The sequence below is a fragment of the Humulus lupulus genome, chromosome 5, assembly GCF_963169125.1.
Source record: "Humulus lupulus chromosome 5, drHumLupu1.1, whole genome shotgun sequence".
Classification (NCBI taxonomy): Eukaryota; Viridiplantae; Streptophyta; class Magnoliopsida; order Rosales; family Cannabaceae; genus Humulus; species Humulus lupulus.
In genome coordinates, this window is record NC_084797.1 from 165,859,020 (window position 1) to 165,931,108 (window position 72,089).

General features: G+C 38.2%; 3 protein-coding genes and 2 non-coding genes across 5 annotated transcripts; 2 read left to right on the plus strand and 3 right to left on the minus strand.

Moving 5' to 3' along the window:
• Positions 1-15,394: 15,394 nt before the first annotated feature.
• Positions 15,395-16,003, minus strand: LOC133779645 (uncharacterized). Its single transcript, XM_062219581.1, has one exon. The coding sequence runs from the start codon at positions 16,001-16,003 to the stop codon at positions 15,395-15,397; it is 609 nt and encodes a 202-aa protein (XP_062075565.1).
• Positions 16,004-18,390: 2,387 nt separating this feature from the next.
• On the minus strand, positions 18,391-18,498 carry LOC133780756 (small nucleolar RNA R71). Its single transcript, XR_009869574.1, has one exon. It is a non-coding gene; the product is annotated as a small nucleolar RNA R71 (small nucleolar RNA).
• Positions 18,499-27,212: 8,714 nt separating this feature from the next.
• LOC133779646 (uncharacterized mitochondrial protein AtMg00810-like) lies at positions 27,213-27,713 on the plus strand. Its single transcript, XM_062219582.1, has 2 exons — positions 27,213-27,420; positions 27,559-27,713. The coding sequence occupies exons 1-2, from the start codon at positions 27,213-27,215 to the stop codon at positions 27,711-27,713; spliced, it is 363 nt and encodes a 120-aa protein (XP_062075566.1).
• A 29,239-nt stretch (positions 27,714-56,952) lies between these two features.
• Positions 56,953-59,470, plus strand: LOC133779647 (uncharacterized). The gene is made up of 4 exons (XM_062219583.1): positions 56,953-57,813; positions 58,319-58,544; positions 58,638-58,961; positions 59,088-59,470. The coding sequence occupies exons 1-4, from the start codon at positions 56,953-56,955 to the stop codon at positions 59,468-59,470; spliced, it is 1,794 nt and encodes a 597-aa protein (XP_062075567.1).
• Positions 57,598-57,704, minus strand: LOC133780859 (small nucleolar RNA R71). The gene has a single exon (XR_009869668.1). It is a non-coding gene; the product is annotated as a small nucleolar RNA R71 (small nucleolar RNA).
• Positions 59,471-72,089: the final 12,619 nt, after the last annotated feature.

Here is a 72,089-nt window from a genome sequence, read left to right on the forward strand (position 1 = left end):
AGAAATCAAACATGAACATTGTTTTGATATGTGAAAACCACATATTTGTTCTTAATGAGGAAAGTCCCGAGGTTCCTGCTGCCAAAACTACAAGAGAAAAATATGACAATTGGATCTTATCTAACAATAAAGCCAAATGTTATATGCTTGCTAGTATGAGCGATGTGCTCAGAAAGAAGTTTGAAACTGTTGAAACAACCTATGAGATTTGGGAATCTCTACAAGGCATGTTTGGCCAACAATTTGATAAGTGTAGACATGATGCTACTAGAAGCTTCATGAATATGAAAATGAAGAATAATGTTTCTGTCAGAGAACATGTCCTAGACATGATCAACATATTGCACGATGCAGAAATCCATGGTGCAACCATTGATGAGAGAACTCAAGTAAGTGTCATACTTGAATCTCTCACACCAGCTTTTGCGGTATTCACTACCAACTATGTTATGAACAAGTTGGAGTACAATATGACCCAACTGCTGAATGAGTTGCAAACTTTTGAATCTCTAAACAAAATTTCTACTAAGGTTGAGGAGGCAAATGTTGCTGAAACCAAGCCTTCCTTTTCAAATGGTAATTCAAAGAAAAGGAAGGGTGGCCAAGGAAAAGACAAGAAAAAGGACAAACAACCAGAGAAGAAAAACAAGTCTCCCAAGAAGAATAATTCTGCAAAGAACTCCAAAAGGAAGGCACCTAAAGGAGAATTCTTTCATTGTGGAGTTGATGGTCATTGGAAAGGAATTATCCTAAGTACCTGGCTGAACTGAAAGACAAAAAGAAAGATAAATTTGATTTACTTGTTTTAGAATCTTGTTTAGTGGAAGGTGATATTTTATCTTGGATAGTAGATTCTAGCGCCACTGACCATGTTTGTTTTTCTTTGTAGATTTTTAATACTTCAAGGAAGTTGGCTCATGGAGAGGTGACCATGAGAGTTGGAAGTGGTCAGGAGATCTCGGCAGCTGAAGTTGGAAAAGCTCGCCTAGATTTTGATAATAATAAATTTATTGTGTTGGACAATGTTTATTTTAGTCCTAGATTTACCAGAAATTTAATTTCCTTATCAAAATTGCATGAAGAAGGTTATAATGTTTCTTTTAATAATAATTCGTTTGTTATTTCGAAATATGGTTTTGACATTTATTCTACAAAGTCTAAAGGTTGACTTTACAAGTTAGAGCCCACATTGAGCATGTTTATAATTCTGAATTATTTAAAACTGCAAATCCTAGATTTATTAAAAGACAAAAGACAGATTCCGATAGTGAAACATATCTATGGCATTTGAGATTGGGACACATTGGTGTAACACCTTAGATAACCAAGACCTTTACACTGTGTATTTGAAATAGTGCAAGACTTGCTAACCAAGTTGTTTGAACAAAAATGTGATCCTAAGGTCAACAATCAGGTTAGGGTTAAAAGATTTTGATCATAAACAGTTAATTTTCATTAAAACAGATCTTTAATACATAGGATCCCAAAAAAAGGGTATAAGTGGTAATTTACAACCTTCAAAAGATAATACAACCAAAAGCCACTCTAATGGAAAAATACAAGTTTTAGGGCTCTGTCCCTGCACTTTCTCTCGGTCATGGTTGTAACGTCCAAAAATTGCCTAATAAGGCTTAGGGCCTTGATTAGGGGGCCTAGATGGAAATATATGGAGTTTATATGCTTACTTAATATATTTGATTGTGATTATGTGAGTTATATGATAATATAACTAGTTGTGCATGTTTAGGGGTATTAAATATGCACGTGGGCCCGTTTCTTATTAGAAGGGCAACTTTCTAATTTGGCTCGTTATGGGCATAATTGTATATATATATATATGTGCATATATGTGATATATGTGTGAGACCACATTATTATGTGGGTTTATTTGAATTATTCGACCCCAAATTGGTCCAATGACCATTTGTTTGTAACTGAACAACTGTATATGTAGGTTATTATTGCTGGACATGCTAGATAAGAATCTGGGAATATGTATCTTTTTGTTTATGCACATGTTGAGTTTTCTTTCTGGGCCTTGGCTCACGAGTGCTTTGTGGTGCAGGTAAGGGGAAGGGAAAGCTTGACCAGCCATGAGTTGGAGAGCTTCAGTGGCGGCGTGTACATATGCGGCTGCTCGTCCACCACATCCGAGGGTATCTCAGAGAAACTAGGGTTGTAGCCCTGTTTTTGCCGCATAGGTCAGCTGAATGTAATTATTGAAATACATACACCATTTTAAGAATTCAATTGTAATATTTTGGGATCCCACAAATGTATGAAACATTTTAAATATAAGTCAATGGTTTCTTTGACAAAATTTTTTAACCCTAACCCTTGACATTAACCATAGTTACACGTTTTAAGCCAAACGACTTGATTAGCAAGTCTGACACAATTTAAAGTACACAGTGTAATGGTCCTGGATTAGGCGGATGCTACAGTGGTGGACGAGCAACTGACTATATACACTTCGCCCCCAGAGCTCTCCAACTCATGGTTGGTCCAACTTCCCCTTGCCTTTACCTGCACCACGTAGCACCCGTGAGCCAAGGCCCAGCAAGAAAACGAAAAACAACGAGCATATATAGCAACAACAGTAATCAATCAGTCTTAAATCAACCAGTTCAATCATTTAACGAAATTCAAGCATAAAACTAAATAGTGGTAAACATTTCATCTAAAATACATATCATAACCAATTATACAAATGCTCAGGGTTGGCACACTTAGACCGAGCCCTCTGTTTATCTAGTTGACCCCGTGTAACGACCCAAAATCATTAATAAGGCTTAAGGGCCTTGATTAGTGTGCCAGGAGGGCACGAATGGTTTATGTGTGAATTAAACAGTTTAATGCATGATTCTGTGTTAAGCATGCTTGCATGATTATATGAAATTCATGTGGTCCCCATTTGGTTACTGGGGGCATATTTGTAATTTTAGTCCGTTGAGGGCATAAATGTGATATTTGTATATATTGTGATTGATACCACGTGTGAGTGGTGATATGATTGTGTTACACGACCCGAGACGGTCCTAGGAAGCTGTTTAGCTAGAAGGTCACAAGGGGGTCAAATACCCGACTCGGGAGGAGCTTAGGGGTATTTTGGGAATGTTATAAAGTGTTCGGGAATTATTGAGTAGCGGTTAGTAATTGAGTAATTGTTTGGACATGCCGGGATTAAATGTAGATTTATAGGAATACTTGAGGATTTAGCGGGGTTTAGGTGAAATGACAGAATTGCCCTTGGGGTTGTATAATATTTTTTATTATGGGAAAGGGCAAAATGGTAACTTGGTCTTAGGAAAGGATAACTATGGCTGAGGAGAAGTCAAATATGTTACTTTCGCTTACTAATGAACTGAATGTCTTGCTGAAATCTAGAGGAAACCAAAGGAACTAGAAGGAAGGAGAAGAAGAGCTATCTTCTTTGGGGTCAAGTAAAGGACTCAAGGGTGAACTAAGGGAGACTTTAGGCCAGAAATTCAAGGGTGCAAAGTTAAGCTTTAACTCTCTTCCTTGTGGAAATTTTGTTGGTGAGGTTAGGTTAGTAAGCTGAAATTGTGGTGTTTGCTTGTGGGTTATTGGAGTGAAGACTCAGCTTGGAAATCAAAGGAATTTAGCTTAGAGTTGGACTTGAAAGTAGCTCAAGGTCGAATCTCTGCTTGAGATAATAATTTCAGGTGTCTCTGAGGTTTATAATCTGGTGTGGTTTAAGTTTTTGAAAGGGTGGTTTAAGTTTTATCAAGTATGGTTTACGTTTTTGTGAATTTTGAACCACTAGGTGAATCTTGGGTTTGATTGTGTGATTGGGTTTGTTGCTGTGATTTTTGGGTTGCCATACTGTTTATTTGGGGTTTTAGGTTGAGTTGGGACTTGGGTGTACCTAGGGGTTGATTTGGAAGAGTTTTGACTCGGGAAAAATGTTGGGAAAAATCCAGTTTTCTGGGTTCACGTATGAGCGTCGTGGCCCTGTTCTTTCGCGCCGCGGCACTAGGTTGAAGCAGGAGTTGGGACCATTCTGGGTGCCGCGGCCCCCATAAGGCTGTGTCGTGGCGCTAGGCTAAATTCAGGAAAGGGGGATTTGAGTTTTTAGGGTTTTCGCTCAGGGGCCTCAGGGGATGCTTTTGCTACCTTGTGTGGGAAAACGGGAGGTCCCGAGAGCACGGGATTGGTTCCAGGAGATGATTATGAATTGGTTAGTAATGAGAGTGCAATGTATGTGTGTTGTGACTAGGTTTTCAGTGAGGCTCGGGTTAGTGGACCCCGCTCGGGATTTCTGTGCTCAAGAAGCTCGGTACATAGGTAAGAAAACTGCACCCGGTTGTGAATTTATAATGGGACTAAGGGTTCCCTATTTTAAATGCTTTATGAATTCGTTATGTTGAATAGCTGAGTGTTGGTTTGTTGATTCTCTGGTTATGTCTATGGACTATGTGATTAATGTGGTATGCTAAGTATATGAACATGCTCTAAGGGTTATTCAATTGTTATCACTGTTTGTGCTATAACGTTATATTTTCTTGCTGGGCCTTGGCTCACGGGTGGTACGTGGTGCAGGTAAAGGCAAGGGCAAGCTTGATCAGCCCTAAATCAGAGAGCTCTGAGGGCAGAATGTACATGATCAGCTGCTCAGCCGCCATGATTGAGGAAGGGACATGAACGGGAGGACCATAAATGTCTGTTTTGCCCTTAGAGTGGCTAGCGGTTGTTTGTACTCTGGAAATTTTGTAAACTGACTTTCAAACACTGTTTCTTTTGAGATCCCTTGTATAAAATGTTTAATTATATGAAATGTATATTTTATGACCAAAATCTTTTAACCTTAGTTCATTAGTGATGTCAGTGACACGTTTTTAACTAAATGACTTGATTAGCAAGTCCCGCGCCTTTATAAATACATAATGTAATGGTCTTGGCTACCTAGGGCATTACACCCCAGCTCGCTTAGGCTGAGCTACGTTCAGTACGCTTATTTTTAGCTCCGGCACCCTTAGGTCGTTCATTCTCATATAACATAACAATCGTACAATTACACAATACAAATATTCATTGTTGGGAACCTCAGTCCCATTCACAACCACAAGGGTGCAGTTTTCTTACCTCGAATCCCGAGTGGAGAATTAAGAACGATTCCAAGCACGATCCTCAGTCCTGAGGCTTAGCGATAAACCTAGTCACAATGTCAATGGGTAAACATCAATTTCTAATCCAAATAATACTTAAGGAACAAATATTAGCCTCCGGGACTTCGAATTCTACTAAACCGGGTAGTAGAATTCATCCTAAGCGCCTAGGTTTGAACCCCCGAACCTAAAACCTTGTTTTCCCTTAATTCCCCATTTAAGGCCATGGCTTATCCTTGAGGGTCGTGACCCGCCCCTAAGACAGAGGCCAAGTCCTCCTTGATGGAGGACACGGGCCACGACTTGCACCCCTTCGAGTCGCAATGCGCGTGGCGAGCAGAGGCTCCCAGTCTCCAAAATTCATGCGGGCCGCGGCGCCTGAAGAACGGGGCCGCGACTTGAGCCCCTAAACCCAGAAAAACCATTTTTTCCTCAGCGTTCTCTACAAGCCTAACCTCAAATTCCCATCTCAAACTGACAGCCACACTCAAATTTAAACCCAGAATTTCCATCCTTTTATCCCAACCATCACCACTAACCTATAGCCATTTCCTTACACCATTCCATACCCTAAACCAGCTAACAAACTAACACTCATGCAAACTCAAACCTTAAACATAATTTCAACATAATTTAGTGAAACCAGCTTGACATCGTACCTCAACTTGCAACCTAAATCCTCAATAAGTTCTTGATTGTTCTAGCTTTAGTTTTCCAATCCCCTTCAGCTAAAATCCAGCTTATCCCCTTAAGCTCTTCTTCAAAATTCAAAATCCCTCCTTAGTTCTAGAGAGAAAGGAAGAAACGTGAGATGGATGGAGTGAGAGAGAATTGAGAGTTCTGAGCACTTGGGGTGGTTTCTGGCTAGGTCTAGAGTTTCCCCCACTGAGTTAATCTTTTAACTCAAAATGACCAAACTACCCCCCTTGGATTACTTAGCCGTTTAATTTGTTCTAGGGGTAAAATAGTCTTTTCCCCAGTTCCCGCTAATTCCTCAAGTGTTCCTAACATTTACCAATTAATCCTGTCGTACCTAATTAATTATCAAATACTTATTCATTCCTTAATAAATCCCAAAATATTCTCTAAATTCCCAAAATACCCAGGCTCCCCCCCCCCCCCCCCCCCCCGAGCCGGGTGTTTAAACCCTGCTGTGACCAATTTGCTAATCTTCTCACTAGGACCGTGTCGAGCCATATACTGCAAATATATCCACATTATAATGTGGTCTCAACCATTTATCACATAAACTAACATTTATGCCCTCAACGAGCCAAAATTACAAATACGCCCATATGAACAATAAAGGGCCCACATGCATATTTAATACTCATAAACATGCATATAACATACTCACATAATCATATTAATCATGGATGCCACATAGTCACGCATTTAACCAATTAAACATACATATATCCAATTATGCCCTCCTGACACGCTAATCAAGGCTCTAAGCCCTATTAGCAATTTCGGGTAGTTACAATTGGTCTAGACAGAATTAACAGACTAAAAAAGGATGGTTCTTTAAGATAACTATCTATTGGTTCTCTCTTAGTCTGTGAATCATGCCTAGAAGGTAAAATGACCAAGAGACCTTTCTCTGCTAAAGGTTTAAGAGCCACACAACCACTTCAACTTATACATACGAACGTTTGTGGTCCACTAAATGTGCAAGCTAGAGGAGGTTATGAATATTTTGTCACTTTCATTGACGATTATTGAAGATATGGTTACCTATACTTAATGCAAAGGAAATCCTAAACTTATGTAAGTTTAGAGAATTCCGAGCAGAAGCTGAAAAGCAATTAGGTAAATCACTAAAAGTACTTCGATCAGATCGAGGTGGAGAGTACTTAGATTATGAATTTGAGGACCATTTGTGTGAGCATGGAATTCAATCCCAACTCACTACACTTGGAACGTCACAACAAAATGGTGTTTCAGAAAGACAGAACAGAACCTTATTAGATATGGTTAGATCAATGATTAGTTTCTCATCATTGCCTTTTACATTCTGGGGTTATGAAATAAAATGTGCTCTATACATACTCAATGTTGTTCCATCTAAGTCTACTAAGAAAACACCATTGGAATTATGGAATGGTACTAGACCTAGTTTATGCCATTTCCATATATGGGTTTTTCCTGCACACGTGCTTAAAGGAAATAAGGGGAAGTTGGAATCACACACTGAAGTGTGCATGTTTGTAGGATATTCCGAAGAAACAAAAGCTGGTATATTTTATAGTCCTAAAGATAACAAAACATTTTTATCTACGAATGCTACTTTTCTGGAGCATGACTATATAAATAACCATAAACCTCAAAGTAAAGTCGTACTTGAGGAAATGGTCTCAAATAAGCAAGACCAATCACCAACAATGGCAAGAGAAAAATGACCAGAGAATATCACTAGTCCTAGTCAGAACAATAGAGAGCTTCGTCGTAGTGGGAGGGTTGGTAAACAACTAGTATGCTATGAACACGAAGTTCAGATGCTTTTGTCTGACACAAACAAAGATGATCTATTGACATATAAAGATGCAATGGAAGATTCTAACAAAGAAAAATGGCTAAACGCCATGGACTTTGAAATGGGATCGATGTATTCCAATTCAGTTTGGACTCTTGAAGATCCACCTGAAAATGTTAAACCTATTGGTTACAAATGGATATTCAAGAAGAAAAGAGGAGCAGATGGGAAAGTAGAGACTTTCAAAGCAAGGCTAGTAGCAAAGGGTTACACACAGAAAGAAGGAGTTGATTATGAAGAAACTTTTTCACTTGTGGCCATGCTCAAATCTATCCGCATACTCTTTTCCATAACTACATGCATGGAATATGAGATTTGGCAAATGGACATTAAAACAACTCTTTTGAATGGCTATCTTGACGAAACCATTTACATGTTTCAACCAGAAGGGTTCAAAGTTAAAGGTCAAGAGCAAAAAGTTTGGAAGCTTCTTAAGTCTATTTATGGACTTAAACAAGCTTCGAGATCTTGGAATCTTAGATTTGATGAAACAATCAAAACATTGGGTTTTGAACAAAACATTGATGAACCTTGTGTTTACAAACAAATCAAAGATAAGATTGTGGTATTCCTCATTCTTTATGTTGAAGATATTCTACTCATTGGGAATGACATAGAAACATTATCAAAAGTAAAGAAATTGTTAGCTGAGCAATTCCAAATGAAGGATTTGGGAGAAGCCAAATATGTTTTAGAAATTCAGATTTGTAGAGATCGAAAGAACAAAATTTTGGCACTATCTCAAGCAACTTATATTGATAAAGTGCTAGAATGCTTTAGCATGAAAAACTCCAAGAAGGGTACTATGCCTACCCAGTCAGGAGTTAAATTTTCTAAAGAACAATGTCCATAAACACCTCAAGAAGAGGATGACATGAGACAATATCCCTATGCCTCTGCATTAGGCAGTCTAATATATGCATTGTTATGCACTTGACCTAACATCTGTTATGCAGTAGGGATAGTCAGCCGTTATCAATCTAATCCTGGATTGAGTCATTGGACAACTATAAAGAATATTCTCAAGTATCTTAGGCATACTAGAGATTACATGCTTGTGTATTCAGGTGGAGACCTGAACCACACTAGATATACTGATTCTGATTTTCAATCAGACAAAGATAGTCGAAAGTCGACATCTAGATCAGTTTTCACACTTGGAGGAGGTGTTGTCGTTTGGAGAAGTATTAAACAATTCAGTATAGCAGACTCCAACATGGAAGTCGAATACGTAGCATCTTGTGAAGCAGCTAAATAGGCTGTATGGCTAAAAAAGTTCTATATTGTTCTAGGCATGGATCAATCACTTGTTCTGTACTGTGGTAACAATGGGGCAGTAGCTAATTCAAAGGAACCCAGAAGTCACAAGAGGGGAAAACACATCGAAAAGAAATATCACTTGAATCGAGTGATAGTCAACTGAGGAGATGTTGCTATCTTAAAGATTGCCTCCGAAGATAATCTTCCAGATCTGTTCACAAAGACTTTATCTATTAAATCTTTTCAAGGTCATGTAAGAAGCATGAGGTTAAGGGAAATGCCTCATTTGCTTTAGGAAAAGTGGGAGATTGTTGGGAATTGTGCCCTTAAAGTAATTGTAGTAGACAATGGTTTTAATGAAATAAATAAATGAATTAAATTGAATTATTGTATATATGTAGCTTATGTACTATATTATTACTAATAATATTAAGTAAATATCAGAAAATTCCCAAGTTCATCTATGTGGTCTCAATTTCATATTGGTATGAGAGGATCGAGATTGAGTTAATGAACTTAAATAGTTCGCAGTAAAATAAAGTTATGGAATCTTTAGATTAATTACTGCTAGTACGATCCACTAGTATTATGAATACATGTGACCTAGATCCGGGTTACTAGTGTAGTATGACACTTTAGTGGAGGTACTTTGCATGCTGAGGGTATGTAGAACTGGACCAAATGTGATTTAATAATACTTGTTTAAACATTGTTTCGTAGTATTATAAAACACATCAACTGATGATCATATACAAACTGATCTTTATCCTGAAGTTACTATGAACTCCTATATATGTCACTTGATCATCTGATTCATGCGTTACAGTTTGTTAGAATGATCAGGCTAAGAACTATTGTTTTGGGGACCCAATGATGTATATGGCTGGGGACATAGCTTAGCAGATATGGAATCTATATACCTTCTTATAGATTGAATGATAGTTTCCTATTGGGTTGGCTTTTGGAACTGAAAAGGTTATTAACATCAAATTCATATTCAGATTATGAATTAACCTTCACTAGTAAAGTCAATGGTACATTAGGAATCAAGATATAATTAAAAGGGTAAAACGATAATTTTATTCCCATTTAATTATGAATCATCAATAGAGGATTAATTTGTATGTAATGATTATAGCAACGAACACTTTATGATTATAATAAAGTACTCAGTAAATATATGTCTTTAATTCTCAAGAGTTCAGTCTCATAAGTGAAATAATCATGAGATTAATAAATATGATTATTGAAAAGAGTTTTTCGTTAATAATCTTTTATTTATTAGAGCTTGGAATTATTTGTCCATAGGTCCTCGGGGCGGCTCTATCAACAATAATCAAGGTAAGAGTTGATACAAGGGTTAAATTGTGAATGAGCTATTTGAGAGAATATTTATTCTTCAGGATAAATGTGCAATTATGTGATAATTGAAGTTGTACAATTTTTTTATTGCATTTGTGCAATTTCGAAATTGTGTAGAAAGAAATTGATTTTAATCAATTATTTTATTTAAGTGTAAATAAATAAATATGTATAGTCAAAATTGGTTTTGATTATTATATTTATTTTATTAATATTAAGATGATAATGGAAATTCAAATTTTGACTTTTGAATTTTTGAAATTTAAGCTTTTATCTTTTTCCTTTAAAAGATGGTGCCTTATTTGAATATCTAATTATTAATTAATTAAAATAAAAACACATGAAAAATTAAAATCCCATTTTTCAGGGATAGGCCACATGCATAGGGCTTGGACTACTCTATGCGTGTGGCACATATGATATTATCAGATATTGGTTTTTCATTTTTATTTTTAATTAATTAATTAAACATTTTAAAAAAGGATTTAAAATGGAATATTAGATTTTGATCTATTATCATTATTATTATAAAAGATGATTGATTTTTCTTTATTATTATTATTATGATAATAAGGTCTATATATTCTATTTGATAGAAAATAGAAACAACAAGTCTTGACAAGTTTTATACAGAGAAAAGAAAAAACTATCATCCTTTTCACAAAAAGACAAACTTTTTCTCTCTAGCCTATAATCAAAAGTCTCATGTGTTGAGAATACTCTTGATTCACAAAAGTTATCATTGTTCTCTATGTGCCCACAGACATCTTGAGGTGTAGAGAACGTCTTGGAAGATCTCAATGTGAGTACTCCAACAAGGATAGGAAGATCGAAACATATATGAAAAGATTCAAGGATTCTTGATAGGCTACAAGAGGTAAATCATTTTGTATTATTTTTTATATTCATATTATATATTGATTAACATATTGCATATTAAAAGATCCTCATATAAAGATTGTTTATATGAAAATTTTTGTTGTATACCATTACCAGAATTTCCACTGTGCACTAGGAACCATTGTTTGTGGTTGCAACATAGGGGGACATTGTCTTCGTAGTACCATTTATTTCTCTGGCTTCATATTAAAAAACAACAGGAAAAATTAGACATGCAATGAAGAGAAGGGAAAAAGCTTGTACCTTGGCCATGTTAATTTTTCTAATCACTATGAATATTTTAGTTTGAATTTGTCAAGGTAGGTTTTTTTGGATTCCTTATTGTTTAATTTTTGGTTTATTTCATATACAACATTGTTCAGAAGTTTATTTGGCTGTTTAGTTTGTGATTATTTTATTTTGCATTTTTATGAAGTCTATTTATAGTTAGTGCTAGAGATGATAGCAGCTAAAATAATATTGGATTGCATATTACTAATTTTTCGAGATTTGTCTGTTAGTTTTCATTAAGCATGCTGAGAAAATTCCTATATTTAAAGAACAGAGATTTTAATTGTTGGTCTTTATCTCTTTCATTGTATGCTTATTGTGATAATTTTGCAAAATAGACAAAAGGAGAATTGAGAGAGAATCAAAAGGGAAGCTAGGTTTTCATTATATCAAAAGAGATGATAATAAGAGTACAAGAGCAAAAAAATATATAGCCAAAATAATGAGAGGCTAAAAGACTAAACTACCCTTACACATTAATAAAACTTATATTATTAACATCCCCCCTCAAACTCACGATGCATTTGCGGGAAGCATCGAGAGTTTGCTAACTAAGAAACGAAAATGAGAAATAGTATGAACCTTCGTAAACAAGTCGGCAATCTGCATAGCGGAAGTGACAAATGATAAAGTGATGGTCCCATTATGATAGTGGTGACGAGTAAGATGACAATCTATCTCAATATGTTTCGTGCGCTCATGAAAAACGGAGTTGCGAGTAATCTGAATAGCACTAACATTGTCACAATGCATCGGAGTGGGATCTGAGAGAATAACACCCATATCAGCAAGTAACCAACGCAACCAAACAATTTCAGCGGTAGTGGAGGCCATGGCACGATATTCTGCTTCTGTAGACAATCGAGAGACAACAGTCTGTTTTTTACTCTTCTAAGAAATAAGAGAATCTCCAAAAAATATACAAAAACCAGTGGTAGATTTGCGATCAGTACAATCACCACCCCAATCTGCATCTGAGTAGGCACGTAACTCTAAAGTAGACGTAGATGGAAAAAGAAAACTCTGAAATTGAGTTCCCCGAAGATATCGAAGAATACGAAGCACAGCTGCCCAACGAACGGTAGTGGGAGATGCAACAAATTGACTGACAATATGAACAGCATAAGCGATGTCTGGCCTGGTGATAGTAAGGTTCACTAAGCTACCAACCAGAGTGCGATATAGAGAGGGATCTGACAAGGCAACACCATCAAATGAAGAATACCTGACATTAAGCTCAAGAGGGGTCTCAACAGTGCGAGCATCAGAGAGACGAGCCTGATCGAGAATATCAGCAATGTACTTAGATTGAGAAAGAAGATAGCCACGAGGAGAGTAAGCTACTTCTATCCCTAAAAAGTACCGTAGGGAACCCAAATCTTTCATCTCAAATTCACGAGTCAAGTGTGTTTTCAACTCCGTTATCCCATTCGCATCATCATCGGTGATAATCATATCATCAACATATAAAGAGAGTAAAGTGCATCCAGAAGAAGTACACCTAACAAAGAGAGCTGAATCATGTGCACTGGGGTGGAAGCCGAGAGAAGTAATCATGATGGAGAATTTTTCAAACCAGGCTCGGGGAGCTTGTTTAAGCCCATAAAGAGCATTCTTCAATCTGCAAACTTCTCCTGAATTATGAGGAACACCTGGTGGAGGAACCATGTAAACTTCTTCTTGAAGAGTCCCGTTCAAGAAGGCGTTTTTAACGTCCATTTGAGAAATGGACCACTGTCGAGCAGACGCAACAGCAATGAGAGTACGAATAGTGGTATGTTTGGAAACTGGAGCAAAAGTTTCCTCATAATCCATCCCATACTCCTTAGCAAAGCCTTTAGCAACCAAACGAGCTTTGTACCGCTCTACTGACCCATCAGACTTAGTCTTGATCTTGTAAACCCAATGGGAACCAATAGCACGCTTCCCCACAGGAAGAGGAACAATATCCCAAGTACCTATCTTGTACAACGCAGAGAGTTCTTCAGCCATTGCCTGCTGCCAAAGAGGGTCAAGAATAGCCTCTTTATAGGAAGAGGGCTCAGAGAGTTGGTGAATAGAAGTCAAAAAAGAAGAGAAAGAATCAGAATAAGTGGAGTAGACAAAATCAGATAACTTTGTGGACTTACGAATTCTTTGAGGGTAGTGAGGAGGAGGAGCAGGATCCACAATCTCAGAAGCATCTTGGGCAGTAGTAGGGACAGAAGGGACTTCGACAGGCTGAGAACCGACATCTGCAGAGTTAAGAGTATCAACAGTACAAGAATCAAATGGATCAATACTAGTGAGATCAGATTTGTGTAGATTGGGGGTGTCCGATGGAATAGAGTAGAAAGGTATATGCTCAAGAAACACAACATGACGAGAAACATAGAGTTTTTGACTAACAGGATCATAACATCGATATCCTTTTTGACCTTCACCATAACCAAGAAATACACAAAGAGCGGAACGAGAAGTAAGCTTACTACGTTCAACATGAGGACGGAGAACAAAACATGTGGAACCAAAGACTCTCAATGAAGAATAATCAGGAGCGTGACCATAAAGTTTTTCAAAGGGAGACAGACCTGAAGTGACAGATGACAGAATTCTATTAATTGAATGAACTGCAGTCAGAATGGCTTCCACCCAGAACTCACTAAGAACATAAGCAGACAATAAGAGAGAACGAGCAGTTTCAACAATGTGTCTGTGTTTTCTTTCAGCAACCCCATTTTGCTCTGGTGTATCGGTACAAGAGGTTTGATGTAAGGTACCATCTAAAGCAAGCAATTCAGAGAAACGATTGGAGGTATATTCACCACCCAGATCACATCGAAAACATTTGATAACAGCATTATGTTGTGTTTTAACAAAAGCACGAAACATATGATAAATCGCGAGGAAATCAGAACGATGTTTCATAAGATAGACCCAACAAAGACGAGTATAATCATCAATAAAAGAGACATAGTAACGTGATCCACCTTTTGTTAGAACGGGTGATGGCCCCCACACATCAGAGTGAATCAAATCAAAAGGTGCAAGAGAAACAGAAACACTCTTATAAAAAGGTAAAGCAGAAATTTTTGCCAATTTGCAACCACAACAATCTGAAATATCACGGGTTTGTAACTTTCCTAATGCTCCTGTGGAAGCTAAGTACTTTAAACGTGAACCAGATACATGTCCAAGACAAGAATGCCATAAATAAAAACTAGATGAAGACGAACTTAAACGAAATGAAGACAAATCGACACTAGAAGCTGCAACATCAGGAACTCTCAACTCATCTAAAATGTAAAGCCCCCTACCTATGGCCTGTCCCAATCAGCTTCTTGGAATGAGGATCCTGCACATAACAAAAAGAATTAGAGAAAATAGCTGAGAAACCAGAGTCACATAATTGACCAATAGAGACAAGATTCAAAGTAAGATTTGGAATATGATATACATCAGAGAATGACATTTTTGGAGTGCAAATCGAGCCAATCCCTGCTAATGGCATGGGAGTGCCATCAGCGGTCATGACAGATACAGAGGGTGCTGATTTAATGGACATGAAGGAATTGGAATTAGGTGACATATGATGTGAAGCTCCAGAATCAAGGACCCATATAGAGGAAGATATACCTGGTGTACTACTAGAAGGAAAACCTATGTGTGAGGAGGCTGACATGGCTTGTGGCTGTGAGGCAATGAACTTCTGAAACTGCTCTGTGAGTGTATCAATCGAGGTACTAAGAGTGCTTCCAGAATCTGCAGGTGGAACAGTAGCTACCATGTTCGAAGACATAAAATGAAGAGGTCGACGAGGTTGGTTTCCAGATTTCCAGTGAGGAGACTGATTCGGTGATTGCGCCCTGTTCAACAGTTTGGGACATTGAGCCTTCCAGTGTCCCTTTTGTTTGCAAAAACTGCATTCGTCGTAGCCAACCTTAGTTTGAGTCTTGTGTTAATTGTTGGAGGCTGGCCGATGAGGAACTGCAAAGACAAAGGGATTCAGAGAAGGAAGAATCCCCTTTTCCGCTCCCCCTTTATCAACACGAGACTTCAAGCGAATCTCTTCTACTAACAACTCATTAACCACCAAATCAACCGATGGGAGAGGATTGTGATGCAGGATTTTTCCACGAAGACCTTCAAACTCATCTCGAAGAGCCATCAAAAATTGAACTAGACATTGTGCGTCTCTCCGAGAAATGTAAGGGGCAAATGCCTGTAACTCCGCTGATTCAGTCAAAGCAAGCTGATCCCACAGATTAGACATACCAAAATAAAATTCCTGAACGTTCATGCTATTTTGTTGAAGGGCCCGAATGTCAATCTCCAACTGATACTGCTTTGCGAAATTAGACTGTGTATACAACCTTTCCAAGTGCTCCCAAACTTCCTTCGCCGTCTCATATTTCGCCAATTGGATACCGATTGATTGTTGAACCGAGTTGTTGATCCAAGTGATGATTTTCGAATTGTTGGCATCCCAAAGATCCAACTGTTCTGTAAAGCTCTCATCCTTATCGTCCTTCGGTTTCGTGGAAGTTCCAGAAACATAACCCCACATACGTTTCCCTTTCACCGAGATTGTAATCCTAGCGCAACCAAATTGAGGATACTCAAGAACATTGCTCTGATACCATGATAATTTTTCAAAATAGACCAAAGGAGAATTGAGAGAGAATCAAAAGGGAGGCTAGGTTTTCATTATATCAAAAGAGATGATAATAAGAGTACAAGAGCAACAAAATATATAGCCAAAATAATGAGAGGCTAAAAGACTAAACTACCCTTACATATTAATAAAACTTATATTATTAACATATTGAACTACTTTATTTGATATTTCATTTTTTTTTTTTTGTAATCCTTCCATTTAGGCTTTGGCTTTGATTTATTTATTTTACTGGAGAAGATGGATTTAAAATGACTAAAGTACATTTTGGATAGTATGAGACAACATCAACGTGACTACGGTAAAATGAAGAATGATATAGTTATGTTAATTAAGGAAGTTAAGCGGTCATCTATGGGTGATAGATTAGTTTTTATAGTATTTTAAATGGTTATTTTATGGAATTTTTGAGCTTATTTAGTTATGTTTGTCAAGCATGACATTTGGTTGCCTATGTTTGATAATATTTCAGAATTTATGGAAAGCAATTGATAAATGATCGTGTTTGGCTTCGAAAAGATGTGATTTGGTGAAAAAATGGCATTTGAGTCGCGACGCTGCGATTAGACAAAGAGGTCGAATCATGAGAAATTGAGGGCCGCAGCGCTATTGGTTGGAGAATTTGGGTCGCGAGGCATGTATATTAGAGCTGCGATGCTTGCTGAGTCAGAGACGAGGCAGACTTTGTTTTTTGGACATGGGCTGCGATGCTTCATTATAAGGTCATGGTGCCTGAGCGGTCAACGTGCAAATTATGGCATTTTAAGCAGGGGCAAAAATGGAATTTTACGTTCAAAGCACAAACTACTATTTAAGCATCATTATGACAATTTCTGAAGAAAAAAAACCAAAGGAGGAGACTCAAGGAACACACCGAGGAGGCAAAAGCTTGGAAATCAACTACTTATATCATTCTTTTCATCTTTTACTTTTACTTTCTCCTGTATTGATTTTTATATTTAGTTTAATAGATTTTACTATGTTTAGCATGAACTAATTTCTTATTTAGGGTGTTATTGGATTCTCTTGAAACATTATGATTATCTAATGACGTTTTTATGAATTCCCTATCAATATTGTGAATTATTTGTCTTGTGTTTAATGCTTGTGATTAATTGGCCACTAAATGCATGATTTATATGATTTTAACCTGAGATCTGAGAAGTGAAGGAGCTATAGTCAAATAATCATAGAATTATATTGGACGAGAGTACTTGTATGATTTGTGTAGTGTAGGGATTACGTGTTTAATGCCTGCAATATGTTAGTTTACCATAAAGATGTAGGCGATTGCTTATTGTAGAGAATTATAAGTCCTAGTAAGAATATAATCTACAATTGTAATCTTCTATCACAATAGAGATATGAATTCTTAAATTCACATTAGAGAAGCATAGGTGGATAATTGATGAAGTTAATAACCCTAATTCTTAATCCATTGAATTAATATTTAGTATTGAGTTCTCTATTGTTCTATTTTATTGTTTTAGTTTTATAAATTCAGAATTTATTACTTGCCAATTGATTAGAATCAAATATTAAATTTTGGTAATTAGTAACAGTCCTCATGGGAATAATACTTTACTTATTACTTGTTACGATTGCATATACTTGCGTATATAATTTACATAACAAGTCTTTGGTGCCCTTGCCAAGGACTGTATTATTAATATCAATATAGTTGATTTTTATTCTAAATTGGTTTTTATTATAGAATTCATTCAGTTTGTGACTGTATTATGTTTTCAGGAATTATTGGCATATGTGACGAAGTAGAAAAAAAGTAATTAATGCCGATAGATCTTGAAATTGAAAGAACTTGCAGAAAAAACTAAAAGATAAAGAGAATGCTGGATTGATTGAAAATCAAGGAAATGCAGCAAACCATGTTGCTAATGTTAATAATATTCCAAATATTGCAGAGGTCCCAGTGGAACGAGGACCAAGGATGCTTAGAGACTATGTACTTCCTACTATCACAGGAGTGCATTCATGCTTCAGACAACCCACTATTGCTGCAAATAATTTTGAGATCAAGCCAGCAATATTACAAATGGTGCAGTCTACTGTTCATTTTTCATAGCCAATTTCCTGGAGCTATGTGCAACGTTTAAGATGAATGGGGTGAGTGACTATGCAATTAGACTTAGATTATTCCCATTTTTTGTACAAGACCGAGCAAAGAGTTGGCTAATATTGCAGCAAGCTATTTCTATCACAACATGAGAGGAGTTGGCCCAAAAGTTCTTAGCAAAGTTTTTCTCTCTAGTAAAAGCTGCAAAGTTAAGAGGGAAAATTAATAATTTCTACCAGGCGGAAGGGGAATTGTTATATGATGCATGGGAAATATTTAAAGAATTGTTAAGGAACTGCCCACGTCATGGTATAGAGAAGTGGATGCTACTCCATTACTTTTATAATGGGTTGAATGGTACTACTCGTACCATAATAGATGTTGCAGCAAGAGGTGCGTTCATGAGAAAAAGTGCTAATGAAGCGTATGAATTGCTAGAGGAGATGGAAATTAATAACTACCAGTGGCCAACTGAAAGGGGACAACCAAAGAAGGTAGTTGGTATGATTGAATTGGATGATATTTCCATGCTTACAACACAAGTGACAGCTTTAACGAAACAATTACAACAGGCCATTCTTCCATCCCAAGCCATGCAAGTACATAATTTATGCAAGGCAGGTGGTAGCGTCATCTACTAAATTATTGCCCTGTCCTAGATATGAATAACATGCCCATGGAAGAAGTGCAAGCTATAGGAAATTACCAAAGACAAAACAATAACCCTTTTTCCATGTCATACAACCAAGGTTGGAAAAACCACCCAAAATTTTCTTGGACAAATAATCAACCCACTAAAAAATCTTATCAACAACCTCCATTGGGCTTTTATCAACCACAAAATAGACCACCACAACAACCAATACCAATGAAACAACCTGAAATACAACCTGATGCACTGAACCAATTCACGAAAGAGACAAGGGCAGAAGGAGTTTGGAGACTCAACTAGGGTAGTTGGCCACTTTGATGACGAATAGAGCTCAAGGAAAGATGCCTAAAGAACAATGTCAAGCCGTCACCTTGAAAAGTGGAACACAATACGAGGAGCCCAAGAGAAATCAGTCAGAGGAGATGAGTCAGGAGAAAAAGGAACAAGCCATAGCAGAGAATAATTCCAGTGAAGAAAAGGTTACTAAAGGCTTAAAAGAGAAAGAAGTGGTACCACCAATGAGCATTGAGCATCATATAAAGATTCCTTATCCACAAAGACTTCGTAATGAGAATTTAGATAAACAGTTTGCGAAGTTTTTAGGGGTGTTCAAGAAGCTACATATTAACATACCTTTCGCTAAAGCATTGGAACAGATGCCTAGATATGTAAAGTTTATGAAGTAGATCCTATCTAACAAGAGGAATATGGGAGTTTATGAAACTGTAGCATTGACTGAAGAGTGTCGCTATTTTGCAAAGAAAACTCCCACAAAAGTTGAGAAATCCTGGTAGTTTTACTATATCATGTACCATTAGGGAATTTAAATACAAGCATGCATTGTGTGATATGAGCGCAAGTATAAATTTGATGCCATTGTCAGTATTTCGCAGACTTGATTGGGAGAAGCGAGGCCCATGATCGTGACATTACAACTGGCAAATAGAACAATAGCACTTAAGATGTATTATAGAAGATGTGTTGGTAAAAGTGGATAAATTTATTTTTCTAGCGGATTCTATTGTTATTGATATGGAAGAGGATGAGAATGTCCCAATTATTCTGGGAGACCGTTTTTAGCAATTGGGCAAGCCTTCATGGATGTGCAAAAAAGAGAATTACAGTTGAATGATTAATGGTATACATATGTTAATTAAGGAAGTTAAGCGGTCATCTATGGGAAATTTTCAATATGAGTCAAAGATGATGGATATTTTATTGGGAAAGTTTGAGGGGAAGGAAGCTATAAATGAGTTACATGTTGGCAAAATTAATAGACTTATTAACGGTGGCAGGGTTGATCAGAACAAAAACAGTAAGACTAAAGTAGTTTTTGAGAGGGAGAGCAATTTGTTTGACAATGGGACAACTAATCTTAATAAACCATCATCAACCAATTCGCAAGAACCCGACACTGAAGATGGAGAAATGTCAGTTACATTGAGTAGTCATAAGAATGTTTGTGGGGTTAAAATCTTGGAGACAGAGAGTGTGTTTGTAAGCCTAAATTGAAAAATCCATGGTCTAGTGTCCTTTATGAGATGGGAGAGACTCTTATAGATCGTGATATTGCTACTAAGGAATGTCAGTAATTCTTGTTTGAATTTGAATTTTTGTCTTTGTTTCTAGGTTTTTGTTTAAGTAGTTACTTTTTTAAAGATTTTCCAATTTATGTCTTGATATTGGCCATATTGTTTAACACAACTAAAATTATTTTTTTGGTCAAATTTATATATATTTGCATGTCCTAGAATCAAGTACTGAGCCAATTAAGAAGTCTTGATGTCGGTCATCGTTGACACTGAATGGCCTATTGGGGAGCAATGGTTGTGGCAACAACGGTGGTGAGGTGGAGGCAAGGTAATGGTATTCATTTGATTGGTGTGGTATTCCTTACATTATTGTAATTTCATGTGAATTTTTTTTATTGGACTAGGTTACAATTGGATGTGAAAGGCAAGGCGACCATATATGTATTTTGTGCATCAAAGTCTGACATTTCTAAAGGACATAAGGTTGGGCCTTTTACTTTGTTTGAAGATATATTTAGTGCCCAAGACGACCAAGTGTTGGACTATATATACCTAAGACATCAAAACTTGGTGGAGTAAGCAGTCCCAAGGGCTACTTTAAAGTAGTCTAAATGTAATTTTTTTTTGGCTAAATTACTTAATATCCACTTCATTGACTATTCTAAATATATATATATATATATAATAGCTTAGCACTAAACCTAATAAATTCTATTCTAAATGTAGCTAAGCTTAAATTAGCTATGTAAATATTTTTTTTGTCCTTTTTTTCCCTTTTTCTCTCTCATTAGCAAATTTTTTATTATTATTTTTTCTTTTTTAATATGTTTACAGAGTAGCTGATGTATGGTGTAATGTAAAAATGTAAGGTAAAATAAAAAAAATAAGATTTTGATGATGTATTTTAATAAATAAAGTAGAGCAGTCATTGGAAGTGCTCACTACCTTATTCCAATGGTTCTATTTATATTAAATACTTACTATTTGTTTATATAAAATTTTGCATATGGATTTTTTTTATAGTCACTTTTTCTTTTCTTACTTTAGTAATTCTATAATTGACACAGAATTCAACTATCTTTAGAGCCACCATTCCTTAGGTCCTAGGAAATGCATTAATGGATATATTATTAAGTTTGAATATTAGTATACTTTGGTTACAATATATTCATTTTATAGTGAAATTGTTTGATTGCATTTGGATATTAATATAACGATGGATTGTTGATGACGAGTCAAGTTTTGAAACACTTATAAGGAATAAATGTTGTGTCTGAGGTGTTGACAACCCAATATATGAGGAACTCTTTCAGGAAAAGAGCACAATGGCACCTCACTACAAGATTTCGTGTGAGCACATATTCATTCCCTATCATTAATACCAATATCATTGTAGATTTTATTTTTCGTAATATTTTGAATGAAGTGACATTAGGTATTTATTAAAGAAAGATTGACAATGAATTTTTTCATTGATTGTAGGACAAAAGTGTCGATATCGATTGACTTTTTTCTTATCGTGAGGATGTCGATAATTTTTATTTTTATTTTGGCGACCTCAATGATTGGAAGAAGGTTTAATTGATAATTTTAATTTTTTATATTTTACATTAGTTGTTTAACTTGTTAGGTTTTCTTAATGTATTGTTTGTTGTATTTGTGTAGATATTTATCCATGTTCTGATTAAAGAAAGAAGCCATTGGGTCTAGTTCCTTGTTCGTATAATCCTAAGATTTGTAGAAATATTTGATTCAGCACTCAATGATGGACACTCGACTGATATTGAGCCGCACATTCGTCTTATGGTGAGGTTTATTTTAAACGAAAATGAACTCGCTCTATTTCATTTCAAGTTTAATATGCACAAATCTTGTGTTTTCTTTTAAATCTATATGTTGAGTAGAATTTTGATACTTGTTCTAATATATAAAATACTTTGAATGTTGGACTATGTTGGTGGCGAAATACCAAGTTGCATGATTACAGGATGGTCATTTTATTATACGTATCACAGGTACAACTCCCCACAGAGGAGCACGTTTGACTGTGGGATTTACATCATAAATTTGATGCGAAAACACAAGATTTCTAAAGATGTATGATGAATTAATAGTTTATTTGAAATTTAAATTGATATATGTTAAACCATTATTACGCTTTCTAATTCTATGGATTAGTTACAGTAGTATCTAGTCACTAGTATAGAGGACAGGTGTCCTTGCTTTCCTTTTGGTCCCCTTTTATCTCAGCTCTTATATAACCGTGTACTGTGTAATGGAATGTTTTGAGGAGAATACAATATTTACTTTTTACTTTCTGTCATGCTATCAAGAGCCATAAAGCTATAATGGCGTCCGAAATGAGCTCTGGGTCCACTGACCTGCCTCCTCCCCAAACTCCCCAACCACAGACTTCTGTTGCTCCGACGACGTTATCTCCCTTTTCTATTCCCGTCGCAGCTTCATCTTCTTCGGCACCATCCTCTGGTTTCCCGTCTGCGAGTCAAACAATAGCTGTTAAACTTGATGATAGTAATTCTCTGGTCTGGAAAATGTAGATGCAGAATATTATTATAGCAAATGGTCTTGAGGGGTACCTCGATGGTTCAGTAGTTTGCCCAGCTCAGTTCTCCGATTCAGCATCTACTCAAGTGAACCCAGATTTTCTCTCCTGGCATCGCTACAATCACCTGCTTATGAGCTGGCTTTATGCTTCTCTATCTGATGCTCTTCTTGGCCAAATTGTTGGTTTCGCCACAGCTGCTGAAATCTGGTCTTCTTTGGAGCAGATATATACCGCCGCTTTGTTTGCCAAGATTTCTGAAGTCCGCACTGCTCTTCAATCTCTCAAGAAGGAAGGTCTCTCTGCTATGGCCTATTTATAGAAACTCAAATCATTGTGCAACACTCTAGCTTCTGTTGGTGACCCGGTTTCTTTGAAGGACCATCTTATTTACCTGCTCAATGGTCTTGGCCTTGAATACAATGCATTTGTGACTTCTATTCAAGCTTGTTCAGCTCAGACCACCATTGAAGAGGTCCATTCTCTTCTCTTAAGCTTTGATGCTCGTTTAGACAGACAAACCGCCACTGCTTCCTTAAGCTCCCTTCAAGCCAATTTAGCCAATCTATCCTTTCACAAGCCTAAACCTAAATCTCTTTCCTCCTCCACCTCTGTTCCTTCCCCTCGTTTCTCTCCTCGTCCTATTTTGCCAGTGTTCGCTATTTTGCCTTGTTTATTGATGACTATACTCGTTTTACATGGTTCTATTTATTGCACACCAAAGATGAAGTGTTTCAGGCTTTTATTCAATTCAAAACCATGATTCACACTCAATTTCAGGGTGTTATTAAATGGGTCAGATCTGATTGGGGTGGGGAGTTTCGTTCCTTGTCAAACTTTTTTGCTCAACATGGCATTTCTCATGAACTCTCTTGTCCTTACACCCCTCAACAAAACAATCGTGTTGAGCGTAAAAACCGTCATATTGTGGAGCTTGGGCTTACTCTTCTTGCTCATGCAAGTATGCCTCTTTCTTATTGGCCTTACACTTTTGCAACTGCAGTTTATTTGATTAATAGATTGCCTACTCGGATTTTGGGTTTCTTAGTCCCTTTCAATGTCTCTATCAAAAACCCCTTCTTATGATCATCTTCGGATATTTGGGTGTGAGTGCTTTCCCTTTCTACGTCCGTATAATACTCACAAGCTGCAGTTTCGTTCATCTCTGTGAGAACTTTGCTTGATATCTGAAATGAACACAATACACACACAGCAAAAGGAACAAGAAAAGTAATGACAGAAAGAGAGAAAACAGAAACAAAGTTACTTGGTTTAGAGATTCCAATTAGGAACTCCTATATCCAAGGCAGGGAACTTATCTTCCCTAGTCGAATCCACTATGAAGAAGAGAGATTTACAGCACTAGAATACACCAGCTAAGATCTTTACAAGCCATTCACCAGGCCAAAACCCCAAAGCTTACAGTCACTCTCGTTTTCTTTTTCCACAAGAACAGAGTAGACAAAAACAAAGCCTCTTAGCACACTAAACTCTCTTAGCCTTTTTCTGAAATAATCTATGTCTTTTATAGGTATAAGGCTTACAAACAAAGACCTATAGATACCTTAACTAACTAACTTGATTTAACTTGACTTAACAGAATAATAACAATCACTTGGTCTGCAGCCCAAGATAACGGTTTTAACTAACAGTCAAGAAATGCAAGTCACACATTAACAAACTCCACCTTGACTGGCATTTCTATAGGACTTAGTTGGAATCGACATAGGGAACCCTGCTCCAGCTGTAGTAACTAAGTAGGACCAACATTTAACAAGTCCAAAGCTTCCTTGAACTTGTTTGTTGGTATTCCCTTGGTTAACATATCAGCTGGATTAATTAAAGTAGATATCTTTTCTACTTTTATCTCTCCTTGTGCCACTACATCTCTTATGAAGTGCAGCCTAACATCAATGTGTTTGGTCCTTTCATGGTAAGCACTATTCTTGGACAAGTGTATGGCACTCTGTGACTCACAATACACCTTAGTATCTGCTGAATTCAGTTCCAGCTCTTTGGTTATACCTTGCAGCCATATTGCTTCCTTTATTGCTTCTGTAAGAGCCACATATTTGGCTTCAGTGGTAGACAAAGCCACAATGTGTTGCAAGTTTGATTTCCAGCTGATGACATTTCCACCAAATGTAAAAACAAAACCAGTTAAAGACCTTCTTTTGTCTAGATCAGCAGCATAATCTGAGTCACAGTAGCCTATAACTTGTTTTTCTCCTTTTTTGTATTCTAATCCCAGTTCTGAACTTCCCTTCAAATATCTCAGCAGCCACTTAACAGCTTGCCAGTGAGATCGGGCAGGTTTGCTCATAAATCGGCTAATAAGGCTAACTTCATAAGCAATGTCAGGCCTTGTTCCTATCATTGCATACATAATACTTCCCACAGCACTAGAATAGGGAAGATTATCCATATATTTAGCCTCTTCATTTGATAACTCACCTTTGACAGCTTCTAATCTGACATTTGCAGCAGTAGGAGTGCAAACAGTTTTAGCATCTTTTTGACCAAAGATTTCTTTAATCCTTTTGATATAACCTGATTGAGATAGTTTTAACAGTCCCTTTCTTCTATCTCTCTTGATTTCTATGCCAAGTATTCTTCTAGCAGGCCCTAGGTCTTTCATGTCAAATTCTGCCTTGAGAACCTCTTTTAACTTTTGAATTTCCTCCTTATCTTGGCATGCTAGAAGCATGTCATCAACATACAGTAGTAAGTAAATCATCACACCTTCTCTTATTTTTCTCAAATAAACACAGTGATCATAGTGACTTCTACTATATCCCTTGGTTAGAATAAAATCATCAAACCTTTTGTACCACATTCTTGGTGACTGCTTTAATCCGTACAGAGATCTTTGGAGCAAACAGACTTTCCCTTCTGTTCCTTTCTTGACAAAACCTTCGGGCTGAGACATGTATATATTCTCTTCAAGGTTGTCATGTAAGAAAGCAGTCTTCACGTCGAGTTGCTCTAATTCTAAATTCTGCATTGCTACAGCAGCAAGCACGAGCCTTATAGATGATAGTTTCACCACTGGAGAGAAAACTTCATGATAGTCAACCCCTTCGACTTGACAGAATCCTTTTGCCACAACTCTAGCCTTAAACCTCTGATTTTCAACACCAGGAATAGCAGGCTTGATCTTATAAATCCACTTACATCCAATTATTTTCTTATTTTCTGGCCTGTCAACAAGCTTCCATGTTTGGTTTTTCCAATGGGACTTCATTTCTTCTTGCATAGCAGCTGTCCATTCCCTTCTATGTTTGTTTTTGCTTACTTCAGCAAAGGAGGTTGGCTCTCCAAGCTCTATTGAGTCCCCAATATTCAGAGCATATGCAGTGATCTCGGATTGTGCAAACTGGGCTGAATATCTATCAGGTTTCCTTATTTCTCTCCTTGTTCTATCTCTGGCCAGCAAGTAGTCTCTTAGATCTTCATTGGTATCAGCTTGCTCCACCTCAATTTCTGTTTCAGCAGGCTCTTCCCTTGGATTTTCTTCACTATGCTCCACCTTAATTGTGTCATTGTTACCTGAAAAATCAAAGTTTGTATATGTCTGATCTTGTAGACCAGCATCAGATTTATTTTCCACCTCAAACTGTGAATTTTCAGTAATATTTTGTCCCTGCAAGTTAGTTTTGTAGCAAGAATTTTCATCAAAAATAACATGCTTACTAATGACACATTTTCTTTCATTTATTAACCATAGTTTATAACCTTTAACACCACTAGGATACCCAATGAAAACAGTTTTTAGAGCTCTTGGCTCTAATTTTCCTTGATTCTTATGCACATAAGCAATACAACCAAATGTTTTTAAATGAGACAAGTTTGGACTTTTACCAGTCCATACTTCCATAGGAGTTTTAAATCCTATAGCTGAAGAAGGTGACCTATTTATTAAGTAGCAAGCAGTAGAAGTAGCTTCAGCCCAAAAACACTTAGGCAAACACGATTCGGATAGCATACATCTAACTTTATTTAGGATAGTCCTATTCAATCTCTCGGCTAATCCATTTTGTTGAGGAGTGTCAGGGCATGTTTTATGTCTTATAATTCCATTCTCAGCACAAAATTTGTTAAACTCACCACTACAAAATTCTAAACCATTATCTGTTCTTAGTTTTTTAAGTTTCTTTCCACATTGATTTTTTTCTCGGCATTTTTTTCTTTCCACATTAAGCAGGTTTCAAGTCAAAGATCTCGACTTATTACATTTTTTTCTCGGCATCCAAGTCTCTTGGAATTCTTCTGGTCTTCACATGTCTCAGTCCAAGTATATACGTGACTTGTTGCACAAAACTGGTATGCTGGAATCTAAGTCCGTCTCCTCTCCTATTGCTTTGGGTTCCCTTTCTCTCCATGATGGTCTACCTCTCCCCAATGCTACTGAATACAGGAATATCATTGGTGCATTACAATATTGCACTATAACCCGACTAGACATTGCATTCTTTGTGAACAAGCTATGTCAGTTCATGCATGCCCCCACCATGGCTCATTTTCAGGCAGCCAAGCGTGTCTTGCGTTATCTGAAAGGCACGACCCATCTTGGTGTTAATATTCAACGTGTTTCCTTATTGTAGCTTCATTGTTTCACTGATGCAGATTGGGCATCATGTCCTGATGACCGCCATAGTACCAGTGCCTATTGCATTTTTCTGGGCCTCAACCTTATTTCCTGGTCATCGTCTAAGCAACGAGTGGTCTCTCGTTCTAGCACGAAATCTGAATATCGTGCTCTTGCTAATGGTGCTTCTTAAGTGTGGTGGATTGAGTCTTTACTTGCTAAATTGGGTATTTCCCTCTCCTCTGCTCCAATGTTACATTGTGGCAACATTAGCACATTGCATCTTGCCTCAAATCCTGAATTTCATGCTCGCACAAAGCATGTGGAGATCGATTATCACTTCGTGCGAGAGCGGGTCAATGCTCAATCCTTGCTGCTTGTGTACACGCCCTCTATTGACCAGATTGCCGACTATTTAACCAAACCACTGGTCACCTCTCGGTTTTAAGCTCTGCGTACCAAACTCATCATGTTGCCTAGCCTGTTGTGTTTGCGGGGGATGTTATACCATAATTACGCTTTCTAATTGTATGGATTAGTTACAGTAGCTTCTAGTCACTAGTATAGAGGACAGGTGTCCTTGCTTTCCTTTTGGTCCCCTTTTATCTCAGCACTTGTATAACCGTGTACTGTGTAATGGAATGTTTTGAGGAGAATACAATATTTACTTTCTATCAATATATAACTTTTCCGCTCATCTTTTGTGCTTAGATTTATTTTCATGTGTCATTGTTATGCTTGAAAACATTGCAGTTCAAATATGAATATGAAAGGGCACGCGCTGTATTGTATATTTTCCTGGCATATAACAATAGAGTGAGGGAGAAAATACAACTAGTTGCAACTACTTACTATTGGCGTAAGGGTAAGTTGTAGTTCTAAAAAACATGCAATGGATGATAAAGGAGTTATGATTACGGTTTATTTATAATTTTTTGATTGGATTAATGTCCTTCATTGGATTCTCAACCGTCCTTTTCTAATTGGGAAGTTTGCTTATCTCCTTTGCTTCCATCTCTGGATTCCCAACCCCCTAAAGTTGTATTAAAACATTTGTCTGTACCTAGTAATAACTTGAATTCTTCCTATAACATGTACAAGCTGATATTAAAGTTATGGTTGTTGTTGTTAAATTTTGTTTATCTAATGTCTTTTTTTATATTTTTTTTATTTTCATGTCAGGTGTTATGTAGATTTTTCTAAATAAACACACTCCCAATTGGACTTTCATTTAGACATCATTGATTTAGGTTCCATTTTGATTTCTCTTTCTTTGAATCGGATTCCAAGAATTAGTAATGAGGCATGTCATCATTTTGTTGCTTCTGCTACGTTCTAAATACTTTTTAAGGAAGGTAGCTCCCCTTGTGGCTACTAAAATTGTTTCTGGTTTTCGAACAATGATAAATGGTTAGTTTTTTTATTTTATTTTTGTATTGAGAATTTTAGTTGTTTAGGTTTCATGGGAGTGTTTTGTAATGTCTACTCTTGTCATCCCAATTGGTGTGTTTATAATGCATATTTCTACACAAATTCTTCACCTCTGTAAATTGAAATTTCACATAATTTATCAAAATTATATTTGTTAAGTTCCAATTTGATTAAGAACAACTTTATTTGTCATTTTTTTTGGAAAATGAATTTAATTTAAACCATAGGCCCCAATTTGTGCATGATACATATGAATTGAGTGATTGAATAATATTTATAAAAAAAGTTGGTGAGACTTAATTATCTTGTGTTATAGGCAAACTAATAAAGTAGTTGGATTAATATTTACAATATGTCAAAAAGTAAAACGCATGATAAAACTTTTCAATCTAATCATAATGGATGATTTGTGGCAACTGATCTTCTAATTTGATACATGCAACCATTAATTACTTAAAAGTTCAAGGACATATCTACATTCTAAACTTAAAAAAAGTCATGCATTACCTTGGAAGTAGATAAATATGTTCACCGAATGACATACTATCAATCATAAAACAAACAAAAATAAAAACCAAAGTTTACACTCTTAAGAAAATACATGAATATGACAATTGAGAACACTACTATGACACCTTCATTTGACAGTCATTAGTCGTTTCCTTGATGATGAAATCAGGACTCTTCCATTGGAGCTTACATCAAAAGTTGGATGTATCAATCCAGGCGAATAAATTCTACTAGTGTGTCGGATGGGTTGGATTTCATTTCCCACAATTATTGTTGGGTTATTATTAAAGATGTGATCAAATGCAAACAATCCTTGTGGAGTGAGTGCGATAACTTTCACCCATTGCTCCAAACCTGAATTATTTTGTTATCAACTTCAAGATACTCTGCATACCCAGGTAACGTGTATTTAGCCATAGTAGCTCCAGCTCAGGTTTCAATATTTATGATTTGGTCTCTGAATGAGTAGTATTTAGACATGGAAATACTTCTGACACCTAAGAACACAGAGTCACCATACAATGAAATACAATATACCTTCTCCACTGAAAGAAGGAGATTTACTGCAGTACTTGATTGAGTTCTCTCATCAAAGAGTATAGATCGTGGTTTTTTTTTAAAAAACATTTCTTTTTTAAGACTCTAGATGATGAAATAATCGTACCTTGCAATATGTGTTGTACATGTGTCGTTTTCTCCATTCACATTACTAATTGTATGTATTGTGAGTCCCATGGTCGGCCATTGGTTTATTTTAAAAGCTTTATTAGCATTAATATCCCATTGTGCAAGCTCGGAGGTTGTCATCACGACTACTCTTCCTCCTTCTATTTAACCTAGAGGGGAACATAACTCATGGTTGTAGCAGTTTATTGACATCCCAAAAAAGGCAAGTATCTCTATCTCGAACATCAAACATTTCAATGTTATTTTGTCAGGCTGCTCTAGTACAAAATAAAAATGTTATATTATTTCATATAATATAATGTTAGATAAAATAATGTGACAAAATGTGATTTGTCACACAAATGTGATTTGTCACACTTTATAACATATTATTGAGAGTCACAAAATTGGACAATGTGTGTGCCCAAATGTGACATATTTTGGAGTTACAAAATCAGTTTCAAACTTGTAGCTCCCAAATATTACCCAATAATGTGTATATTGTATGTTACCCATTTGAGATTGGATTTCACAAAGACATTATGAAATATGGTTGTTGGAGACATGTTTTTAACTCCCATTAGGTGTTTGGATGTTACAAAAACATGTGGGAAAATATTTGGGATGTTTTGGAACGTTTTAGAAAAATGACAATTTTGAGTTGAAAATGGCCTGTGGCCGCGGCCATGAGCATTGGTAGCCGTGGCTTGGGGGACAGCGAGCCACGGCCACAGCTAGGCATGCTAGTGGCCACGACCAAAGATGTGTTCAGCCAATTTTCAACTATTTTTTCCGCTTTAAATAGTCCTAATACCCCAAGTAACTCCCCAAACTCCTTTTTAATTCCATAAACATCAAATTAATCATTGGTAACAGCCATGGAGGTTGGTGGAATTTGAAATTCAAAGAGTGTCTCAAAATTCTATAAATAAAAGCCTAACGCTCACTTGTAAGACAACTCTATTTCTATCCACTAGAGCACTTGGCTAGAAATACACCAAAATGTTTGATTATTCCAGAGAGTTGTTGCCAATATTGAGAGAATCCCTTAGTGCTTGAGATATGGGGAAATAAGCTTTTGAGCAAAGGTTGTAAACCTTGTTCAAGTTGGTGATCCCCAATGTTCTTCACTTTGGTTGTGTGAGTGAGAGTATTTTACTTTTTGTTCTTGTTTTTTTTTCTACTATTGGTTTTGTCTTCTCTTCTTCTATATTCTATTTACATATTTATTTGTATAATTTTTTTTAGAGTTGTAGTTCTTATAATTTTCTTATTCCTCTTATTTCTACATTTACTTATATTTTGATTATTGAGTTGTAATCTAATTTAATCAATTACATTGTCTATTGTATTTTTGCATAGAGTTGTAATAGTATTTCTTATTTTCCATTGAGGCAATACAAATATCTCTAACAGAAAGGAAAATGTGGGACATGATAATGGTAAGAGGATAAGGTAGTACTATAAAACGTACCGAAATCATTGGTTTGTATGTATGTGTGATAAAAAAAGATCCCTCGTCATAGCCCCAACTTGCAAACCCGGCTTGTTTACTGAAGCCGGTAGTGTAAATAGTTACAATTCTGTGAGGGTTCGTGTCAGAAGTCATTCCTCTGATTACTCTTCCATCGTTCTAGTTCCAGATCATTAATGGAATAATTGTGTCTAACACATATAATTGTAGTGCACGAATTTTTATTATTTGTTCATGTGTTTGGTTATTTTAATTTATTTATTTAAGTGTTAAGTGTTTGAGTTTATTTTTATTTATTTTGTTTATTTAAATAATTTTTATTGGTTGTGCATGTGTTTTTATTGTGTGTATGTGAGATCATGGTAAGTAGTGATAGACATGCATGGTTATGTCAAGTGCATGACATGCATGGTGGGCGTGCAAGAGAGTAGACTTGAACCTAGACTAAATTGTGGAAATGAAGATGTTTCCATGTTTAGGAAAATCTATAATAAAGGGAGAAGGTTCTAGAAATGCATGTGTGTTATATTGTGAAAATGAAACAAAGAGAGAAGTGGTGAGCAAAGAAAATAGTTGCCATTTTTAAATTCTCGTAACTCTGGACCCAGTCTCAGTAAAACAACTATAACTTGAGTTGTAGGAGTGAAATATTAATAAAAATGATATCGTTAAAAAGATAATCAAAATATCTACAACTTTTGTGAAATAATTTTTTTCCTAAAATGCAAAAAATAAGAGTCAAAATGGGGACCAAGCTACGGGACATGTTGGGCTGTAAAATTATTTTAGGGTTTTGATTTAGGGTGAGTATATAAGGAAAAAAATGAATATTGGGGATTCATATTTCCTTGGGGCCGCGAAAATGGAGAGAGGAAAAGAAGACAAGAAGAGGAAGGAAGAGAGAGGAAGAAGATCTAGGGTGGTAAGTTAAATTAGTTCATGACTTTTTATTCTTCTTCTATCTCTAGAAACTAATCTAGGATTTATGTTTTTGATAAGGTTGAACACATTCACAGGAAGGGTCCTTATTCCATAGCTGCTTAATTGGTTAACTAGATCAAGAGGTAAGGATTTATGTGTGGTGATTTGATTTTTCTTTTCATCTAATCTCTATCATTTACGCATGTTAGGGTTTCTTGTTATGCATGTGTTGATCTTCTTCTTTCCTCTCAAAGTTCTAGATCATGTATGATAAGTTTTGGTTTATTTAATCATTGATTGGTTTTTTGTGATATTGTGATGGTGGTTTCATGGGAAAGCATGTAACACCCTAGGTAACCAAGACCATTACACTATGTGTTTAAAATAGTGCAAGACTTGCTAATCAAGTCGTTTAAACATAAAAGTGTTTATAAAGTCAAGTGGCAGATTAGGGTTAAAAGATATTGATCGTAAAATGGTTGATTTTCATTAAAATAAGAGTTTGATACATGGGATCCCAAAAATAATGTTTGCATGGCGGATACAACCCTCAAAAGTTAATACAACAGTAGCCAGCCTAAGTGGCATAACACAAGTTTGAGCTCTAGTCCCTGTAATTCCCCCGGCCGTGGCGGTCGAGCAGATGCTGATGTACACTCCACCCCCAAGGCTCTCCAACTCATGGTTGGTCCATATTTTCCTTGCCTTTACCTGCACCACTTAGCACCCGTAAGCCAAGGCTCAGCAGGAAAACCAAATTCAACAAGCATAAATAACAACAGACTGTACATAGTGAATTTTAAATTAATCAATTCTATTAACAACAGAATACAAGTGCTAAACTAGGCAATGATAATAGTTCAATCCAAAAATATAAATCAACCTTAATACAGTTAAATAGTGGTCGGCGTCCTTAGGCCGAGCCCTCTGGTTATTTAGCTAATCCTAGCTCGCTTAGGCCGACCTGTGTTCAGTACGCTCAACATCAGCCCTGACTTCTTTAGGTCGTATTTTCACATCAAACATAACAGATATACAAGTTACATAACACATATGTTCATTTACAGGGACATTCACAACTTGGGTGTAGTTTTCTTACCTCGAATCCCGAGAGAAGGATGTAGAGCGGTCCCGAGCACCATCCTCAATTCCGAGCCTTAACGGTAACCCTAGTCACAAGCGACAATGGATAACTATCAAAATATAATCCAATTAAATGCTTTGAAAAAAAAATACTAGCCTCCGGGGCCTCGAATTCTACTAAATTGGGTTGTACAATTCGTCCCGAGCTCTTAGGTTTAAATCCTCGTGCCTCCCCGAGCCTAAACACCAACCTAGGCTATGGCTGCCTAGGCGGGCCGCGACCTGGCCCTAAGGGTCGTGGCGCGCCTCAAGTCAGAGGTGCCAGCCTCCTGCTCCAGGGGGAGGTGGGGCATGACTTTCCCTTTAGGGCCGAGACGCGCCCACAAGTCAGCAAGCCCCCCAGAGCCTTCTGGAGCACGCGAGCCACGGCACGCCCCTGTGAAGCCAGAAATCCCTAGGTTTCTCTGCATTTTTCACCAGCTCAACTCAACAAAAATCCCTTGCAACCTTCAACCAATCCCAGAACCGAGTCTAGGACTCTTAACCACATAACTTAGGCATAATAAATCACCCAAAAACCTACTGAAATTGCCACCCCAAATCAGCAATCAATCAACACTCAAAACCCAATCAAAACTCATCCTAACAATCTGAATTCCCAGAAGAATCAAGAAAGAATTCTTACCTCAGTTTATAGCCTCAATCCACAAAAATTCCTTTATTGACCCTAGCTTGATATTGTTAGGAAAATATGTATTTTGCCTCAATGGAAATAATAATAAATTACATCTCTATGCAATATATTACAAATAAATAATGATTGATTAAAAAGAGTTACAACTCTATAACTAAAAATTACAAATAAACAAAGAAGATGATGATGAAGAATAGAATAGTAAAATACAACTCTAAGAAAAAGGTTACAAATAAAGTAAAGTGTTTGAAACAAAAGAAAAGAAAGATTACAACTCTTGAACAAGAAATACAAGTAAATAGAGAAGAACAATATAAAGATGAAAAGCAATAGAATGAAAGAAAGGAACAAGAAACAAAAGATGAACAACTCTCACTCACACTACCAAAGTGAAGAGTGTTGGGGATCACCAACTTGAACAAGGTTTGAAACCTTTGTCCAAAAGTGTATTTCCCCCTAACTCAAGCACTAAGGGATCTCTCACAGATTATAGGAAATGCTTTATGGAATTATCAAGCCTCAAGGTGTTTCTAGCCAAGTGCTCAAATGGATAGAAAATGTTGTGTCTTACAAGTGAGCTACAGGCTCCTATTTATAGAGTTTAGAGACACCCTTTGAATTTCAAATTCCACCAACCCCCATGGTTGTTACCAATGTTTAATTGGATTAATATGGAATTAAAAAGGAGATTTGGGAGTTATTTGGGTTTTTTGAGCCGTTCAACAAAGATTGAAAAAACTGAAAAATTGTTCAGTTTTTGGCCTGTGGCCGCGGCCAGAGACATTAGTAGCCGCAGCCATTGGTCTCTGTCCCACAGGCCGCGCCCACTAACCAATTTCAGCACTTAAAAATGTGTTGTTTTTCCAAACGGTTCCAAACCCTCCCAAATGATTTTGTAACTCCCAAAACACATTATTGGGGTTAAAATCATATCTCTAACAGCCATTTCACATATGGCTTTATGAAATTCATCTCAATATTGTGTAACAACAAATTTACACAATAAAGGGTAATATTTGGAAGTTACAAATTTGTAACACCACATATGTTACATTATTTGGATATATCTCATATATCTAAATATTGTAACTCTCTATTATATGTTACAATATGTGACACTCTTTGTCACATTTATTTAATCTAAAACATTATATTATAATATAATATAATATTACATTATATTATAAAATAATATAACAAATATTCCCAGACTTCCCAGCTTAAAACCAAGCTTCTCCCTTCAAGAATTCCTTGAACCTCAAAGCGCAATAGAGGGAGAGATAGAGAGAACGTGCAAGATATATATATATATAGAGTTTGTGAAATTTTGATATGTTCTACTAATTTATGATCACTCCCTATAGTCTTTCAAGCCTACTCCTACAAAAGACCAAAATACCCTTGGTAGTAACCCGACCCCTTTGTTACCCTTAAGGGCAAAATGGTCATTTGCCCCATTTCCCGCTAATTCCTTGAGTCGTCCTACAAATTCTCAATTAATCCTGACATGCCCAACTAATCACCAAACACTTAGTTGTTACTCAATAAATCCCAAATATACATTAAACTTCCCAGAATAACCCTAGGCTCGCCTTGAGCTGGGTATTAAACCCCCGCTGTGACTATTCCGCTAATCTGCTCACTAGGATCGCCTCGAAGCGAATTCTGCAAATATATCCACATAAGAATGTGGTCTCAATCATTTAACACATATAATCACATTTATGCTTGCAATAGGCCCAAATTACAGATATGCCCTTATAAACAAGAACAGGCCCACATGCATATTAAATACTCATAAACATGCATGCCACATAGTCACAAATTTAATCAATAAATCACACATTATCCAATTATGCCCTCCTGGCACGCTAATGAAGGCATTAAAACCGATTAGTATTTTCAGGACATTACAACTATCCATTCCTATTGAAAATTTCGTCCTCAAAATTTACTTGAATAACTCGGGATACTGATCCCGCATGGCCAACTCTAGCTCCCAAGTCACTTCCTCGACCTTGCTATTCCTCCATAAGACTTTGACTAGAGGAATCATCTTGTTCGTCAAAACCTTATCCTTTCTGTCTAAAATCTGAATTGGTCTCTCCTCATACAATAAATTGGTTTGTAGCACCAGATCTTCCTATCCCAATACATGGGTTGTATTTGAGACGTACTTTCGAAGCATTGAGAGGTGGAATACGTCGTGAACTCTTGATAATGACAGTGGCAGAGCCAATCTGTAGGCTACCTGCCCGATCTTCTCCAAGATCTCAAAAGGTCATACGAATCTATGGCTCAGCTTGCCCTTTTTCCCAAATCTCCTCACCCCTCGCAATGGTGAAACTCGTAGATAAACGTGGTCCCCCACCTGAAACTCCACATCCCTACCCTTAGGATCAGCGTAGCTTTTCTGTCTACTCTGCAAAGCGAGCATTCGAGCTCGGATCTTCTCAATATCTTCATTAGTCTTCTGAACCATCTTCGGTCCCAAATACTTCCTCTCCCCCATCTCATCCCCATGAATGAGTGATCTGCACTTATTTCCATACAACATCTCGTATGGAGATACTCCAATCATTGATTGATAACTATTGTTGTATGAAAACTCAATCAACGAAAGGTACTTACTCCATGACCACTCGAATTCTAGCACACATGCTCTAAGCATGTCCTCCAATATCTGAATTGTCCTCTCAGACTGTCCGTCTATCTGAGGATGAAAGGTTGTACTGTGTTGGGGTTTTATGCCCTAATTAAAACCCAAATTCTTTGTAATCTCATTTTAGTATCAATAAAAGAATAGAAATCATTTTTTTGACTTGGTTAATCACTTTGCTCACATGTTTTATTTTCATGATTATTTGTTTAATATAAACTTCTATTAAATCCCGAGCATATAGCTAATCTTATTTATAGTGATGTAATCACAGTGAAATATAAATATGATTATATGTTCAAAATAAGTTAGTCCTAAGATTAGTCATTGCACCAGATTTACACTGATTTGCCAATCTACGATATGATCTACTTACACATTGCAGTGTTATGTACTTTCCAAAACATTAGCAAAGTAGATAAGATCAGATGTATTTGTTACATCAGACTGGACCGATATTGACAGTTGATAAGATAAGTAAACATACCGTTATTATCTATTCTAGTCATATCATATAGTTAACCATAGGTCAATTCAATCTCAATTCTGAGTGGTTAGTATTCTAACTGATTATATTATTTGAGTTCTTTGACTTGTTCGTTATCAGCTTACCCTACGGACTAGCCCATACTTACATCTTGGGAACTCGGTAGAATAATTGAGTGGGAGTGTTAATCATAGATATGAACATCTATAGCTTCTGATGAAGAAGTGAAACGATGGTTTCCTTTTAGTTTGGTTCAAGGTGTTAAATGATAGAGATCTCATTTCAGTAATTAAATTAGTTTACTGAAATATCATTTACAAGGAACTAAGTGTTTTAAGGATAAAATACAATGAGGGGTAAAACGGTATTTTAGTCCTATCTCATTGTAGACCGTCTATACAGGATTGCGTGACAATTATGGTTGTAACAATGGATAATCAATAGCATATCTATATTTGTTATAGAGCGTTCTATGAATTCAAGAGTGCAATTACGAGTCTATAGTGGAGTCACGAGGAATTAATAAGTTAGTAAATTTATTTGTTAGATTTACGATAACTTATTGGAGCTTGATTTCATAGTCCCATGGTCCCCATTGTACCTTGGATAAAATTATCTAGATAGTCTCAATTAATTGATTTAATCATCAAATATAATTATCAAAGTTGACCAGGTCAATTTTGGATAGTTTCACAGAGTTGTGTAATTTTGAGAAGAAAAGAGAAATTACGGCAGATTTATTAATTAAGATAACTTGGTATCTAAATTAATAAATAAGTTTAAATCAAAGTTCAAATTATTATTAATTAATTTGATAAATGATTTAAATAATTATTTAATTAATTAAATCAATAGAAAATAATACAGGCCTTGATCTTATGTCCAATGGGCTTATAATCAAATGGGAAATTTCACGGGCCTATAGCCCATGATAATTTCGACCTAGGGCTTTAAAATGGCTATTATTTGATTGATTTTTTAATTAAATTAAATGGCCTAATTGAGTCTATAAAAGGAGTGCTTAGAGAGAAGTCAATATAGAGGTTTAATCAATGGTTTTCTCATAGTTTCAGATTCTCTCTAAACACAAGTCCTTTTCTAAGCCTTTTTGTTATTTTCTCTTCTTCTCTCTATATCTATCTCATGTGTTGAGAATTGCCCACACTAGTCTAGGTGGTTCTAAGGATACATTGGAAGATTGTGAAGAAAATAGAAGATCGGTTCAGTTTCTTGATAATACTCTGAGACAAAGAGGATACAAGAGTTAGAGAAATTGAAGGAAGGACTGTTTCATTCCGCTGCGTATACTGTAAGTATTCTATTATTTGTTTCTCTTTGAATTCAATTTTAGAAACATGTTTTAGGCTATCTCGTATTAATTTTAATATTAGATATATATGAAAATAAATAAAGATCCTGTATAAGTTTTCCCAACTTACTGAACTTCAACTGAGTTCCCATAGCCTTCTGCAAACCACCCTAAGACTTGGAGGTAAATATGGGATCCCGGTCTGATATTATAGACTTAGGAACCCCATGGAGACATACAATATGTTGGGGTTTTATGCCCTAATTAAAACCCAAATTCTTTGTAATCTCATTTTATTATCAATAAAAGAATAGAAATCATTTTTTTAACTTGGTCAATCACTTTGCTCACATGTTTTATTTTCATGGCTATTTGTTTAATATAAACTTCTATTAAATCCTGAGCATATAGCTAATCATATTTATAGTGACGTAATCACAGTGGAATATAAATATGATTATATGTTCAAAATAATTTAGTCCTAGGATTAGTCAGTGCACAAGATTTACACTGACTTGCCAATCTACGATATGATCTACGTACACATTACTGTGTTATGTTCTTTCCAGAACATTAGAAAAGTAGATAAGAACGGATGTATTTGTTACATCGGACTGGACCGATATTGATAGTTGATAAAATAAGTAAACATACTGTTATTATCTATTCTAGTTATACCATATAGTTGACCATAGGTCAATTCAATCTCAATTCTGAGTGGTTAGTATTCTAACTGATTGTATTATTTTAGTTCTTTGACTTGTTCGTTACCAGCTTACCCTACGGACTAGCCCATACTTACATCTTGGGAACTCAATAGAATAATTGAGTGGGAGTGTTGATCATAGATATGAACATATATAGCTTTTGATGAAGAAGTGAAACGATGGTTTCCTTTTAGTTTGGTTCAAGGTGTTAAATGATAGAGATCTCATTTCATTAATTAAATTAGTTTACTGAAATATCATTTACAAGGAACTAAGTGTTTTAAGGATAAAATACAATGAGGGGTAAAACGGTATTTTAGTCCTATCTCATTGTAGACCGTCTATAGAGGATTGAGTGACAATTATGGTTGTAACAATGGATAATTCATAACGTATCTATATTTGTTATAAAGCATTCTATGAATTCAAGAGTGCAATTCCGAGTCTATAATGGAGTCACGAGGAGTTAATAAGTTAGTAAATTTATTTGTTAGATTTATGATAACTTATTTGAGCTTGATTTCATAGGCTCATGGTCCCCATTGTACCTTGGATAAAATCATCTAGATAGTCTCAATTAATTGATTTAATTATCAAAGTTGACCAGGTCAATTTTGGATAGTTTCACAGATTTGTGTAAATTTGAGAAGAAAAGAAAAATATGGCAGATTTATTAATTAAGATAAATTGGTATCTAAATTAATAAATAAGTTTAAATCAAAGTTCAAATTATAAGTAATTAATTTGATAAAGTATTTAAATAATTATTTAATTAATTAAATCAATAGAAAATAATACAGGCCTTGATTTTAAGTCTAATGAGCTTATAATCAAATGGAAAATTTCACGGGCCTAAAACCCATGATAATTTTGACCTAGGGCTTTAAAATGACTATTATTTTATTGATTTTTAATTAAATTAAATGGCTTAATTGAGTCTATAAAAGGAGTGCACAGAGAGAAGTCAAAACATAAGTTTGATAAGTAACAAGTCAGATTTTCTGATAGTTTTAGATTCTCTTTAAACACAAGTCCTTTTTCTAAGCCTCTTTGTTATTTTCTCTTCTTCTCTCTATATCTATCTCATGTGTTGAGAATTGCCCACACTAGTCTAGGTAATTCTAAGGATACATTGGAAGACTATGAAGAAATTAGAATAACGGTTCAGTTTCTTGATAATACTCTGCGACATAGATGATACAAGAGTTAGAGAAACTGAAGGAATAACTCTTTAATTCCGCTGCGTATACTGTACGTATTCTATTCATTGTTTCTCTTTGAATTCAATTTTAGAAACATGTTTTAGGCTTTCTCGTATTAATTTGTTTAATATTAGATATACATGAAAATAAATAAAGATCTTGTATAAGTTTTCCCAACAACTGGCCTGAGAGCCTTTGGTAATATTTATTTTCATGCATGAACATGTTTAAAATTAGATTATTTGATATGTTTGAATAATTGGATGCATTTTCATGTTTTTATGAAGCATATTGATTTTATGTGAATATTAGCAATTTTTAGGTTATTTTGTTGTGTTTTCTATACTATTAATTTTTATATATGCTTTATTTTGTGCAAAACATGTTAAAAATTAATTAGAAAATTGTTTTCGTTTGAAAAATTGCTCAAAATTTTTTTTTTGAAATATTTTTGCACTGGTGTGCGCACGCGCCACCCGCATGCCCCGCGCACTCGAGCCCCGCGCACTCGAGCCCCGCGCGCGCGCCATCAGCAGCCCAACCACCATGCACTCGGGTGAACAGTACCCGAAACGGGTACTATTCATCCATATTTTTTTTTTGAGAAATAAAGAAAATTAAAATTGTGGAAATTTATTATTTATAATCAAAGCCAAAAAATATCATATTTGTTTTGTATTTAATTTTTTTTTAAATAAGATATTTTTGTTAGTTGGGATTTAAATAATTAGATAGTTTCTACAAATATTCAAATTCAAATTTAAAAATAGACTACCAATTTAATTTTAAATATTTTAATATATTAGAATTATGATATCAGATATTTAAGATATTTTCATTTAAATTCTTGATTTTTTTTATTAGATCTTTATTTAAAAATATAAATATCTTTTTATTCTATAGTTTTTAATATTTAAATTATTTGAAATTTGAATATTGTTAGTTAGATATTTTTATGGATATTTGAATTTGATTAACTGTTTTGAGATATTTTAAGATTGTTATAACTATGTATATTTTATTTTTATTTTTTGGTTAAAATATTAACTAATAGTTATAACAACACAAGATATTTTTGGAAAATAGTTAAGATATTGATTTTAAAATTTAAAATTGGTTAAATTTTGAAAAATATCATTTTTTTTCCAGCCAATTAATAAAATATTTTTTAATAAATGAGATTTAAATTAACTTTGGTTAATTGTTGATAAATCCTATTTAAATTAAATTAATATATTTTTTCAAATTAACATAAAACCAAGTTGATTGTTGATAAATGAAATTTAAATTAACTATTGTTAATTGTTAATAAATTTCATTTAAATTGACTTACTTTTTGTAAAAATTTAATTAATTTGAATTTTTTTGAAAAATTCTAGATAATTAATTGTGGTATTTTTGCATAAATTCATAGAATTGCTCATATAGTAACATGATTAGGCCCATCTAATTATAACATGTTTGTTTGCACTATATGTGATATTTTTGCAATTGGGCTTAGATGTATATAGTGGCACATATGTTTATCAGATATATGGTATTTTGCAAAAAAAAAAAATATTCATAAAATGATAGGTTTTATTTGGGCCCATTAGAAAATGTAAAGTTTAAATTCATCTCTTGTGGGTGATTACACTTGTGAAGGCCCATTTGTTCTGCATGACTATAGTGGGCCTAATCAATTAATAACAATTAATAAAATGAATGTTTAAATTCCTGTCTTTTGGACCTTGTATGGAAGATAAGGGGCCTTTGTAATGGGAACAACATACTGGACCCAACCCTCCTCCATACAAGCTCAATTGTTAAGGCCCATTTACCTTAGTTGGACTTAATTGTATAGGTTCATTATATTAGTTAAACCTAAATATTGATTAGCAACAAATTAATTCTAAATTAATTGAATTTGTTTCAATGTGACACTTTAGAATTGATAGGAAATTATAGGACTTTTGTTTTAAAAAAATTTAATCTTTCAACTTTTTGGAGAACCATAGTCATTAATTTTCTAAAAATAAATAATAAAAATACTATTTTAATTTTATAATGAGCTTATTTTAAAATTTATATTCGATCTCCACCGTTGGTTTAACGTAGTCAATCGCTTAATGGGGCCTCGAGGCGCTTTGATTCGTCCCCCTACGGAAGATTCTCATTAGTTATTTTGACAAGGTTAGATCTCGAAAGATAGATAATTAAAGGTCAAATTCTACTAGACTCACCCCTACGGTGACTACTAGGAATAAATCTATGATTATCGAAACCATGGGTCTAACTCATAAAATAAGAGATCTTGTTTTCTTATTTTGATCGAATAGTAGGTTGTTAATAATGGTGTCCATTATTAAATGAGTTTACAACTCTATTTGACTAGTGGTATTTTTTGACTCTCGCCAACCGAGACAAGGATATCATAGATTAGTTAAAAACCTAAAGAAATAGAGATATGATTGTTTTTGGTATTTTTTCTCATATCTTACATATTTTTTGTATATGTTGTGTTATTTCTTGAAATTCGTGTGAATATAAGTTTTATTGAGCAAATGTGATTGATTTCTATTTTATTGGTAATTTGTAGTTTTAATTATGGCTGTGTCTACTCCCATCCTTTCTCAACTTTCGATGGAGAAAATCACTGGAGAAAACTTCCTTAAATGGAAGCAAAACATCAACATTGTGTTGATTGGTGACAACTCCAAGTTCGTCATGACTGAGGAATCCCCGGAAGTTCTAGCTGAAGGAGCTACCAAGTCTGTGAGGGACAAGTATAAGCGTTGGAAAGCGGCTAACATCAAGGCGTGGTTCTACATGTTGACTAGTATAGTCGACACTCTCAAGAGAAAGATGGAGAATGTTGAGACAACCTACGAAATCATGGATCAGCTCCAAGACATGTTTGGTGCCAAGTCAGTGCAGACTCGTTTTGAGGCCACCAAGAAATATGCCAATGCTCGAATGGCACCTTCTCGACATGTTCGTGATCACCTGATCAAGATGACAAACTACTTTCAGGAAGCTGAAATGCACGGAGCCATAATAGATGAGGAAACTCAAGTTGGCATAATCCTCAACAGTCTTTCTCCAACTTTCCTTCCATTCACCACCAACTATGTGTTCAATAAACTCAATTATGGTCTAACGCAGCTCATGAATGAGCTTTATACTTTTGAGTCTATCATGGGTGGACCTAGAAAGGGAGGAGAAAAAAAGACAACTACTACTACTACTGCTGATCCAGCTAAGGCTGGAGCTAACCAAGCTTCGTCTTCGAAAGCTGGAAATAAGAGGAAAGGTGGACAAAACAACAACCCCAAGTCTGCAAAGGCTGCAAAGGCGAGTGCACAGACGCCTAAGGGGAAAAACAAGAAAAATAAGAAAGGTAAAGGTAAATGTTTTCACTACAAAGAGAAGGGGCATTAGACACAGGATAGCCCCAAGTTTCTAGCAGATAAAAACAAAGTGTAACGACCCAAATTCAGTGTTAAGGCTTAAGGGCCTGGAGTAGTGTGCCTAGAGGGCATGATGGGATTTTGTGTGTGACTTTATTAAGTTTAATGCATCATTATGATTTATTGCACGTTATATGACTATTTGATTATTTGAGATGCATGACTATGTGAATCAGTATGCATGTAGAACTGATTGTCTTAAAATGAGCATGATTGTAACTTGGCCATGTTAGGGCATAACTGTGATAATTGTACTATGTGAATTGTGCCATGTGAATGTGATGTTTTATCAGGATGCACGCATCGAGACGGTCCTAGAGAGCCAGTTAGTCTAAAAGTCACAACGGGATGTTGTACCCGGCTCGGGAGGAGCCCAGGGGTACTTCGGGAATCTTATAAGTTGAGTTTAGAAAGAGTGATTAGTTATTGGTGTTTTGGTAACCACTTGTAACTGCTGTGAGTAACAAGTTTTAAGATAGGAAGTGGTAGAATTGAAATGAAAGTGTTAAGACTTAAGTACCCTTGAAGGTTTAGCTTAGAAGGATAAGTAAGGAGGGGTAAATTGGTCTTTTGGCAAGGGTAATAGACAAAAGGCAGCTGGGATATAGGGGGCACGGTTTGGAGTATTGGGCATTTAGTGTCTTGATAAAATTTGAAGAGAAGGAAAAGAAGAGAAGAGAAAGGCTAGGGCAAGCAAGAAGAAGAAGAAGAAGAGAAGGAGAAGTGGGAGTCTAGGAGGGGATCAAGGACTTGTGTGGATTCTTCATTTGAGGTAAAGGTTTTATACATATCTAAGTATGGATTTTGTTTTGATTTAAGGAATTAAAATGCCTAAGCTAAACATTGTTGGGTTTTGAGGTTAGTTGCTGAAATTTGAAATCATAGGAGTGGATCTTGGGTGTGTTGATGTTTTGAGTTGATTCTAGTGTTTATAGGATGTTAGATTGTTCATATGAGGTTTGGATTTGAGTTTTGGAGTTTAGGTATTGGTTTGGGGTGATTTGGAGAGGTTAAAGCTCGGGAAAAATGCAGGAAAAACCCAGATTTTCTGGGTTCGCGATGGAGCGTCGCAGCCCTGTTCTTGGGCGCCGCGGTGCGAGGAGGCTTCAGGATGGGGGCTTGGGCTCTGGGCGCCGCGGCCCTTGATGGGTGTGCCGCGGCCCTAGGCCATTTTGGCAGCCCAAATGTTGAATTTTTAGGGGTTTTGCCCGGGGACACGGGGGATGATTCCGATACTTTGTTTTGTGGATTTAGAGGTCCCGGGAGTGCGGGATTGGTCCCGGGAAGTGGTTCTAGGCTTGATTAGTATTGAAAGTGTTTTATGTGTGTTGTGACTAGGATTTCGGAGGGGCTCGTGCTTGTGGACCGTGCTCGTGATCGTGGTGCATCGGAAAGCACGGAATACAGGTAAGAAAACCGTAACACCCGAGTTTAGGGCTTGGCCCCACTGTGTGATTGAAGGGCGTGGCCCCGGATTGTATTACGTGCAAATGCTTAACCTTAAATGAACCGTGATGTGTGTGAATGTTTATTTTGAATGTACTATATGTGTGATTATGATGAAATGAACGGCAGAGGCCGAGTACGGCGTAGGCCGGGGCGGCCGTGGGCCGAAAGTAACACACAGCACATGGGATGCTTATATTCAGGGTGGGACCCAAGGGATACATGAGTTATCCTCGCGGTGAGAACCGAAACTCCAGGCTTTGGTAAGGCCTTGGGAGCGGCATGGCCGTACTTGTTTATTATGATGGTTTTCCTATGTGTCAATGAATTATTGCCAGCTATTTGTTTTGCATATGTTATGTGTTATTTGGGTTTTCTTGCTGGGCTTCGGCTCACGGGTGCTCCGTGTGGCAGGTAAAAGCAAGGAGTCAGTCAACCGGCCATGAGTATGGAGAGCGTGGGGGCGGCGCGTACATGTTCGGCCTGCCCGACTGCTTTGGTTGGGGGCATTTTGTATATGGCTGTATTTAACCATTCTTTTGATAACTGATCAAGTGTAGATCTATTTTTGAGTTGTAAATATTTTGTAAACCTTATTTTGGGATCCCAGATGTTTTATATTTAACATTTTCAATGAAGTTGACCATTTTAAAAGAATACAGCCTTAAACTCTAGTTTAATCACACTTTTGGTTTTAGAAACCACTTTGAGTCAATTAAATGCACAATTTCTGTTTTAAACTCACTTAGTAACGGCTCTAAGGTAGTAGGGCGTTACAACTTGGTATCAGAGCGAGCCAAGGTTTATTGGTTCTGGAGATCGACCGAACATGTACGCACGCTGCCATTGAAAAGCTCGACTCAGGGTAGTTTGGTATGATCGGTTGATATATTCATGAATATGTGTTTAATGCTTTGTGTGCCTGCCTAAATTATTATGAGCATGATCATTGAAATAATATATGCATGATGCTAGGGCAAGGCCCGTTGTATGCTGTATGATATTTGCATGACATTCTGGTCGATTGATCTTGGTTATTGTTGGGGTTGAGAGGTGGAAATTGGACCTTGTTATCATGCCTAATGAGCGGTGTCATTGATTGCAGGCATTTAGTTGCAATGCCTCGCCAATCATCGAGACTCCGCGGCATTCAGGCCGAGGATGATAACCAGGGGCAGGACCCTCCACCTGCTCCTCAGAACTGGCATCAGTTTTTAGCAGAGATGGAGGCTAGGTTGAAGAAAACAGAGGATGAGCTTAGTCAGTACAGGCAACCAGCTCCTCCACCGGCCACTGTGATACCACCGCCTAGTGTGGTACCGGCTCCGGTTCAACCTGTGACTGGGAACATGTTGGAACCTCTTTATGAAAGATTCAGAAAACAACAACCTCCTACCTTTGAGGGGGGAGCAGACCCACTGCAGGCTGAGCAGTGGATGAGTACAATGTCGGTAATCCTGGACTTCATGAGGGTTGAAGGAAGGGAGAGGGTTGATTGTGCCAGTTATATGCTTAGGCATGATGCACGAATATGGTGGGAGGTAGTAGGGCAGCGAAGGGATACTGCTATTATGACCTGGGAGGAATTCAAGAGCATTTTCAACGAGAAATACTACAGCGTAGCCGTTCGAGCGGCGAAGGCGGATGAGTTCAACAGTCTGACTCAGGGCAGGTTATCTGTCACTGAGTACGCCTTGGTATTTGATAGATTGGCGAAGTTTGCGCCAGAGCTTGTGCCGACTGATACGGCCAGAAGGGACAGATTTGTACGGGGATTAGGTGCAATGATCGCCCGTGACGTGAGTATTACAATGGCTCCAGAGACTACCTATGCGCAAGTGGTAGACAAGGCCCTCACTGCTGAGAGGGCTGAGGATCAGATCTGGAAGGATAACGCTGCTAGGCGTGATACCAGGAGGGTAATGCCTTCTTTTTCTGGGCCTAGTCGGGGCAGCGGCCCCAGTGAGTAGAAGAGGAGAGTACCAGACTCATTTACTCCCTATGGTTCTGACAGGAGGGTTCGCGGTTCTGTGGGTGGCCGCCAGGGCGGTAATGACAACTGGAGGAGTTATCCACGGTGTCCTCGATGCAGGCGACGGCATCAGGGCGAGTGCCGGTCCGCCTCTGGAGCGGGTGCCGGCATCAGGGCATGTTTTGTTTGTGGAAGCACCAGCCACTTGAAGAAAGATTGCCTGCAGGCTAAGAAGGAGGAGCCTAGGCAGAGGGACAGCCTCGCACCTGCTAAGGTCTTCACCTTGACTCAGACTGAGGCAGAGGCCAGCCCATCAGTGGTCACAGGTCAGATTTTTAGCGCTGGATCCTTGTTTACTGCATTGATTGATTCTGGTGCTACGCACTCATTTGTTTATGCTAGAGTGATTGATCAGCTGTGTAGACCTAGTATTTTGTATGCTAGGGGTTTTCAGACTATATTGCCTACAGGAGAGCTGGTAGTCTCTAGGAGGTGGGTTAGAGCCTTACCAGTAGTGGTAGACGGTAGAGAATTGTTTGTTGACCTGATTGAACTAGATATGGATGATTTTGACATAATACTAGGGATGGATTGGTTGACGCGGTATGGAGCAACAATTGATTGTAGGCGACGAATGGTGACCTTTGAACCGGAGGGCGAGGCACCCTTTGTGTTCGTGGGAACGGTGGATGGATCGCGGGTACCTGTGATCTTGGCACTAAAGGCTAGAGACCTGATGCAAGAGGGTTGCATAGGATTCCTAGCAAGTATAGTGGATTCCTCTAAGGTGGCGGCAGTGGGACCGAATGAAACCAGAGTCGTCTGTGAGTTTCCAGACTTGTTTCCAGCAGATCTGCCGGGGTTGCCGCCACAGCGGGAGATCGAGTTCGTCATAGAGTTGGCTCCGGGAGCAGAGCCAGTATCCAAAGCACCTTACAGAATGGCTCCAGCAGAATTAAAGGAATTGAAGATTCAACTGCAGGAACTACTTGATTTGGGGTTTTTCAAACCGAGTTTCTCGCCGTGGGGTGCTCCAGTTTTATTTGATAAGAAAAAGGATGGATCGCTCAGGATGTGCATCGATTACAGGGAGTTGAATAAGTTGACCATCAAGAACAAATATCCATTGCCTAGGATCGACGATTTATTTGATCAGCTTCAAGGGAGTACAGTGTTTTCGAAGATTGATCTCCGATCAGGCTACTATCAATTGAGGATCAGAGATGAGGACATACCAAAGACTGCATTTCGGACACGGTATGGGCATTATGAATTTCTGGTTATGTCCTTTGGATTAACCAATGCCCCAGCGGCGTTTATGGATTTGATGAACAGAATTTTTAAGGATTACTTGGATAAGTTCGTGATTGTGTTTATTGATGATATCCTAGTATACTCCCAGTCAGAGTCGGAGCATGAGAATCATCTGCGCCTGGTGTTGCATCGGTTAAGAGAGCATAAGTTATATGCTAAGTTTAGCAAATGCGAGTTTTGGTTATCGCAAGTTTCATTTCTAGGCCATATTATCAGTAAGGATGGGTTACTAGTCGACCCAAGCAAGACGGAAGCAGTAAGAGATTGGCCTAGACCCAGCAATGTTCCTGAAGTTAGAAGTTTCCTTGGACTAGCAGGTTACTACCGGCGGTTTGTAGAGGGGTTCTCCAGAATTGCTACTCCGTTGACAGAATTGACAAGGAAGAAGACCAAGTTTGTGTGGACAGATCGATGCGAGAATAGCTTCAAAGAGCTGAAGCGGCGGTTGATTACTGCACCAGTGCTGAGCCTGCCAACAGATAATGAGAAGTTTGTGGTCTACTGTGACGCTTCCAGACAGGGTCTGGGATGCGTGTTGATGCAGGCTGGGAAAGTGATAGCGTACGCATCAAGGCAATTAAAGGAGTACGAGCAGAGGTATCCCACGCATGACCTGGAATTAGCTGCAGTGGTATTCGCACTTAAGGTTTGGAGACACTATCTGTATGGAGAGAGGTGCGAGATATACACTGATCACAAGAGTCTAAAGTATTTCTTTACCCAGAAGGACTTGAATATGCGCCAGAGGCGGTGGCTAGAGCTGGTAAAGGATTATGATTGTGATATCCTATACCATCCTGGGAAGGCTAATGTGGTGGCTGATGCATTGAGCCGAAGGGGCCCAGGACAGTTGTATAGTTCGAGGCAGATATCTGACAGACTAGCAGGAGAGATGACCAGAGCAGGTATAGAGCTAGTGGTTGGTAGGCTAGCCAACATTACTCTTCAGTCAACGCTCCTTGAGAGGATTAAGGAAGCACAGGGAATGGACCCCCAGTTAGTTGAACGTAGAGAGAATGTCCTATCGGGAGCAGCTAAGGACTTCTCTATTTCTGAGATGGGTTTGTTGAAGTACAAAGGACGGATTTGTGTTCCGATCGATCCAGACATTCGGCGAGAGATTCTGGACGAGTCTCATACCACTCCCTACTCGTTACACCCAAGTTCTACGAAGATGTACCACGACTTGAAGGTTTTGTATTGGTGGTCAGGCATGAAGAGGGACGTGGTGGATTATGTGGCTAGATGCCTAACCTGTCAGCAGATTAAGGCAGAACACCAGAGGCTAGCAGGATTATTACAGCCTCTTGGGATTCCCGAGTGGAAATGGGAAGATATTGCCATGGACTTTCTGGTAGGATTGCCAAAGACCGTGGGTCAACATGACTCAGTATGGGTGATTGTGGACAGGTATACGAAGTCCGCCCACTTCTTACCTGTGAAGACGACTTATACTGTGGAGCAGTATGCAGAGCTTTATGTTAAGGAGATCGTTCGACTTCATGGGGCTCCGAGGTCAATAGTATCCGACAGAGACCCCACTTTCACTTCCAAGTTTTGGAAGAGCCTGCAGAAGGCAATGGGAACGCGGCTTCGGTTTAGTACCGCTTATCATCCTCAGACGGATGGACAGTCTGAGAGGACAATTCAGATACTGGAGGACATGTTACGAGCTTGTGTGTTGGATTTTGAGGGATCTTGGAGTAGGTATCTCCCTCTGATTGAGTTCTCGTACAACAATAGTTATCAGGCGACAATCGGTGTGGCTCCGTATGAGATGTTGTATGGAAGAAAGTGCAGATCGCCGATTCACTGGGATGAGGCAGGTGAGAGAAGGTATTTAGGTCCCGAGATGGTTCAGAGGACCAATGAGGCACTTGAGAAGATTAGAGCTCGTATGCTCGCCTCCCAGAGTCGCCAGAAGAGTTATTCAGATCAGAAACGCAGAAGCGTGGAATTCCAGGTTGGGGACCATGTATTCCTCAGGGTTTCACCCCTGAGAGGAGTAAAACGATTTGGCGTTCGGGGCAAGCTGAGTCCCAGGTTTTTTGGCCCATTTGAGGTTCTAGAACGAATTGGGGAGGTGGCTTACAGGTTAGCAATGCCTCCAGCTTTATCAGGAGTTCATGACGTGTTTCATGTGTCCATGCTCCGGAAGTATGTTTCGGACTCTACTCATGTGTTGAGCTATGAGAACTTGGAGTTGGATCGGGACTTATCATACGAAGAAAAGCCTGTTCAGATCCTTGATAGGAAGGACAAGGTCTTGAGGAGCAAGACCATCCCCTTGGTTAAAGTATTGTGGAGAAACAGCAAGGTCGAAGAGGCGACATTGGAACTGGAATCAGATATGCGGGAGCGGCATCCCGAGTTGTTCAGGTAAATTTCGAGGACGAAATTCTCATGAGGAGGGGATAGTTGTAACGACCCAAATTCAGTGTTAAGGCTTAAGGGCCTGGAGTAGTGTGCCTGGAGGGCATGATGGGATTTTGTGTGTGACTTTATTAAGTTTAATGCATCATTATGATTTATTGCACGTTATATGACTATTTGATTATTTGAGATGCATGACTATGTGAATCAGTATGCATGTAGAACTGATTGTCTTAAAATGAGCATGATTGTAACTTGGCCATGTTAGGGCATAACTGTGATAATTGTACTATGTGAATTGTGCCATGTGAATGTGATGTTTTATCAGGATGCACGCATCGAGACGGTCCTAGAGAGCTAGTTAGTCTAAAAGTCACAATGGGATGTTGTACCCGGCTCGGGAGGAGCCCAGGGGTACTTCGGGAATCTTATAAGTTGAGTTTAGAAAGAGTGATTAGTTATTGGTGTTTTGGTAACCACTTGTAACTGCTGTGAGTAACAAGTTTTAAGATAGGAAGTGGTAGAATTGAAATGAAAGTGTTAAGACTTAAGTACCCTTGAAGGTTTAGCTTAGAAGGATAAGTAAGGAGGGGTAAATTGGTCTTTTGGCAAGGGTAATAGACAAAAGGCAGCTGGGATATAGGGGGCACGGTTTGGAGTATTGGGCATTTAGTGTCTTGATAAAATTTGAAGAGAAGGAAAAGAAGAGAAGAGAAAGGCTAGGGCAAGCAAGAAGAAGAAGAAGAAGAGAAGGAGAAGTGGGAGTCTAGGAGGGGATCAAGGACTTGTGTGGATTCTTCATTTGAGGTAAAGGTTTTATACATATCTAAGTATGGATTTTGTTTTGATTTAAGGAATTAAAATGCCTAAGCTAAACATTGTTGGGTTTTGGGGTTAGTTGCTGAAATTTGAAATCATAGGAGTGGATCTTGGGTGTGCTGATGTTTTGAGTTGATTCTAGTGTTTATAGGATGTTAGATTGTTCATATGAGGTTTGGATTTGAGTTTTGGAGTTTAGGTATTGGTTTGGGGTGATTTGGAGAGGTTAAAGCTCGGGAAAAATGCAGGAAAAACCCAGATTTTCTGGGTTCGCGATGGAGCGCCGCGGCCTTGTTCTTGGGCGCCGCGGTGCGAGGAGGCTTCAGGATGGGGGCTTGGGCTCTGGGCGCCGTGGCCCTTGATGGGTGTGCCGCGGCCCTAGGTCATTTTGGCAGCCCAAATGTTGAATTTTTAGGGGTTTTGCCCGGGGACACGGGGGATGATTCCGATACTTTGTTTTGTGGATTTAGAGGTCCCGGGAGTGCGGGATTGGTCCCGGGAAGTGGTTCTAGGCTTGATTAGTATTGAAAGTGTTTTATGTGTGTTGTGACTAGGATTTCGGAGGGGCTCGTGCTTGTGGACCGTGCTCGTGATCGTGGTGCATCGGAAAGCACGGAATACAGGTAAGAAAGCCGTAACACCCGAGTTTAGTGCTTGGCCCCACTGTGTGATTGAAGGGCGTGGCCCCGGATTGTATTACGTGCAAATGCTTAACCTTAAATGAACCGTGATGTGTGTGAATGTTTATTTTGAATGTACTATATGTGTGATTATGATGAAATGAGCGGCAGAGGCCGAGTACGGCGTAGGCCGGGGCGGCCGTGGGCCGAAAGTAACACACAGCACATGGGATGCTTATATTCAGGGTGGGACCCAAGGGATACATGAGTTATCCTCGCGGTGAGAACCGAAACTCCAGGCTTTGGTAAGGCCTTGGGAGCGGCATGGCTGTACTTATTTATTATGATGGTTTTCCTATGTGTCAGTGAATTATTGCCAGCTATTTGTTTTGCATATGTTATGTGTTATTTGGGTTTTCTTGCTGGGCTTCGGCTCACGGGTGCTCCGTGTGGCAGGTAAAAGCAAGGAGTCAGTCAACCGGCCATGAGTATAGAGAGCGTGGGGGCGGCGCGTACATGTTCGGCCTGCCCGACTGCTTTGGTTGGGGGCATTTTGTATATGGCTGTATTTAACCATTCTTTTGATAACTGATCAAGTGTAGATCTATTTTTGAGTTGTAAATATTTTGTAAACCTTATTTTGGGATCCCAGATGTTTTATATTTAACATTTTCAATGAAGTTGACCATTTTAAAAGAATATAGCCTTAAACTCTAGTTTAATCACACTTTTGGTTTTAGAAACCACTTTGAGTCAATTAAATGCACAATTTCTGTTTTAAACTCACTTAGTAACGGCTCTAAGGTAGTAGGGCGTTACACAAAGCTTCTTGAATCGTGGGAGGAAGTGAATGAAGGCGGCTTAAAGATTAGAGTTGGGAACAGAGCGTTTGTTGCGGTCCAAGCTAGAGGAAGAGCTCGTCTCAAGTTCGGAAATAAATTTTTAATTTTAAATGATGTATTTTTTATTCCGGATTTTAGTAGAAATATAATTTAAGTTTCCATGTTGCAATTAGAACGATTTGTTATGACTTTCACAAGTTCTAATATATCTATTTATTTCAATGGATCACAATTGTGTATTGCATGTTTGGAAAACGGGCTTTATATTCTGCGACCTAATGAACCCCTCACTCTTAATAATGATTTATTCAAAGTAGCGAACATAGGACCAATAAACGTCAAAAGACCGATAACGATAATATGACGTATTTATGGCACTTGAGACTAGGTCACATTGGCTATGAGAGAATTCAAAGACTTACAAAGGACGGACCTTTGAGGAAACTCACCTTAGGTGAATCTTGTCTAGAAGGCAAATTGACCAAGCGTCCATTCTCTGCAAAGGGTGATAGGGCCAAAGAACCACTTGGTCTTGTGCATTCAGATGTTTGTAGGCCTTTGAATGTATAAGCCAGGGGTGGTTTTGAGTATTTCATCACTTTCATTGACGATTACTCTAGATACTCATGTCTTTCCTAATGCATAGGAAATCAGAAACATTTTCAAAGTCTCAGGAATTCCTAGCAATGGCTCAGAACCAATTAGGTAAAACATTAAAGATCTTGTGATCTGATAGGGGTGGAGAATATTTGGATATGCAGTTCCAAGATCATTTAACTGAACTTGGGATTTTATCACAACTTATTGCCCCAGGTACTCCACAATAAAATGGTGTAGCGGAACACCAGAACAGAATTTTATTGGAAATGGTTAGATGCATGCTTAGTTACTCAATTCTACCAACTTCGTTCTAGGGACATGCAATTGAAATGGTGAACGACATTCTCAATGTTGTGCCGTCTAAATCAAACCCCAAAACACCTTTAGAACGTTGGAATGGTCGTGAACCTAGTTTACGCCATTATAAAATCTGGGGGTGTCCCGCTCACGTTCTGAGGAAAAAGGAGGGAAAGCTAGAACCGCGAACTGAGGTTTGCATGTTTGTTGGCTATCCTAAAGGTACTCGGGGTGGACTTTTCTATAGTCATTCAGAAAAGAAAGTGTTTACTTCTACAAATGCTACTTTTATGGAAAATGACTATGTCCAGAACATTAAACCACGTAGCAAAGTAGTTTTAGAGGAGATGGTTAAAGAATTGACTCCAACCAATGTTCCATCGTCATCAAAGCGAGGTGATGATGAAATTTCTACTCTTCATGTACAACTGATGCAAGTCGATTTAAATGAAGAAAGCACCACTGTTCCTGAGCAAACAGTCACGGAGCCTCGTCGTAGTGGGAGGGTTTCTAGGAACCCAGTTCACTATGGTTTGGATGGTGAAACCAATATGGTTATTGGTGACACTAGTGATGATGATCTGTTGTCTTTCAAACAGGAAATGGCTAGCCCTGAAAAGGAACTATGGCTCGAAGCCATGAAATAGGAAATGGAGTCCATGTACTCAAATTCCGTCTGGGATCTTGTGGAAGCATCTAGTGACTTTAGGGCCATTGGGTGCAAGTGGATCTACAAGAAGAAACAAGGTGTTGATGGAAATATCGAGACTTATAAAGCTCTATTAGTGGCAAAGGGTTATACCCAAAGAGAAGGCGTGGACTATGAGGAAACTTTTAGTCTGGTAGCCATGCTCAAATCCATTCGTATCCTCCTATCCATAGCAGCCGCTCTCGACTATGAGATCTGGAAAATGGATGTAATAACTCTATATTTTAGAGTTATTAATTGAGCTTTTGGACTTAAAAATTTAAGTGAAATGGAGTGTTTGTGCTATTATTATGTGGTTTTAGTTATTTTGTTTCTTAACTTTGTTTGTGTAATTTGTTTTAATTAATGATAACTCTTGTGGAAAATATTGGAATTATGTTCTAAAAAAAAATGTGGTATCTATTTTGAAGGCATAGCGAGAGGGTGCTTGGAAAGCTTAGTGAAGCATGTGTAAGGAAATCATATTGGAGTTGAAATTCTGGCAATTGTTGCAACATTAGTTAACTTTGCTGCAGCAAAGTGTGGGCAGCCAGCAACATAAAGTCTGCACACTTGGCATGTACTTAGATGAGGTGGAAAGGAGCTGCAAAATTCTGAAAAGGCAAAGAATGTGGTCCCCCCACGTGTAGAGAGAGAAAGGGAGGGTTTATACCCTTTGTGAGCTCAAAAAGACATAATCTTCTTCTCCAAGAAAAAAAGGAAGAAAAAAGAGAACCAGCCGCCCATGCTCCATTGAAGGGACTTCTCTGCATTTTTTTTTAGCTGAAATCATCAAGAAGAGAAGAGGAAGGAGAAGGAAGCTAGAAGAAGAAGAAGATTAAGAGTTAGAAGACAAAGAAGAGAATATCTCTATCAATTTGGCTTGTTTTTCTAACCTCTACTTTCATATAATTTTATTTTCTTTTTCTTTCTTCCTTGAACTCTTGAGATAATGTTGAATGTTTATTGTGGTGACTTGGGTATTTTTACTATGACTTAAATTGTTTGTGTTAGGGATATTGATGAACCCTAATTTGCAATTGCCCCCAAATTGTTGATTGTTTTATGAAAATTTTCTCTTGTTCAATTGAGCTATTTTTATTGTGCAAATCTCTTGCTTGAGAATGATTAACTTAGGTGAGAGACAAGCTAGTTTTAATTCCGGAAGGGTAAAAATTAGTGGAAATGCTTGATTGATGCATGGTTATACTTTTGTTATTGATTAGTGAATAACTTAGGAATATTTTATTCACCTTGCAAACTTGAAGGATTGATGCTTGGAATTTTGTTCTTGAAATTAAATTTAGCATAGGAATATGTGAATCTAATTGATGGAACCTTAACATGAGCATTTGGAAAAATGGCATGTGCATTAAATTGGAAATCCTAGTTACAAGAGAACTTTGCTATGAACTTTGTTGCAACATCAGGGGCAAAAATACAAATTAGGGGGATTTGATATGCCTAACTTTTATCATCATAGTAATCACAATTTGTCATTTTCTAGCTTTATTGTTAAAAGCCTATTTTAATTCTCTTGTTTAGTTCTTTTTGTTCTTTAGTTCAATTGATTAAGTCATAAAAAAAAGGATAGTTAATTGTACCCCAAATTGTTTGATGATGATTTTTACAATATTTGTTTGGCAATCCTTGAGGAGACAATAAAAATTACTTTCATTATATTACTTGTTCAACGATTGTGTACACTTGCACACACTTAGGAAAATCCGCAGCAAGTTTTTGACGCTGCTGCTGGGGATTGCTTAAAGTCAATTATTGTAAAGTTGATTATCTTGCAATTTTGTTTAATTTTTCTTTCTTTTGTGCTAACTTGGGTGATTCTCCTGCAATTTCAGGTTTATACAGTGTATGAACGAGAATCAAGACCCTGAACTACTTCCCATTGATCTAGAAATCGAGCACACCTTTAGAAGAAGGCGAAGAATACAAAAGTCAAAAAGGGAAGTAGTAGTGATGCATGCTAAGAAAGGGGCTCAACAGGGAGCCGCCCAGAGGGTAGCTCCTCTACCAGGAGTCGCTCATGATCCACCAGTAAATACAGCAGGAGTTGCTCAAGATCGAGCAGCTCAAGGGGGAGTAGCTGCCAAGAATGGGCAAAATGCAGTTATTGTGGCTGATGACAGAGATCATGCTATAAGGCAATATTCTCTCCCCCTCTTCAATGAGCTTAATCTAGGAATTGTCACACCAGAAATTCAGGCAGCACAGTTTGAATTGAAGCCAGTCATGTTCCAAATGCTTCAAACTGTGGGTCAGTTTAGTGGGATGCCAACAGAGGATCCTCACCTTTACCTTCACATGTTCATTGAAGTAAGTGACTCTTTCAAGCTGCCCAGAGTGACAGAGGATGCATTGAGACTAAAGTTGTTCCCATACTCCTTGAGAGATAGAGCCAGAGCTTGGTTGAACTCCTTGCTATCTGATTTCGTGAGTACTTGGCAAGAGGTGGCTGAGCGGTTCTTGATGAAGTATTTTCCTCCCACTAAAAATGCCAAGCTTCGCAATGAGATTACTTCATTTCAACAACTTGATGAAGAATCCTTATATGAGGCATGGGAGCGGTTTAAGGAGTTGTTACGCAAATTCCCTCACCATGGAATTCCTCATTGCATCCAAATGGAAACCTTCTATAACGGTCTTAACGCTCATACTAGGATAGTGGTTAATGCTTCAGCGAACGGGGCTCTTCTTGCTAAGTCCTATAATGAGGCATATGAAATCCTTGAGAGAATATCCAACAACAACTATCAGTGGCCCACTTCTAGATTGTCTACCGGTAGAAAGGTGGCCGGTATTCATGATTTGATGCCATCACTTCTTTGGCGGCCCAAGTGTCTTCTATTTCTAATATGCTCAAGACAATGAATATGGGGATGAATCAATCAATGGGGCAGCCTATGGGGACACAAATGGGGAAAATGGAGAGCATTTCTTATGTGTATTGTGGTGAGGGTCATACTTTTGATAACTGTCCTTCTAATCCGGTAGCTGTATGTTATATGGGGAACCAAAATAAGAATGGTCTTTATTCTAATTCCTACAACCCATCATGGAGGCAACACCCCAATTTTTCATGGAGTAATCAAGGAGCTGGCCCTAGTAATCATTCGATGCCTCCAAGACCAAATTTTCCACCGGGTTACCCCCCTCAAGCACCACAACAAAGACCACAACAACAAAAATGCAATCTAGCTCTCTTGAGAGCATGTTGAAGGAATATATAGTGAAGAATGAAGCTATTATTCAGAGCCAAGCGGCTTCATTGAGGAACTTAGAAAACCAAGTTGGGCAACTAGCTAATGAGCTTAGAAATAGACCCCACGGTACACTGCCAAGTGATACCGAGAATCCAAGGAGTATAGGGAAGGAACATTGTAAAGCTGTCACTTTGAGGAATGGAAAGGAGTTAGAGAAGGACAAGACCGAGTCTGGGCATGAGGGTGAGCCCTCTTCAATCCAAATAAATGAAGAATTCAAAAAAGATGCTAAACTTCCTAGTGCATAAAAATCTGCCTCTGCCCAGGATACTGCAGGGATACCACAGCATTGTCAACCAGCAAGCTCAATTTCAAAGAAGCCACCTCCATTTCCTCAACGTTTTCAGAAGCAAAAGTTGGATTCTCAATTCAAGAAGTTTCTAGATATGTTGAAGCAGTTGCATATCAACATCCCACTGGTAGAGGCACTTGAGCAAATGCCTAACTATGTAAAATTCATGAAAGATATTCTTACAAGGAAGAGAAGGTTAGGAGAATTTGAGACAGTGGCTCTTACCAAGGAATGTAGCTCATTCTTGCAAAACAAGCTGCCACCGAAGATGAAAGATCCTGGGAGTTTCACCATTCCATGTACCATTGGTAATTCTTATTGTGGCATGGCATTATGTGACTTGGGTGCCAGTATAAATCTGATGCCTATGTCTGTGTATAGACAATTGGGGATTGGTGAAGTCTGACCTACCACAGTGACTCTATAACTTGCAGATAGATCTCTTGCTTATCCAGATGGGAAGATTGAGGATGTCTTGGTAAAAGTTGATAAGTTCATTTTCCCAGTTGATTTCATTGTGTTGGATTATGAGGCAGACAGGGAGGTACCAATCATTCTAGGGAGGCCTTTTCTAGCTACTGGTAGAACTTTGATTGATGTGCAAAAGGGTGAACTTACTATGAGGGTTCAAAATGAGGAGATGATTTTCAATGTTTTCAAGGCTATGAGATTTCCAGATGAGGACGAAGAGTGTTCTGTGGTTTCAGTGGTAGATTCTTTGGCTTCAAAGGAATTAGAAAACAATTTTGATGATCCTCTAGAGAGACTCTTGATGTTTGATTCACATGCAGAGGATGAGGATGAATACTTAGCTTAGCTAGAAGCTAGCTCACAAGGATTGCATACAAGAAAGCATTTTGAATCTTTGGAGCTCTCTTCAAGGTCTTTCACAACCCCTAAACCATCAGTGGAAGAGCCTCCGGAGTTGGAATTAAAAGCTTTACCCTCACACTTAAGATATGCCTATTTGGGTAAGTCTTCCACCTCACCTGTGATTGTTTCAGCTAAGTTAAGTATGGAGCAAGAAGAAAAGTTGCTGGATGTGTTGAGGAAGTTCAAGAAGGCCATTGGGTGGACCATTGCAGACATAAAATGGCATTAGTCCTTCTCTATGCATGCATAAGATTCTGTTAGAAAACAATGAAAAATGGTCTATTGAAGGGCAAAGAAGGCTAAATCCTATCATGAAAGAAGTGGTGAAAAAGGAGATTATCAAGTGGCTCGATGCAGGTATTATTTATCCCATCTCTGACAGCTCATGGGTCAGTCCTGTCCAGTGTGACCAAAGAAAGGTGGGATTACAGTAGTGGAAAATGAAGACAATGAGCTGATTTCTACTAGAACCGTGACAGGGTGGCGAATTTGCATGGACTATAGAAAACTGAACAAGGCTACTCGAAAAGATCACTTCCCTCTTCCCTTCATTGATCAGATGTTAGACAGACTTGCAGGGAGAGAGTACTATTGTTTTCTATATGGATACTCTGGTTACAATCAGATTGCAATTGCTCTAGAGGATCAACACAAGACCACTTTCACTTGTCCCTATGGTACTTTCGCATTTCGAAGGATGCCTTTTGGTCTATGTAACGCACCTGCCACATTTCAGAGATGTATGATGGCTATTTTCACTGACATGGTGGAGCAGTTCCTAGAGGTATTCATGGATGACTTCTCTGTTTTCGGTGATTCATATGACGATTGCTTGAGCAACTTGGCCAAGGTTTTGCAAAGATGTGAAGAAACAAACCTTGTTCTTAATTGGGAAAAATGCCATTTTATGGTTAAGGAAGGTATTGTTTTGGGCCACAAGATATCAAGGCAAGGAATTAAAGTTGACCGAGCTAAGATTGAAGTTATTGAGAAGCTCCCTCCTCCTACTTCGGTGAAGCATATTAGAAGCTTTCTTGGGCATGCCGGGTTCTATAGGCGATTCATAAAAGATTTCTCCAAGGTCTCTAAGCCTCTCTGCAATCTATTGGAGAAAGAGGTGCCATTCCACTTTGATGAAGCATGTTTGAAAGCCTTTGAAGATTTGAAAGAGAGATTGATTTCAGCACCAATAATTGGAGCTCCGGATTGGGACTTGCCTTTTGAATTAATGTGTGACGCTAGCGACTATACAGTTGGAGTTGTTATGGGGCAGCGAAGAAGCAAGATATTTCACTCCATTTATTATGCTAGCCGCACTTTGACAGGTGCTCAACTTAATTATACAGTGACGGAAAAGGAACTCTTGGCTATTGTCTTTGCCTTTGACAAGTTTCGGGCTTATTTGTTGGGCACCAAGGTAATAGTATACACAGATCACTCCGCTATAAAGTACTTGATTGGGAAAAAGGATGCCAAGCCTCGTTTAATTAGATGGGTGCTTTTACTTCAAGAGTTTGATGTGGAAATTCAAGATAGGAAGGGAGTCGAGAATCAAGTGGCGGATCATTTGTCGAGAGTGGAAGGTGAAAAAGGATCCAGTGTTCTAGTGCCCATCAAAGAGACATTTCCAGATGAGCAATTGTTTAAGGTCAACCACTCTCATGTTGTTCCTTGGTTTGTGGATTTTGCTAATTACTTGGTTAGTGGATTGTTGCCTCCGGATCTAACAAGCCAACAAAAGAAGAAGTTTTTGCATGACGCGAGGCATTATTTTTGGGAGGAGCCATTCTTGTTCAAACAATGTGCTGACCAAATGATTAGGAGGTGTGTTTCCGAGCAAGAGATTGAGGATATCCTACATCATTGTCACTCTTCACCTTGTGGTGGTCATTTTGGGGGATCCCGCACCGCATCTAAGGTACTTCAATGTGGGTTCTTTTGGCCTTCCTTATTCAAAGATGCTCGTGCTTTTGTGTTGAGGTGTGATCGACACCAAAGGGTTGGTAATATTTCTAGAAGGAATGAGATGCCCTTAACTAATGTTCTTGAAGTTGAATTGTTCGATGTGTGGGGTATCGATTTTATGGGCCATTCCGCTCCATCTTATGGCAACTTGTACATCTTGGTAGCTGTGGATTACGTTTCAAAATGGGTGGAAGCAATTGCCTCTCCCACTAATGATGCTAAAGTTGTCATGAGGTTCTTACAGAAGAATGTTTTCACTCGTTTTGGCACTCCAAGGGCAATCATTATAGATGAGGGGACCCATTTTGTGAATAAAGTTTTGGCTAGCTTATTGGCTAAATATGATGTGAGGCACAAAATAGCTACTGCTTACCATCCCCAAACTAATGGGCAAGCTGAGTTGTCTAATAGAGAGATAAAAGGTGCCCTTGAGAAAGTGGTGAGTCCCAACTGCAAGGATTGGTCCAAGAGATTAGATGACACATTGTGGGCCAATAGAACAGCTTTCAAGACACCATTGGGGATGTCACCATATCGGTTGGTATTTGGAAAAGCATGTCACCTGCCAATGGAACTTGAGCACCGCGCTTATTGGGCTATTCAAACACTCAACATGGACTTGCAACTTGCAGGAGAAAAGAGAATGTTGCAGTTAAATGAATTAGAAGAGATGCGATTATTCTCTTATGAAAATGCCAAACTTTACAAGGAGAAAACAAAAAAGGTGGCATGACAAGCATATTCAGCCAAGGGTGTTCGAAGAAGGCCAGCGAGTTTTGTTGTTTAACTCGCGTTTGAAACTATTCCCAGGCAAGCTCAAGTCAAGATGGTCGGGCCCATTCTTGGTGGTTAATGTGCATCCTTATGGAGCAGTGGAATTGCGTGAAGAAGGTTCTGGAAGGGAATTAAAGGTTAATGGCCAAAGGATCAAGCATTATTGGGGAGGTGACGTTGAGCAAAACAAGTGCACAATCTCTTTGGAGGATCCTTGAAGAATATGTAAAAACTCGGGTTGCTATGGAACTTTGAGATTTAATTGTAGAGCAACCCAAGTTTTATATAGATGTATATTATATATATATATATATATAAAAGGAAAAAAAAAGAGAAGAAAAGAAATATATGAAAAAAAAATATATATGTATATAATATATTTCTTTGGGACATCGGATTTTGATGGTTTAATGTGCTTATGGTTGCAGAAAAATGGAATTAAAAAGGGGTTGAAAAGTTTGAGTGATGTAGCATCATATTGGGCTTGCTCTCTGACTTGACTGTTGCTGCAGCAAAGTTCCATGATGTTGCAACATCAAAATTCAGGTTGCTCTCTGACTTGCTGTTGCTGCAGCAAAGTTCCATGATGTTGCAACATCAAAATTGAGCATGCTCTCTAACTTGCTGTTGTTGCAGCAAAGTTCCATGATGTTGCAACATCAAAATTCAGCATGCTCTCTATGTAACGCCCTATTTCCTTAGAGCCGTTACTAAGTGAGTTTAAAAATGTGCATTCAACTCGCTAATCGAGGTGTTAGGTCAAATAGTGTAATTAAGCCATAAACAGAGGAAAAACTTTATAAATAACTCTATTTCATTGAAAATCATAAAGGTTTAACACTTGGATCCCAAAATACAGCTTAGAAATATCTTAGAAACATTTACAACATATAATTTGAACCAAGTCGACTAAACGAAAAAATCTAAGTTTATTTACAATCATCTCCCAAAATCCACTGGTTGTGGCAGCCAGGCAGGACAAACATATACATGCCGCTTCATGCTTGCTACACTCATGGTTGATTGGCCTTCTCCTTACCCTTACCTACACCATAGAGCATCCGTGAGCCGAAGCCCAGCAAGAAAACCCACAAACAGGTAACATATGCAAAACATACACCAAGTATATGAACTGGCCATCAATAGGCTAAACACATACGACCTAGCCGTCCCAGGCGCTTTACTAGGCCCTGGGTTTGCGGTCCACACCGTGAGGATATCCCAGATATCCTTTAGGGACTCACCCTAGAAACTCACACTCCACGTGCTCAACGCTGCTCCCGGCCCCTTGCCGTACTCGGCCTTGCACTCAGCGTGCCTAACGCCGTTCCCGGCCCCTGCCGACCTCAGCCTACACCGTTCCCAACTCTTGCTGATCATTCACATAATTGCATTCATAGTATAATAAACAAGTACAGAATACTAGAAAATTCAATCAAAGGGCTACGCCCTACAATTCAAACATATTGGGCTTAGCCCTGCATACAAGCTCTATGGGAACAAGGGTTTTCTTACCTGCGTCCCGAGCACCAATATCCTGAGCATAGTCCCTTAACTTGAGCCTTGCCGATCCCTAGGCACAACACATAATAATATTCATCCATCAAGTTCCAACCCATTAATTAGCTTTAAATCACAATTCTAGTCTCCGTGTCATTGAGTTTCACCAAACATGGTAAAAGATTCAATCTCGAGCACCCTAGGTTAAATTCCCAAGCCTAGATTCTCAAAATCCAAAAATCCCTTAAGGGCCACGGCACTAGCCAACCATGCCACGGCATGGCCCCAACCAGACGCCTCCAAATGCCCAAAAATAGGTAAGGGTCGCGACATTACTCAGGCCATGCCGCGACCCGCCCTCCTTCCTCAGCATGCAACAGATTCGAAGGGCCGTGGCTTAGCAAGAACAATGCCGCGGCCCGATCCTTCGAACCCAGAAAAATCCTCCCTTTTTGACACCCAGACCTCTCTCAAAACCACTCACAATCATCCCAATTTCACAACTCAATTATCCATAAACTTTCCACAAGGTTCCAGCAACAGAACCTAGCTGAAATCTAGACTAAAAACCCATTAGAAATCCATTTCAATCTCTGAGATTTTCTAACTCAAGAACCCCAAACTCAGCCATGGAAACACTATAATTCAACCTTCAAACTTTAAATTAAAGCTTACCTCAGCTGCAGAACCAATCCTCCAAGTGTTTTCTGGCTTAATTCCCAAAGTTCCAGCCTCAATTCATTCTTCAAATTCAAAACCCAAAAACCACTTAGAACATACCCAATTGCACATAATTTTCAACGCAGATAATGAGAATCAATCCTTACCTTAATCCTGGTCGAATTCCTTTGCTTAAGTTGAGCTAATCCCTCAAAATTCATGCCTGAACTACATAGCCCTCAGCTGAATTCCTTAGCTTCCAAGAGTTTCCTTTATTTTCCCTTAGAGAAAATAGAGAGAGAGAGAGAGAGAAGAGGAAGTCTTAGGTCGGTTTCTACAAGTCTCTAAGTGTTTCTTTCTTTTGTTTTATTTAACTTAGTATATGTGGTGACCTCAACGCTCGGGGTACCAAAATGTCCCCGAGGGCAAAATGGTAAATTTCCCCAGTATTCCCTCCTAAACATTCTAACCTCAAATATATCTCCAAATATTTATTTCCATACCCCGATAACCCCAAAATACATCTAATACCCAAAGTACCCCTCGACTCACCCTGAGTCGAATTCTTAACCCCGTTGTGACTTTCTGGCTAACCGCTCCCCAGGACTGTCTCGGATCGTGCTGCACAAATATATCACATATATATCGCATTTATCACATTTATACCCCTAATATCCAAATGGGGCCCACATGCACATGTAACTCAACTAAACATGCATCGTTATCATATATTCACGGAAATTCACATATTAACATATTAATTCATTTATTGCCCTCCAGACACACTAATCAAGGCCCTATGCCTTATTAGCAAATTTGGGTCGTTACATTCTGACTTGACTGTTGCTGCAGAAAAGTTCCATGATGTTGCAACATCAACATTAAAACAAAACAAAATTTTGGTATTGCTCTCTGACTTAACTTTGCTACAGCAAAGTTCTATGATGTTGCAACAAAGTTGTTAAAAGACACAAAGAGTAAAAATCTGCCCCAATCCATTTTTGAAACCCTAAGCCCATCATCTTCATCATTACTATTTCTCTGTAAAAAAAAAAAACCCAACCGCCACCCACACCTCCCAGCCCCTCAGCTGCCCCTAGCCCACATTTTCCCAGCCATCTCCTTGCCATTACGCACCCAGCGCACTCACAGCCCCCGACCCCACGACCTCACCACCCAGCGAACCCACGACCCCCGACCCCACAGCCCTCACCACCCCTCACTAAACCCAACCCCAGATCCCACAGCCGCGACAAACCCAACCTAGTCGGCCCCCACCAGCCGACCCCACAGCCCCGACCCACCCAGTGAACCCACGACCCCCGACTCCACAGCCCTCACCACCCTTCGCCAATCCCAACCCAGTCGACCCCCACCAGCCGACCTCACCACCCCTCGCCAAACCCAACCCAGTCAGCCCCGCCTCTTACAACCCAACCCCCGACCCACCCAGCGAACCAGCCCAAACCCAACCCAGCGAGCCACTATAACCCAAGCCCCGATCCACCCACGACCCCATCTTGCACACCACCGAGACCCACCCATAGCTCTCTCACTCTGACCTACACTTACGCAACTATTCACAACATCATGATTTGGGCAGTTCCTTGTATTCTCTTCCTTTGGGCCTCACGACAATTTCACCACCACCCAGTGCATTCACAAGGGTGTCCTGCTCCTATAAGGTACTATATTACTCTTACCTCTGCACTTTGGCGTCCCACCTAATTGTGGATGTTGCACTTTTTGTTATTGCAAATTATGCCTCGCAGCAAACAAGTCGCCAATAGAAAGAAAAAAACAGTGGCAGACGAACCACCTGTTGTTGCCAAGTTTATATCCTCGAGGGCTGCCGAAAAATTCAGGAAACTTATTGGGCGCAATATTTGGTTTCAAAGAGCATTCCCCACTGATGGAAATCCTGATTATGTGACCAATGTGCTTAGTAATTGAGGGTGGTTTAATTTTTTCATAGCCCTTCGCGAGGCGGTTGTTCCTTGGATCAAAGAATTCTACGCTAACTTTGTCTCACAAAAATTGTGACAAGTCACAGTCTGGGGCAAGAAGGTTAGTTACGCCCCTTAGGCTATCAATGTTGTTTTTGGGCTGCCCAATATCGAGGCGGCTGAGTATGGGAACGTTGCCCCTCAACAAAGTGAGGTAGACCTTGCCAAGATGTTGACCGAAGTTACTTTTCCGGGCGCCCAATGGAATGTTTCGCCAAAGTTTGGGGCTCACACTATACCCCGCACTTCCTTGATGACTCCTGCTCGTGTGTGGAATCATTTTATCAAGACCAATATGTTACCCACCACTCACGATACCTCGGTCAGCAAGGATCGTGTCATCCTCCTCTACAACATTTTAACTGGCCTCTCAATTGATGTGGGGGAGCTCATTTCCGAGGAGCTCGTTGCCTTGGGTGTTATCAAGACCAAGGGCCTGTTGTTTTTTCCCACGTTGATCACTGCTTTATGTCGCAACGCGGGTGTACCCCTCACTCTGGATGATGAGCACCGTCACTCTCCCAATTACATCGATGCCCATACCATTCGAAAGGTGACCAAAGTTGTTTCCCGTCCGAGAGAGCCAGCGCCGCCCTCTGCTCCACCGCCATCGTCTAGCCATGGCTCTGTTGAGCCTTTGACCCCCACTTTTGTGGAGCTTTACGCCACTCAGCAGAGTATGCTGAGCATGATGCATCATATGGAGGCCCAGCATCACACCTATTGGGACTATGTGCGCCAGCGTGATGATGTTTTGCGTCAATCTTTCCAGCCCCCCGAACTTTTTCCACCGTTTCCTGAGGCCATCATGGAGCACTGGCGTGCACCTGAACTATCCGCTGCGCTTGCCTCTTCTGACGAGCAGGAGGATAGCGAGTAGAGGGATTTTCCTTATTTTCCACAATCGTTTTTTTTCCTTTCCTGTTCTATTTATGTTATCTTTTTTTTTTCTGTTCTTTTTGCTCTGTTGATTTTGTGCACCGAGGACAGTGCTCTCCCTTAAGTTTGGGGGAGGGGGGTGTTGTTTATAACTGCTGTCTTGTTTTAATTTCCATTATGTTTTAGGTATTGTTAGGCGTATTTTATTTGAAGTCTTGAGTCTTGAGTCTAGTTGTAATGGAATCAATTTGGTTGTGTTTAAATGTGGAATAGCTCGATGATAACATGTCAGAAAACAAAATTACATCATTTGCTAACTCTTGTGTATGAGCGAGCCTTTAGTACTTAAAGTCTTTTATGCTAATTCAACCATAATGAGAATGTGTCCCAATTTTGTGTGCATAGCTCGACCAATAATTTCTTAAACCCATAAAGTAGCTAGATTTTTGGGAGAGCTTAAGTTTCTAGAATTGCTTAGTGGTTCCCTTGAGGTGAAATCCTAGACAACACCAAACCAAGGACATGATTTAGGTCATCTTTGGACCGTTTGAGCCTTTCTAGCCAACCATTATATACTCTATTATCCTTAGTCACCCCATTGAGCTTATTAGATTCCCTTTCTTTCTTCACCACATGCTAGCCCAACTATATACATATCCATTCACCATACCTTTTGAGCACCTTGATTTTTCTTGAATATATGTTGAGTGTTACATCATGAGAGAGGGTGAGAGGAGTGTGCCTTTATGAATGGTATTTTAGTATGGATCTCATTTAAGTTTGGGGGGAGTGGATCTCATGTTGCGTCACTGCCATTGTTTTATTTGAATTTAGATATTTATATACCAAAAAAAAACATCATCAAAGAGTTACAAATTATCCATAAAGTTGAAAGTAAGTTTGGGGGTGTAGCATCTTCTAAAAAAGAAAAAAGTATTATGTCTCATTTCCTTTCTTCCTTTTCTTGTTTCTGTCTATGTTAGCAATAAAGAAGAATGGCAAGCTTGACTTTGATCTTTGGGGGTAATCTTTTGGGGAAGTGATTGTGAGCTCTTACTTGGTCTTAGGAAAATTAAGGTGTTTTTAAAGGAAATTGATCCTAAAATTACTTATTTTAACCACCTGCACCTAAGCCTTACACTACAAGCTTGTTAAAGACCTTTTGATCCTTGGTTAGTGTTTGTCTATATTAGTGGAGAGGGAATTATTAAGTCAACTTATGGAGACAATAATTAGGCTTTAGGATCAAGATCTAATTTACTTTAGGGAGAATTGAGAATGTTTGGGAAGAGCTATGTATACACTTTAAGGGTAAACACTTGATTTTTGGTTTGATAGCATCTTAATACTTGAGGAACTTGGCTTGCATATACACTTGAGTTATCTTTTTAATCACTGATTTGAGAGTCCTATTCCCACTTTGATATGACCATTCCCAAATTGATTCCTAGTTTTGTTTTATTTTGAGTCTTTGTGTTGTGGGTTGTGTCTGTTATAGTTGTGTGGTGTGTTATGTCGTCTTAAGTTGTTATTTTGCGTGTGTGTCTTGTGTTAAGTTGGATTCCTTTGTTTCTTTTCTTGTCTTTTATCTTTAGAGTCATCACTCGGGGCGAGCAATGGATTAAGTTTGGGGGTGTGATAACTCTATATTTTAGAGTTATTAATTGAGCTTTTGGACTTAAAAATTTAAGTGAAATGGAGTGTTTGTGCTATTATTATGTGGTTTTAGTCATTTTGTTTCTTAACTTTGTTTGTGTAATTTGTTTTAATTAATGATAACTCTTGTGGAAAATATTGGAATTATGTTCTAAAAAAAATGTGGTATCTATTTTGAAGGCATAACGAGAGGGTTCTTGGAAAGCTTAGTGAAGCATGTGTAAGGAAATCATATTGGAGCTGAAATTCTGGCAATTGTTGCAACATCAGTTAACTTTGCTGCAGCAAAGTGTGGGCAGACAAAAACATAAAGTCTGCACACTTGGCATGTACTTAGATGAGGTGGAAAGGAGCTGCAAAATTCTGAAAAGGCAAAGGATGTGGTCCCCCACGTGTAGAGAGAGAAGGGGAGGGTTTATATCCTTTGTGAGCCCAAAAAGACATAATCTTCTTCTCCAAGAAAAAAAGGAAGAAAAAATAGAACCAGCCGCCCATGCTCCATTGAAGGGACTTCTCTGCATTTTTTTGAGCTGAAATCATCATGAAAATAAGAGGAAGGAGAAGGAAGCTAGAAGAAGAAGTGGATTAAGAGTTAGAAGACAAAGAAGGGAATATCTCTATCAATTTGGCTTGTTTTTCTAAACTCTACTTTCATATAATTTTATTTTCTTTTTCTTTCTTCCTTGAACTCTTGAGATAATGTTGAATGTTTATTGTGGTGACTTGGGTATTTTTACTATGACTTAAATTGTTTGTGTTAGGGATATTGATGAACCCTAATTTGCAATTGCCCCCAAATTGTTGACTGTTTTATGAAAATTTTCTCTTGTTCAATTGAGCTATTTTTATTGTGCGAATCTCTTGCTTGAGAATGATTAACTTAGGTGAGAGACAAGCTAGTTTTAATTCCAGAAGGGTAAAAATTAGTGGAAATGCTTGATTGATGCATGTTGATACTTTTGTTATTGATTAGTGAATGACTGAGGAATATTTTATTCACCTTGCAAACTTGAAGGATTGATGCTTGGAATTATGTTCTTGAAATTAAATTTAGCATAGGAATATGTGAATCTAATTGATGGAACCTTAACATGAGCATTTTGGAAAAATGGCATGTGCATTAAATTGGAAATCCTAGTTACAAGAGAATTTTGCTATGAACTTTGTTGCAACATCAGGGGGCAAAAATACAAATTAGGGGGATTTGATATGCCTAACTTTTATCATCATAGTAATCACAATTTGTCATTTTCTAGCTTTATTGTTAAAAGCCTATTTTAATTCTCTTGTTTAGTTCTTTTTGTTCTGTAGTTCAATTGATTAAGTCATAAAAAAAAGGATAGTTAATTGTACCCCAAATTGTTTGATGATGATTTTTACAATATTTGTTTGGCAATCCTTGAGGAGAAGATAAAAATTACTTTCATTATATTACTTGTTCAACGATTGTGTACATTTGCACACACTTAGGAAAATCCGCAACAGGATGTCAAGACAACTTTTCTTAATGGAAAGCTTGACAAAGTCATTTATATGGATCAGCCAGAAGGATTTAAAGTAGCTGGACAAGAAGGAAAAGTTTGCAAGGTCCATCTATGGACTTAACCAAGCTTTTCGTTTACCAACTTAAGCAATCTTAGGTTTGATGAGATAATAAAGACCTATGGATTTGAACAAAATATTGATGAGCCCTGTGCTTACCAACTGAAGGCAAATCAAATAGTGGTATTCCTGGTTCTTTATGTAGATGATATCTTACTCATTGGAAACAATGTTAAGAAATTATCAGATGTGAAGAATTGGTTGAGCACTCAATTCCAGATGAAGGATTTGGGTGAAGCAAGTTATGTTCTAGGTATCCAGATCATCAGAGATAGAAAGAACAGACTCTTAGCTCTATCTCAAGCAGCTTACATAGATAAAGTTCTTGAACGTTTCTCAATGACAAATTCCAAGAAAGGGCAGCTACTGTCCCGACATGGAATTCATCTTTCAAAGAAGCAGTCTCCCCAGACTCCTGAAGAGGAAAATGCAATGAAAAAAGTTCCTTACGCATCTGCAGTTGGAAGTCTGATGTATGCCATGTTGTGTACTAGACCAAATATCTGCTATGTAGTGGGAGTAGTGAGCAGGTATTAGTCAAACCCAGGACCGAAACATTGGATAGCAGTTAAGCATATCCTGAAGTATTTGAGATGGACTAGGGATTATATGTTAGTCTACAAGGGTGGTGTTCTGAACCTTATAGGCTACACCGATTCAGATTTTTAGACTGATGTCGATGACAGGAAGTCTACTTCTGGAATGGTGTTTACTCTTGGGGGGTGGAGCTGTGATTTGGAGAAGCGTAAAGCAGTCTGCAATCTCAGATTCCACCATGGAGGCTGAGTACATAGCCACGTCAAAAGCAGCTAAGGAAATAGTCTGGCTAAAGAAGTTCTATTCGGATCTTGGTGTTATTCCAAAAATGGATAAACCGCTTGTGTTGTTTTGTGACAATACAGGAGCGATAGCAAACTCGAAAGAACCTCAAAGTCACAAGAGAAGTAAGCACATGGAAAGGAAGTATCACATTATTCGAGAATATGTGGCCAGGGGAGCTGTGAAGGTTATGAAGATTGCCACTGAAGACAATCTTGCAGATCCGTTAACAAAGACACTACCAAAAGCTACATTTGATAAGCATATCAAGGAAATGAGATTAGTAGAATTAAGGCATTAGTTTCAATTAGTGTAAGTGGGAGTTTGTTGGGGTTTTATGCCCTAAATAAACCCAAATTCTTTGTAATCTCATTTTATTATCAATAAAAGAATAGAAATCATTTTTTTTACTTGGTCAATCACTTTGCTCACATGTTTTATTTTCATGATTATTTGTTTAATATAAACTTCTATTAAATCCCAAGCATATAGCTAATCGTATTTATAGTGACGTAATCACAATGGAATATAAATATGATTATATGTTCAAAATAAGTTAGTCCTAAGATTAGTTAGTGCACCAGATTTACACTGACTTGCAATCTACGATATGATCTACTTACACATTACAGTGTTATGTTCTTTCCAGAACATTAGCAAAGTAGATAAGATTGGATGTATTTGTTACATCGGACTGGACCG

Coding starts and splice junctions, on each gene's coding strand:
- LOC133779647 (XM_062219583.1), top strand. CDS start 56,953: ATGAACGAGAATCAAGACCCTGAACTACTTCCCATTGATCTAGAAATC. Junction 57,814..58,318: donor TTGCTAAGTCCTATAATGAG/GCATATGAAATC, acceptor AGCATGTTGAAG/GAATATATAGTGAAGAATGA. Junction 58,545..58,637: donor GACCGAGTCTGGGCATGAGG/GTGAGCCCTCTT, acceptor AGGATACTGCAG/GGATACCACAGCATTGTCAA.
- LOC133779646 (XM_062219582.1), top strand. CDS start 27,213: ATGTCTCAGTCCAAGTATATACGTGACTTGTTGCACAAAACTGGTATG. Junction 27,421..27,558: donor ATTCTTTGTGAACAAGCTAT/GTCAGTTCATGC, acceptor TCACTGATGCAG/ATTGGGCATCATGTCCTGAT.
- LOC133779645 (XM_062219581.1), bottom strand. CDS start 16,003: ATGTGGGGTTATGTTTCTGGAACTTCCACGAAACCGAAGGACGATAAG.